This window comes from Aegilops tauschii, chromosome 2, assembly GCF_002575655.3.
Source record: "Aegilops tauschii subsp. strangulata cultivar AL8/78 chromosome 2, Aet v6.0, whole genome shotgun sequence".
Lineage (NCBI taxonomy): Eukaryota > Viridiplantae > Streptophyta > Magnoliopsida > Poales > Poaceae > Aegilops > Aegilops tauschii.
Window position 1 is genome coordinate 534,058,477 of NC_053036.3, and position 72,089 is coordinate 534,130,565.

Here is a 72,089-nt window from a genome sequence, read left to right on the forward strand (position 1 = left end):
GTAGTGCTTAGGCGAAGCCCTGCGGAGATTGTTCTTCACCAACACCGTCACCACACCGTCATGCTGCCTGGACTCATCTACTACTTCGCCCCTCTTGCTGGATCAAGAAGGCGAGGACGTCATCGAGCTGAACATGTGCTGAACGCGGAGGTGCCGTACGTTCGGTACTTGATCGGGACGGATCGTGAAGGTGTACGACTACATCAACCGCGTTGATAAACGCTTCCGCTTACGGTCTATGAGGGTACGTAGACAACACTCTCCCCTCTCGTTGCTATGCATCACCATGATCTTGCGTGTGCGTAGGATTTTTTTTGAAATTACTACGTTCCCCAATAGTTGCCCCGTTGCAGTAGTGTTTCATTTGGCTACTGCCACCCTAGCGGTAGTACCGCTCCTTGGAGCGGTAGTACCGCTCGGTGCGGGCTGTGAGGATAATGGTTGGATTTTTTTCCCTCCTATAAAAGGCGGTCTTCTTCCCCATTGAGCCTTATCCCTTTAGCTCGAGTTCTTCCCCCATTGTTGACCTTCTTCAAGCTTGCTAACTCTCAATCCCTCCATGGATTCTTGCTTGTTTTGGGGGGAAAAGAGAGAGGAGATCTAGATCCACATTTCCACCAATCACTTTCTCCTCTATGTGAAGGGAACCCCTTGGATCTAGATCTTGGAGTTCTTGGTGTTCTCCTTCTTGTTCTTCCTCTCATTTTCCTCCATAGCTTTCGTTGCTTTGGTGGGATTTGAGAGTGAGGGACTTGGGCACTCAGTGTGCCCTTGCCATTGCATTTGGTGCATCGGTTTGAGTTCTCCACGGTGATACGTGGAAGTGAAGTTGCGTAGCTTATTACTCTTGGGTGCTTGGTACCCTTGAGCTTGTTCCTCTTGGGTGCTTGGGCGCCCTAGACGGTTGGTGGTGTTCGGAGCTCAATCATTGTGGTGTAAAGCTCCGGGCAAGCGTCGGGGTCTCCAATTAGGTTGTGGAGATCGCCCCGAGCAATTTGACGGGTACCAGTGACCGCCCCCAAGGGTTGCCAAAGTGTACGGGTTCGGTGACCGCCCCCAAGGGTTGCCATTTGTACGGGTTCGGTGACCACCCTCAAGTGTCCCTTAGTGGAATCACGGCATCTTGCATTGTGCGAGGGCGTGAGGAGATTACGGTGGCCCTAGTGGCTTCTTGGGGAGCATTGTGCCTCCACACCGCTCCAAACAGAGATTAGCGTCTGCAAGGGTGTGAACTTTCGGATACATCGTCATCTCCATGTGCCTCGATTATCTCTTACCCGAGCCCTTTACTTATGCACTTTAGTTTGTGATAGCCATATATTGTTTCTTGTCATATATCTTGCTATCACCTAGTAGTTTATCTTGCTTAGCATAAGTTGTTGGTGCACATAGGTGAGCTTAGTTGTTGTAGGTTTTTTGCTTGACAAATTAACCGCTAGGTTTATTCCGCATTTGTTCAAGCCTAAACCATAATTATTTTAAAGCGCCTATTCACCCCCTCTAGGCGACATCCACGATCTTTCAGATATTCATATATGCTTGATAAAGCTAATGAATATGCTATAGTTTTTACCTATCATGTAGGGGCTCTTCCTATGAAAAAATTGGGCCTTCCTCTAGATCAAAAAAGAATTAGAAATAAACACTAGAAACCACTAGAAGAGAAGATGGAAAAGAAGTGTGAGAATTGGCAGGGGAGACTGTTAGCCAGTGCTGGCAGGATAACTCTGATCCAATCCTCTCTCACTGGAATTCCATTTTTATGATGTCCTTCTATGGTTTGCGAGTGGGTGTTAGTAAGAGAATGGATTTCTTTAGGGCCAGGTTATTATGGCATGAAAATATCAATAAAAAGAAGTATCATCTAGTCAAATGGGATGAGGTTTGTAGACCCAAAGACATGGGAGGGCTTGGGATTCAGAACTTGACCTTGATGAACAAGGCTCTTTTGTGTAAATGGTGGTGGAAACTGTTCAACTCTGATGGGCTGTGGTAGGAAATCATAAACAAGTACCAGGAAAACAAATGCATGCCTACTGTTACAGCTAAGCAGGGGGGATCCCAATTCTAGACTGAGATCCTCAAACATAAGAATCTTTTTTCTCTTTATGTAGGTTTATTATGGGGGATGGGCAAAATGTTAGATTTTGGGAGGATTGGTGGATTGGACCTAATGCTTTGAAACATAGTTTTGCCAGGTTATATAGTGTATGCATTGAGAAAAATAAGTCTTTTAAGGAGTATTTTGACAATGGGCTTGATAATGGGGGATTTAGGAGAACCCTGATAGGGGACTCACTAGATCTCTGGAATCATGTTAAAGAAGTATGTGGTTCGATTGTATTGTGTGATAGGAAAGATGAGTTCAAGGGACCTGTACCAAAGATGGGAGGTACTCAGTCAAATTGATGTACATACATCTAACTGAGACTCGGTTTAGATATGCTCATTCTTTCATGTGGAAAGCTAAGATGCCTCTCAGGGTTAAATTTTTCATGTGGTTAGCACTTAGAAACAACATTCTCGCCAAATATAACCTGGTCAGGAGAGGGTGGAGAGGTGATAGAACATGTCCTTTTTGTGGCAAGGAGGAAAGCATTAACCATCTCGTTTTCACTTGCTCTATAGCTAGGTTGCTTCAGAGTGTGCTCAAATGTGCTCTTAGCTTGCCGGATGTCCCAGATGATCTGGGTGCACTGTTCGGTGTTTCGGGTGATTTTTTTTAACAAAAATGAGAAGGGCCTGGTGGTGGTGGGGATCTCTGCCCTTTTCTGGACCCTATGGAAATTACGTAATAGTGTGATTTTTTATAATAATAGGGTGGATGACCCTTGTACTCCTATTAATCTTTTCTTGAAATGGCTTCATGGTTGGAACATTTTGTAGGAAAACCCCAAAAGAAGTAGGATGATGGAAGCAGGGATAACGCAAGTTGGGAGGGTCGCTCGAGAGGTTTTCATGGCGGCTCATGGATGGCGCCTACGTGGGAGAACAATTGCAGCGGAGTGACTTGTGGTGATATGCTCCCAGGAAGATGGCGGTCTCGCTTGTCGTGGATGCTCTCCTAGCATGTTTCCTTTCCTATCTCTTGCTTTTCTTTTGCTAGCAAAGTTTGTAAGATAAAAGTGGTACTCCTCATATTATGATATGTCTGCACGTAGCTATAAGGGTAGCTGTATTGAACTTCTACTTGTTTAGACTAAAATCTAAGTCTAGCCCTTAGGTGATCGTGCTGGGGGGGGTGTAGTGGGATGCTCCATTCCATGCCTCAGGTGGATCATGCATCGTGGTTGCGTGTGTGTTCTTTTTTTACTTTGTAAGACACATGGTTGTTTTTATTAATAGAAATCAGAGAGGCTAGCTCTCCTTTATAAAAAAAATATGCTTGCAAACACGATCGGACGTTGTCCGTGGACATTTAGGCAGACAGAGACTATCCAACACTGTCTCTTAAACATTTTATAATAAAAAGTATCTGTTCACCTTACATTTATCATAGAAATATTTTTCTAAATTATTATCACAACGTAGTCTTCGCTTTCTTAATGTGCATTTCCATGCTATACACATAACTAGAATATGTGTTCTATTGGTGTATACCATGGACATGATCAATTACGTCGAGTACAAAATGTTGGTACAAGGTTTTTGTGTTATATATATGCTCTTGTTAAACTCTTTCTTCGTATAGTGTTACAATTGTTTTGTTCATCTGGCAACAACAATTACCGCATACACTTGTTCATGAATCGATGCCCCATTCTATTCCAACCACACTAGCTATTGGTGAGAACAATAAAGTGACGACAAAGTGCTACATTTCCTGTAAATATGGAAGCATCCTCATTTATAGGTGGGTTCCACATTTGAAAATTGGAGTTAGTGTTATGATCATGATCTATGAAGGCACTAAAGGGCTTTTCCTATTCATTGACGACATCCCATCTTGCAGTTCTTTGGCAATGCTTTCCTCCAATCCTAGTTGTTAAGTATTGTATATGTTAAGTACCTCTTAAGTAGAGAGGTCGAGCTTTAACTATGCTATCGACTTTTGCGTGAAGACCGCAATGGACGAAACATGTTCAATGTGACCTGCTTCGCTTTTGTGATGTGTTTGACTATGCTATTTTCCCAAGGTAAGCAAAATCAGTTCAAGTGAACTAAACTTGCATAGGCTAACACCATGCTTTGAGATAGTTTCCTAAGAGCCTCTTTCTAGCGGTTTGCTTACCTTTTAAGCCGTTAAAATCTATTTTATATAGTTTTCGTGCCTTCTTTGTTGCTTATTCATAGTCATGTAGGGAACCAAACACCCTTCGATGGTATGGCACAATACAATGTTCATTCGGCATACCGTCACATAGGTTAACGATGTGGTTGGAGCATATCTAATCTTACTGTTGCTTCACTTTGTGGCTACAACTGGTCTTTTTGCCAAGGACGCAAAGGATCATCTAGTAATTATTAGAAGCCCTATGCTAACCATGAAGGTGCTCCCAATGGTTGCAATGTAAATCACAAGTGCCAAAGCCTTGAAGAGGCGTTAAAGCAATTCACCATTACTCAGAGCAAGAAAAAATGTTCTTTTATTGAACTTATTAATGCTCACGACTCATGGCTACATCAAATGACTAAGAAAATGGGTAGTCTAACGTATGGTGTGCAAAAATTTCAATAAATAACTCGCAACATTGAAGTGCAAGTTGCTAAGATGGATGGGAGTCACACTCTCATTATAGCCATGTTTGCATGGAAGCCTGATTTCAATCCCGTGGAGTCACTAGAGATGATGAATACCAACAAAGGCATGTCTGGAGAAGAACTGGAATTCAAAGATACACCAACATTAGGCTACTCCATGGAGGAATTTGTCAAAACGATGAACTTGAATATGACAAAGATGGAAGGCCAAGAAAAAAATTGAATATCGAGATTTCATAAATTTAGTTGCAATGCAAGTACGATAACATGATGAGGAGTATACCAGGATGGTAGAGAAGCCCCCATTCAGCAATCCAACATATGAAGAAAATTATCAAGGTCAACATATGTCTGAATCATATGAATACACTTCGTGATTTAGGGGCTAGTCTTTCCACTATCCTAAGTCTCTTTACGTAATCTTGGACCTTATGCTATTAGCAAGATGTAGTTCAATATCACGGGTTCTACTTTCAAAGAAGCTGTAAGAGAATGTTATTGTGCAAGTCAAGGACTGGCCTGCGCTTCTTGACTTGGTTATTGTAGATATGCTTGAGGATGCTAATGTCCCAATAATGATGGTAAGGCCCTTTCTTAATGATTGTTAAACCTCTTATCGATATGCAAGAGGGGTGCATTAAGTTCAATTTACCAATCGATATGCAAGAGGGGAGCAAAAGAGACCCAAGGGACTAGATCAGGGAGCCTCGACCGACCCAAGGGCCCTAGACACCTAGGAAGGGAACTTTGGTCTACTTGGCCTCCCTTTGCCGCCTCTCGGGTACTCTTGACTTATACATACCCCAAAAATCACCATCGTATTTATCAAGTATTTTCGTCCACCACCACTTCATGATCCGAGGTGATGTCTTCGGTAGCCCTATTCCGATACGCTGCTGGTGGGGGAATTCAATGCCATCTTCATCGACATTGATTCTCGCAGCTCCGAGATGAGTTATGAGTGAAGGAAATATGCCCTAGAGGTAATAATAAAGTTATTATTTATTTCCTTATTTCATGATAAATGTTTATTATTCATGCTAGAATTGTATTAACCGGAAACTTGATACATGTGTGAATACATAGACAAACAAAGTGTCACTATTATGCCTCTACTTGACTAGCTCGTTGATCAAAGATGGTTATGTTTCCTAGCCATAGACATGAGTTGTCATTTGATTAACGGGATCACATCATTAGGAGAATGATGTGATTGACTTGACCCATTCCGTTAGCTTAGCACTCGATCGTTTAGTATGTTGCTATTGCTTTCTTCATGACTTATACATGTTCCTATGACTATGAGATTATGCAACTCCCGTTTACCGGAGGAACACTTTATGTGCTACCAAACGTCACAACGTAACTGGGTGATTATAAAGGTGCTCTACAGGTGTCTCCAAAGGTACTTGTTGGGTTGGCATATTTCGAAACTAGGATTTGTCACTCCGATTGTCGGAAGGGTATCTCTGGGCCCACTCAGTAATACACATCACTATAAGCCTTGCAAGCATTGTGACTAATGAGTTAGTTGCGGGATGATGTATTACGGAACAAGTAAAGAGACTTGCCGGTAACGAGATTGAACTAGGTATCGAGATACCGACGATCGAATCTCGGGCAAGTAACATACCGTTGACAAAGGGAACAACGTATATTGTTATGCGGTCTGACTGATAAAGATCTTCGTAGAATATGTAGGAACCAATATGAGCATCCAGGTTCCGCTATTGGTTATTGACCGGAGAGGTGTCTCGGTCATGTCTACATAGTTCTCGAACCCGTAGGGTCCGCACGCTTAACGTTACGATGACAGTTATATTATGAGTTTATATGTTTTGATGTACCGAAGGTTGTTCGGAGTCCCGGATGTGATCACGGACAGGACGAGGAGTTTTGAAATGGTCGAGACATAAAGATTGATATATTGGAAGCCTATGTTTGGACATCGGAAGTGTTCCGGGTGAAATCGGGATTTTTCCGGAGTACCGGTAGGTTACCGGAACCCCCCGGTAACTTAATGGGCCTTAGTGGGCCTAGGTGGAAGAGAGGAGAGGAGGTCAGGGCAGGGCCGCGTGCCCCTCCCATCCAGTCCGAATAGGACAAGGAGAGGGGGGCGGCGCCCCCCTTCCTTCCTCCCCTCCACCTCTTCCCCCTTTCTCTCCTAGTCCAACATGGAAAAGGGGGGGAGTCCTACTCCCGGTAGGAGTAGGACTCCTCCTGGCGCGCCTCTCCTCTAGGCCGGCCGAACCCCCCTTGCTCCTTTATATACGGGGGCAGGGGGGCACCTCTAGACACACAATTGATCAACGATGACGAACCTACGAACTATGAAGAAGCAATGGTGAGCCCAAATTCCGCAAAATGGCTTGAGGCCATGAAATCCGAGATGGGATCCATGTATGAGAACAAAGTATGGACTTTGGTTGACTTGCCCGATGATCGGCAAGCCATTGAAAATAAATGGACCTTCAAGAAGAAGACTGACGCTGACAGTAATGTTACTGTCTATAAAGCTCGACTTGTTGCGATAGGTTTTCGACAAGTTCAAGGGATTGACTACGATCAGACCTTCTCACCCGTAGCGATGCTTAAGTCTGTCTGAATCACGTTAGCAATTGCTGCATTTTATGAAATCGGGCAAATGGATAAACAAAACTGCATTCCTTAATAGATTTATTAAAGAAGAGTTGTATATGATGCAACCAAAAGGTTTTGTCAATCCTAAAGGTGCTAACAAAATATGCAAGCTCCAGCGATCCATCTATGGACTGGTGCAAGCATCTCAGAGTTGGAATATACGCTTTGATAAGTTGATCAAAGGATATAGTTTTATACAGACTTGCGGTGAAGCCTGTATTTACAAGAAAGTGAGTGGGAGCACTACAACATTTCTGATAAGTATATGTGAATGACATATTGTTGATCGGAAATAATGTAGAATTATTCTGCAAAGCATAAAGGAGTGTTCGAAAGGAGTTTTTCAAAGAAAGACCTCGGTGAAGCTGCTTACATATTGAGCATCAAGATCTATAGAGATAGATCAAGACGCTTGATAAGTTTTTTCAATGAGTACATACCTTAACAAAATTTTGAAGTGGTTCAAAATGGAACAGTCAAAGAAAGAGTTTCTTGCCTGTGTTACATGGTGTGAAATTGAGTAAGACTCAAAGCCCGACCACGGCAGAAGATAGAAAAAGAATGAAAGTCATTCCCTATGCCTCGGCCATAGGTTCTATAAAGTATGCCATGCTGTGTACCAGATCTATTGTATACCCTACACTGATTTTGGCAAGGGAGTACAATAGTGATCTAGGAGTAGATCACTGGACAGCGGTCAAAATTATCCTTAGTGGAATAAGGATATGTTTCTCGATTATGGAAGTGACAAAAGGTTCGTCGTAAAGGGTTACGTCGATGCAAGTTTTGACACTAATCTAGATGACTCTAAGTCTCGGTCTAGATACATATTGAAAGTGGGAGCAATTAGCTAGAGTAGCTCCGTGCAGAGCATTGTAGACATAGAAATTTGCAAAATACTTACGGATCTGAATGTGACAGACCCGTTGACTAAAATTATCTCACAAGCAAAACATGATCACACCTTAGTACTCTTTGGGTGTTAATCACATAGCGATGTGAACTAGATTACTGACTCTAGTAAACCCTTTGGGTGTTGGTCACATGACGATGTGAACTATGGGTGTTAATCACATGGTGATGTGAACTATTGATGTTAAATCACATGGCGATGTGAACTAGATTATTGACTCTAGTGCAAGTGGGAGACTGAAGGAAATATGCCCTAGAGGCAATAATAAAGTTATTATTTATTTCCTTATATCATGATAAATGTTTATTATTCATGCTAGAATTGTATTAACCGGAAACTTGATACATGTGTGAATACATAGACAAACAGAGTGTCACTATTATGCCTCTACTTGACTAGCTCGTTGATCAAAGATGGTTATGTTTCCTAGCCATAGACATGAGTTGTCATTTGATTAACGGGATCACATCATTAGGAGAATGATGTGATTGACTTGACCCATTCCGTTAGCTTAGCACTCGATCGTTTAGTATGTTGCTATTGCTTTCTTCATGACTTATACATGTTCCTATGACTATGAGATTATGCAACTCCCGTTTACCGGAGGAACACTTTGTGTGCTACCAAACGTCACAACGTAACTGGGTGATTATAAAGGTGCTCTACAGGTGTCTCCGAAGGTACTTGTTGGGTTGGCGTATTTCGAGATTAGGATTTGTCACTCCGATTGTCGGAGAGGTATCTCTGGGCCCACTCAGTAATACACATCACTATAAGCCTTGCAAGCATTGTGACTAATGAGTTAGTTGCGGGATGATGTATTACGGAACGAGTAAAGAGACTTGCCGGTAACGAGATTGAACTAGGTATCGAGATACCGACGATCGAATCTCGGGCAAGTAACATACCGTTGACAAAGGGAACAACGTATGTTGTTATGCGGTCTGACCGATAAAGATTTCGTAGAATATGTAGAAACCAATATGAGCATCCAGGTTCCGCTATTGGTTATTGACCGGAGAGGTGTCTCAGTCATGTCTACATAGTTCTCGAACCCGTAGGGTCCGCACGCTTAACGTTACGATGATAGTTATATTATGCGTTTATATGTTTTGATGTACCGAAGGTTGTTCGGAGTCCCGGATGTGATCATGGACAGGACGAGGAGTCTCGAAATGGTCGAGACATAAAGATTGATATATTGGAAGCCTATGTTTGGACATCGGAAGTGTTCCGGGTGAAATCGGGATTTTTCCGGAGTACCGGGAGGTTACCGGAACCCCCCGGTAACTTAATGGGCCTTAGTGGGCCTAGGTGGAAGAGAGGAGAGGAGGCCAGGGCAGGGCCACGCGCCCCTCCCCCCCAGTCCGAATAGGACAAGGAGAGGGGGGCGGCGCCCCCCCTTCCTTCCTCCCCTCCACCTCTTCCCCATTTCTCTCATAGTCCAACATGGAAAAGGGGGGGAGTCTTACTCCCGGTAGGAGTAGGACTCCTCCTGGCGCGCCTCTCCTCTAGGCCGGCCTCCTCCTCCCTTGCTCCTTTATATACGGGGGTAGGGGGGCACCCCAGAGACACAACAATTGATCCTTGAGATCTTTTAGCCGTGTGCGGTGCCCCCTCCACCATATTACACCTCGATAATACCGTTGCGGAGCTTAGGCGAAGCCCTGCGTCGGTAGAACATCATCATCGTCACCACGCCGTCGTGCTGACGAAAGTCTCCCTCAACACTCGGCTGGATCGGAGTTCGAGGGACGTCATCGAGCTGAACGTGTGCTGAACTCGGAGGTGCCGTGCGTTCGGTACTTGATCGGTCAGATTGTGAAGACGTACGACTACATCAACCGCGTTGTGTTAACGCTTCCGCTTTCGGTCTACAAGGGTACGTGGACAACATCTCCCCTCTCGTTGCTATGCATCACCATGATCTTGCGTGTGCGTAGGATTTTTTTTGAAATTACTACGTTCCCCAACAATGAGTACCATATTCTTTAGATTAAGGGTTCATAATAGTAGCTAAGATGTAATATCTCCCTTTGTTGTTCGATATAACGGCCACATGAGTTGTCTATCATGATTGTGGTCTGTCTGATGTATTCTTTACGATGATGTTGATAATGTGATAAATTTATTTTATATTTACATTTTGTTTATGTTTATATTTGGTTTATGGATGAATTTTGTATCTGATTATTTTTTATTTTTGGCTACTTTATATGGAAAATCAGTACATGAATCGGTGTTGGTATAACCTAGCCAAAAAAGAATAGTGGTGATAGTATGTGGAAAAAAGCTTGTATTGTGTTACTATAACTGGTTGCATGAGGTCTCTAATGAAATCATGTTTATCAACAGTTTTGTCATCTTGTCTAATGCAATACTCTGTTTTTGTACTTAATACATGGATATGCAGATGGTATCTCGGTTGAATGGTGGAGTGTTAGCCAAAGATGGAGATGGTATATCGGTCTACAGATTTATGCACGAACTACCTATATACTATCAACACATCTTACATAATATATTATAAGCACAAAATATTTCAAAAAATGTCTATGTTATCTTTGTCATACTTTTGTAGAGCTATGATGCGGCTTGAACTACGTCGGTATTTCCCCAAAGAGAAAGGGATGATGCAGCACAACAACGGTAGGTATTTCCCTCAGTGATGAGAGCAAGGTTATCGAACCAGTAGGAGAACCATGCAACACTACGTAAACGGTACCTGCACACAAAGAACAAATACTTGCAACCTGACGTGTTAAAGGGGTTGTCAATCCCTTTCGGGTAACGGTGCCAGAAATTGTCAAGTTGACGAGATAAAATTGTAGTAGATTGATAGGTGCAAATAAAAGCAAATAAAATTCAGTGAGGTATTTTGGGGTTTTTTATAATATAGATCTGAAAATAAAAGTTGCAAATAAACAAAAAGGCAAATAGCAAAATAGATCTGAAAGTATATGATGAGAAAATAGACCCGGGGGCCGTAGATTTCACTAGTGGCTTCTCTCGAGAAAAATAGCATACAATGGGTAAACAAATTACTGTTGAGAAATTGATAGAACTTCAAATAATTATGACGATATCCAGACAATGATCATTATATAGGCATCACGTCCAAGATTAGTAGACCGACTCCTGCCTACATATACTACTATTACTCCACACATCGACCGCTATCCAGCATGCATCTAGTGTATTAAGTTCATGGAAAAACAGAGTAATGCAATAAGAACGATGACATGATGTAGACAAGATATATTCATGTAGGATAGACCCCATCTTGTTATCCTTAATAGCAATGATACATACGTGTCATTTCCCTTCCGTCACTCGGATTGAGCATCGTAAGATCGAACCCATCACAAAGAACCTCTCCCCATGGCAAGAAAAACCGATCTAGTCGGCCTAACTAAACTAAAGATTTGAAGAAGAAATATGAGGCTATAAGTAATCATGCATATAAGAGATCAAAAGACTCAAATAACTTTCATGAATAAAAACACAGATCTGATCATAAACTCAAAGTTCATCGGATCCCAACAAACACACCGCAAAAAGAGTTACATCAAATAGATCTCCAAGAGACCATTGTATTGAGAATCAAGAGAGAGAGAGAGAGAGAGAGAGAGAGAGGAAGCCATCTAGCCACAAACTACGGAGCCGAAGGTCTACAATGAACTACTCACGCATCATCAGAGAGGCACCAATGAGGATGATAAACCCCTCCGTGATGGTGTCTAGATTGGATTTGTGGTTTCTGGAACTTGCGGCGAGGAATTGTTTTTCGTCGACTCCCCTAGGGTTTCTGGAATATTGGGGGTATTTATAGAGCAAAGAGGCAGTGTGGGAGGCGATCGAGGTGGGCACAACCCACCAGGGTGCGCCTGGGCCCCCGGGCGTGCCCAGGTGGATTGTGCTCCCCTCGGAGCCCCCCTTTGGCACTTCTTTGGCCCAATAGGTGTCTTATGGTCCAGAAAAAATGACCAAAAAGTTTCGCTGCGCTTGGACTCCGTTTGGTATTGATTTTCCGCGAAGTAAAAAACAAGCAAAAAACAGCAACTGGCACTGGGCACTATGTCAATAGGTTAGTCCCAAAAAATGATATAAAGTTGCTATAAAATGATTGTAAAACATTCAAGAATGATAATATAAAAGCATGGAACAATAAAAAATTATAGATACATTGGAGACGTATCAAGCTACTATTGGTGAAATTATGAACCCCGGTCCAGGCTTTAGCATAAGAAACTCCTCCCAACAACTTTTCCTCACACTTTTTTTCTAGTTTTTATTTATTACAAACATACAATACAAGTAGCAAAGCTAGTAAGGTTGCCCCCTTGCTAGAGTTGTTGGGGCACAAGTGAAATTTTATTAGTGTTGCACAACTTATCATTGGTGTAGAAAACAATACCTTCACGATTGTTACCTTGGTTCTCATTGGGGGAACTCGCTACTTGCTACAAACTCCCGCATTTGGAGGGGGTGGGGACTTCCATACATCCTAATATGAGCTGAAGTAAGCATCATGGTATGAGCGGGTGTGCTCATACCAACACTCGTATGAAATCAAGACAAGAGGATCGATGGGTCCAAAGTTTAGCCGAGCACTAGTATGAGTACCATCAGGCAGAAGCCTTAAACATGCTGCTATTGAGGTAATCCTAAATCCAAAATTCTCAAACACTCTCTCTTCTCCTCCAAACTACAAAGAACCATGGTTGATTTCAGCTTGATTCCTCGCACACCAAGGTTTCAAGGTACAAATCTCCTTCGTCCCACCATTTATTTTCCCTGATCATGTGCTCATTTGCTTAACAATGATGTTTTAGGGTTCAAACTAGTTTTAGGAAAAAGTTAATTGTTGAACATGTTTTCATGCATGTTTTTTGAGGAGGTTTGATTCCTACTATTATACGAGTCTTTATTTATCAGTGTTGTTGGATCAGAGATTTAGTTTGATTTATATTAGGTATGGAGACAAGAGGGCACACTACTTATGTTTGTGCTACTGCACATTGATTACCTACTACATGTAATAAAACCAGAGATAGTGCATGACTCATCATGCTCATGAACAACATAAGAGAGTTGCCTTCCTCAGCATAAACCTTGATGGTGATTTAAATAAAATTTCAAAGAAATTCGATCCCTCAAAGTGAGGTCAACCAAGTGGGCATGTCCTACCACTATGAACACTCTGACGTAGGCAACACTTTCAGTTTGATAAGTAGGATGCCTATACTTATCGCCAAGTTGACACTAGAGTTCTTGAGCATGTTGACACACACCAATGGACATCACCCCAAAGTAAAAAAAGAAACATGATTATGTTTTGACTTATGAATGTCGACTTCAACCCCCCTTAGTGAATGGTGTGATCTTTTTCATCGACAACGATGGCCAGCTTCATTACAGCGTCAACCATATTGATGCTGCACCCATGCAATATTTCCGCCAATTGAGCATTTGTAATGCGATGCCAAGAAAAAGCGGTATATAGTGCTCTTCTATTCTACATTATTTTCTATTTGACAGCGACATGTTGCTTACTCGAGGGGAGTAAATGAAGGTGATAGAAAAAGAGACGATAATAGTCACAAATACCGTGTTCCCGACCTCCAACATGATGTCAAACTTGAGAGACATGCTTTTATTCCACATCTACTTCCAATCACGCCAAAGCCAATGCAACATCACTTGTGGATGGTGTTGGGGAACGCAGTAATTTCAAAAAAATTCCTACGATCACGCAAGATCTATCTAGGTGATGCATAGCAACGAGAGGGGAGAGTGTTGTCTACGTACCCTCGTAGACCGAAAGCGGAAGCGTTATGACAACGCGGTTGATGTAGTCATACGTCTTCACGATCTGACCAATCCTAGCACCGAACGGACGGCACCTCCGCGATCTGCACACGTTCAGCTCGGTGACGTCCCACGAACTCTAGATCCAGCTGAGGTCGAGAGAGAGTTTCGTCAGCACGACGGTGTGATGACGGTGTTGATGAATTTACCGACGCAGGGCTTCGCCTAAGCACTACAATGATATGACCGAGGTGGAAATCTGTGGAGGGGGCACCGCACACGGCTAAACAATCAACTTGTGTGTCTATGGGGTGCCCCTCCCCCTTATATAAAGGAGTGGAGGAGGGGGCCGGCCGGCCTCAATGGGTGCGCCCCAAGGGGGGGAATCCTACTCCAACTAGGAGTAGGTTCCCCCCCTTTCCTAGTCCAACTAGGAGGGGGAAGGAAGGGGAAGAGGGAAAGAAGGAAAGGGGGGCCTTCCCAATTCGGATTGGGCTTGGGGGGGGGGGGGGCGCCCCTCCTCTTGGCCTTCTCCTCTCTCTTCCACTAAAGCCCATGTAGGCCCATTAAGCCCCCGGGGGGTTCCGGTAACCTCCCGGTACTCCGGAAAATGCCTGAACTCATCCGAAACCTTTCCGGTGTCCAAACATAGCCTTCCAATATATCGATCTTTATGTCTCAACCATTTTGAGACTCCTCTTCATGTCAGTGATCGCATCCGGGACTCCGAACAACCTTCGGTACATCAAAACACATAAACTCATAATACCGATCGTCATCGAATGTTAAGCGTGCGGACCCTACGGGTTCGAGAACTATGTAGACATGACCGATACTCATCTCTGGTCAATAACCAAGAGCAGAACCTGGATGCTCATATTGGCTCCCACATATTCTACGAAGATCTTTATCGGTCAAACCGCATAACAACATACGTTGTTCCCTTTGTCATCGGTATGTTACTTGCCCGAGATTCGATTGTCGGTATCTCAATACCTAGTTCAATCTCATTACCGGAAAGTCTCTTTACTCGTTCCGTAATGCATCATCCCGTAACTAACTCATTAGTCACTTTGCTTGCAAGGCTTATAGTGATGTGCATTACTGAGAGGGCCCAGAGATACCTCTCCGGCAATCGGAGTGACAAATCCTAATCTCAATCTATGCCAACTCAACAAACACCATCGGAGACACCTGTAGAGCATCTTTATAATCACCCAGTTACGTTGTGACGTTTGATAGCACACTAAGTGTTCCTCCGGTATTCGGGAGTTGCATAATCTCATAGTCATAGGAACATGTATAAGTCATGAAGAAAGCAATAGCAGCAAACTAAACGATCATCGTGCTAAGCTAACGGATGGGTCTTGTTAATCACATCATTCTCTAATGATGTGATCCCGTTAATCAAATGACAACTCATGTCTATGGCTAGGAAACTAAACCATCTTTGATTAACGAGCTAGTCAAGTAGAGGCATACTAGTGACACTCTGTTTGTCTATATATTCACACATGTACTAAGTTTCCGGTTAATACAATTCTAGCATGAATAATAAACATTTATCATGATATAAGGGAATAAATAATAACTTTATTATTGCCTCTAGGGCATATTTCCTTCAGATGGGTCATCACACTTCTAGCGACTTGACTTGGTTCTCCTTTGAAGAACTATGGCCTATAGATGGTAACCGATTCATCAACATTCCTATTCTTAAACATATTGACACGGTTGTGATTAGGATAGGTCAAGCCTTTTATTCATCCGCACACCTACTGTCGACACCTATGTCTAACTTATTCTCTATTGAGGATGGGAATGTGCATTAAAATGTGCAGGGGAAATGAAGAGGCCAACCCCGAAGCTAAGAGACCAGAAGACATGGGAGAAGAATGTGAATCCGAGGAGGAGATGATGCAGTTGCACGATGATGATGATGATGATGATGATGATGTGTGTGCGTGTGTGTGTGTGAGAGAGAGAATGAGTACGTGGCCTACGTGCTGGGAAACGTAGCATGAAATTTCAAAAGTTTCCTACGCTCACGCAAGATCTATCTAGGAGATGCATAGAAACGAGAGGGGAGAGTGTGTCTACGTACCCTCGTAGACCGTTAAGCGGAAGCGTTTAGCACGCGGTTGATGTAGTCGTACTCTTCGTGATCCGATCATGATCCAACCGATCTAGTGCTGAACGTACGACACCTCCGAGTTTAGCACACGTGCGGCTCGATGACGTCTCCTCCTTCTTGACTCCGAACAACATTTGGTTACCACTCATCAAATATCCCAATACTACTCTAGCGTCAACAAACATTAAGCATGCGACCCTACGGGTTCAGGAATTATGTAGTCATGACCGAGACACTTCTCCGGTCAATAACCAACAGCGGAACTTGGATGCTCATATTGGCTCCTACATATTCTACGAAGATCTTTATCGGTCGAACCGTTATGACAACATACGTTATTCTCTTTGTCTATCGGTATGTTACTTGCCCGAGATTCGATCGTCGGTATCTTCATACCTAGTTCAATCTCGTTACCGGCAAGTCTCTTTACTCGTTCCGTAATACATCATCCCGCAACTAACTCATTAGTCACATTGCTTGCAAGGCTTATTATGATGTGCATTACCGGGAGGACCCAGAGATACCTCTCCGATACTCAGAGTGACAAATCCTAATCTCAATCTATGCCAACCCAACAAACACCTTCGGAGATCCCTGTAAAGCATCTTTATAATCACCCAGTTACGTTGTGACGTTTGATAGCACACAAGGCATTCCTCCGGTATCCGGGAGTTGCATAATCTCATAGTCGAAGGAATATGTATTTGACATGAAGAAAGCAATAGCAATAAAACTGAACGACCATTATGCTAAGCTAACGGATGGGTCTTGTCCATCACATCATTCTCCTAATGATGTGATCCCGTTATCAAATGACAACTCATGTCCATGGTTAGGAAACCTTAACCATCTTTGATCAACGAGCTAGTCAAGTAGAGGCTCACTAGGGACACAGTGTTTGTCTATGTATTCACACATGTATTTAGGTTTCCGATCTATACAATTCTAGCATGAATAATAAAAATTTATCATGAATAAGGAAATATAAAATAACAACTTTATTATTGCCTCTTGGGCATATTTCCTTCAATCTCCCACTTGCACTAGAGTCAATAATCTAGTTCACATCGCCATGTGATTTCATACCAATAATTCACATCTTTATGTGATTAACACCCATAGTTCACATCGCCATGTGATCAACACCCAAAGGGTTTACTAGAGTCAATAATCTAGTTCACATCACTATGTGATTAACACCTAAAGAGTACTAAGGTGTGATCATATTTTGCTTGTGAGAGAAGTTTAGTCAACGGGTCTGCCACATTCAGATCCGCATGTATTTTGCAAATTTTTATGTCTACAATGCTCTGCATGGAGCTACTCTAGCTAATTGCTCCCACATTCAATACGTACCTAGATTGAGACTTAGAGTCATCTAGATCAGTGTCAAAGCTTGCATCGACGTAACTCTTTACACGAACTCTTTATCACCTCCATAACCGAGAAACATTTTCTTATCCTCTTTAAGGTAACTAAGGATAATTTTGACTGCTGTCCAGTGATCTACTCCTGGACCACTATTGTATCCCCTTGCTAAACTCATGGCAAGGTACACAATAGGTCTGGAATACAACATGTCATACTTTATACAACCTATGGCTGAGGCATAGGGATTGACTTTCATTCTCTCTCTATCTTCTGCCGTGGTCGGATTTTGAGTCTTACTCAACTTCATACCTTACAACTCAGGCAAGAACTCCTTCTTTGACTGATCCATTTTGAACTCCTTCAAAATCTTATCAAGGTATGTACTCATCGAAAGTCTTATCAAGCGTCTTGATCTATCTCTATAGATCTTGATGCCCAGTATGTAAGTAGCTTCACCGAGGTCTTTCTTTGAAAAACTCCTTTCAAACACTCCTTTATGCTTTCCAGAAAATTCTACATCATTTCTGACCAACAATATGTCATTCACATATACTTATCAGAAAGGCTGTAGTGCTCCCACTCACTTTCTTGTAAATACAGGCTTCACTGCAAGTCTGTATAAAACTATATGCTTTGATCAACTTATCAAAGCATATATTCCAACTCCGAGATGCTTGCACCAGTCCATAGATAGATCGCTGGAGTTTGCACACTTTGTTAGCACCTTTAGGATCGACAAAACCTTTTGGTTGCATCATATACAACTCTTCTTTTAGAAATCCATTAAGAAATACAGTTTTGACATCCATTTGCCAGATTTCATAAAATGCGGCAATTGTTAACATAATTCGGACAGACTTAAGCATCACTACGAGTGAGAAAATATCATTGTAGTCAACACCTTGAACTTGTCGAAAACCTTTTGCGACAAGTCGAGCTTTGTAGATAGTAACACTACCATCAGCGTCTGTCTTCCTCTTGAAGATCCATTTATTCTCAATGGCTTGCCGACCATTGGGCAAGTCCACCAACGTCCATACTTTGTTCTCATACATGGATCCTATCTCAGATTTCATGGCCTCAAGCCATTTTGCGGAATTTGGGCTCATCATCGCTTCCTCATAGTTCGTAGGTTCGTCATGGTCTAGTAACATGACTTCCAGAACAGGATTACCGTACCACTCTGGTGCGGAACGTGCTCTGGTTGACCTACGAGGTTTGGTAGAAACTTGATCTGAAGTTTCATGATCATTATCATTAGCTTCCTCTCTAGTTGGTGTAGGCATCACAGGAACAGTTTTCTGTGATGAGCTACGTTCCAATTCGAGGGAAGATACAATTACCTCATCAAGTTCCACTTTCCTCCCACTCACTTCTTTCGAGAGAAACTCCTTCTCTAGAAAGGATCCATTCTTAGCAACAAAGATCTTGCCTTCGGATCTGTGATAGAAGGTGTACCCAACAATTTCTTTTGGGTATCCTATGAAGATGCACTTCTCCGATTTGGGTTCGAGCTTATCATGTTGAAGCCTTTTGACATAAGTATCGCAACCCCAAACTTTAAGAAACGACAGCTTAGGTTTCTTGCCAAACCATAGTTCATACGGTGTCGTCTCAACGGATTTAGATGATGCCCTATTTAACGTGAATGCAGCTGTCTCTAATGCATAAACCCAAAACGATAGTGGTAAATTGGTAAGAGACATCATAGATCGCACCATATCTAATAAAGTACGGTTACGATGTTCGGACACACCATTACGCTATGGTGTTCCAGGTGGCGTGAGTTGTGAAACTATTCCACATTGTTTTAAATGAAGGCCAAACTCGTAACTCAAATATTAACCTCCGCGATCGGATCATAGAAACTTTATTTTCTTGTTACAATGATTCTCCACTTGACTATGAAATTCCTTGAACTTTTCAAATGTTTCAGATTTGTGTTTCATTAAGTAGATATACCCATATATGCTCAAATCATCTGTGAAGGTCATAAAATAACGATACCTGCTGCGTGCCTCAACACTCATCGGACCGCATACATCGGTATACATTATTTCCAATAAGTCATTGGCTCGCTCCATTGTTCTGGAGAACGGAGTTTTAGTCATGTTTCCCATGAGGCATGGTTTGCAAGTATCAAATGATTCATAATCAAGTGATTCAAAAAATCCATCCGAATGGAGTTTCTTCATGCGCTTTACACCAATATGACCTAAACGGCAGTGCCACAAGTATGTTGCACTATCATCATCAACTTTGCATCTTTTGGCATCAATATTATGAATATGTGTATTACTACGATCGAGATTCAATAAACCATTTACGTTGGGTGTATGACCATAGAAGGTTTTATTCATGTAAACAGAACAACAATTATTCTCTGACTTAAATGAATAACCGTATTGCAATAAACATGACCAATCATATTCATGCTCAACGCAAACACCAAATAACATTTATTTAGGTTCAACACTAATCCCGAAGGTAGAAGGAGTATGCGATGGTGATCTTATCAACCTTGGAATCACTTCCAACACACATCGTTACCTTGCCCTTAACTAGTCTCTGTTCATTTTGCAACTCCTGTTTCGAGTTACTAATCTTAGTAACTGAACCGGCATCAAATACCCCGGGGTTACTATGAACACTAGTAAAGTACACATCAATAACATGTATATCAAATATACCTTTGTTCACTTTGCCATCCTTCTTATTCGCCAATTATTTGGGGTAGTTCCGCTTCCAGTGACCATTCCCTTTGCAGTAGAAGCACTCAGTTTCAGGCTTAGGTCTAGCTTTGGGCTTCTTCATGGGAGTGGCAACTTGCTTGTCATTCTTCTTGAAGTTCCCTTTTTTCCTTTCCCTTTTTCTTGAAACTAGTGGTCTCGTTAACCATCAACACTTGATGCTCTTTCTTGATTTCTACCTTCGCCGAATATAGCATCGCGAAGAGCTCGGGAATCGTTTTTGTCATCCCTTGCATATTATAGTTCATCATGCAGTTCCAGTAACTTGGTGAGAGTGACTAGAGAACTTTGTCAATCACTATCTTATCTGGAAGATTAACTCCCACTTGATTCAAGCGATTGTAGTACTCAGACATTCTGAGCACATGCTCACTGGTTGAGCTATTCTCCTCCATCTTGTAGGCAAAGTACTTGTCAGAGGTCTGATACCTCTCGACTCGGGCATGAGTCTAAAATACCAATTTCAGCTCTTGGAACATCTTATATGCCCATGGCGTTCAAAACGTTTTTGAATTTAAAGCGTGGCGCACTAAACTATCAAGTAGTCATCATACCGAGCTTGCCAAACGTTCATAATGTCTGCATCTGCTCCTGCAATAGGTCCGTCACCTAGCAGTGCATCGAGGACATAATTATTCTGTGCAGCAATGAGGATAATCCTCAGATCACGGACCAAGTCCGCATCATTGCTACTAACATCTTTCAACTTATTTTTCTCTAGGAACATATCAAAAATAGTGGAGCTACAACGCGAGCTAAAGATCTACAACATAATTTGCAAATACTATCAGGACTAAGTTCACGATAAATTAAGTTCAATTAATCATATTACTTAAGAACTCCCACTTAGATAGACATCTCTCAAGTCATCTAAATGATACTTGATCCAAATCAACTAAACCATGTCCGATCATCACGTGAGATGGATTAGTCATCAATGGTGAACATCTCTATGTTGATCATATCTACTATATGATTCACATTCGACCTTTCGGTCTCCAGTGTTCCGAGGCCATGTCTGTACATGCTAGGCTCGTCAAGTTTAACCCGAGTATTCCGCATGTGCAAAACTGTCTTGCACCCGTTGTATGTGAACGTAGAGCCTATCACACCCGATCATCATGTGGTGTCTCAGCACGAGGAACTATCGCAACGGTGCATACTCAGGGAGAACACTTATACCTTGAAATTTTAGTAAGGGATCATCTTATAATGCGACCGCCGTACTAAGAAAAATAAGATGCATAAAAGATAAACATCACATGCAATCAAAATATGTGACATGATATGGCCATCATCATCTTGTGCTTTTGATCTCCATCTCCAAAGCATCGTCATGATCCCCATCGTCACCGGCTTGACACTTGATCTCCATCGTAGCGTCGTGGTCATCTCGCCAACTATTGCTTCTACAACTATCGCTAACGCATAGTGATAAAGTAAAGCAATTACATGGCGTTTGCATTTCATACAATAAAGCGACAACCATAAGGCTCCTGCCAGTTGCCGATAACTTTTACAAAACATGATCATCTCATACAACAACGTATATCACATCATGTCTTGACCATATCACATCACAACATGCCCTGCAAAAACAAGTTAGACGTCCTCTACTTTGTTATTGCAAGTTTTACGTGGCTGCTACGGGCTTCTCGCAAGAACCGTTCTTACCTACGCATCAAAACCACAACGGTGATTTATCAAGTTTGCTGTTTTAACCTTCAACAAGGAGCGGCCGCAGTCATATTCGATTCAACTAAAGTAGGAGAAACAGACACCCGCCAGCCACCTTTATGCAAAACTAGTTGCATGTCTGTCGGTGGAACCGGTCTCATGAACGTGGTCATGTAAGGTTGGTTCGGGCCGCTTCATCCAACAATACCGCCGAATCAAAATAAGACATTGGTGGTAAGCAGTATGACAATCACCGCCCACAACTCTTTGTGTTCTACTCGTGCATATCATCTACGCATAGACCTGGCTCGGATGCCACTGTTGGGAAACGTAGCATTCAATTTCAAAAATTCCTACGCTTACACAAGATCTATCTAGGAGATGCATAGCAACGAGAGAGGAGAGTGTGTCTACGTACCCTCGTAGACCGTTAATCGGAAGCGTTTATCACGCGGTTGATGTAGTCGTACTCTTCGCGATTCGATCACGATCCAACCGATCTAGTGCCGAACGGACGACACCTCTGAGTTTAGCACATGTGCGGCTCGATGAAATCTCCTCCCTCTTGATCCAGCAAGCAGGAGAGGAGAAGTAGATGGGATCACAACCAACACGACGGCATGGTGGTGATGGTGGTGGTGGAACACTGACAGTGCTTCGCTAAGCGTCGCCGGGACGAGGCGGTGGAACTACGGAGTAACGGGAGAGAGAGGGGCGCCAAGGGCTTGGTGTGTTCTCTTGAGGCACCACCTCCCCTCTATATATAGGTGGAGGGGCGTGGTAAACAACCCCTCCAATCCCTAGGGCACAGCTAAGGGGGAGAGGACTTGGACTCCAAGTCCAATCCTATTCCTACTAGGACTCCTTCCTTTTTTGTCTTCCCTTGCCACATGGGCTTTTGAGGACTTGGTGCGCCTAGCCCAATAAGTCCAGGGCGCCTCCCCGCAGCCCATGCTAGCCCTTGGGTCATGGTGGAACCACTTGTGGACTTCCGGGCCCCTCTGGAATCCTCCGGAACCTTCTAGAAGCTTCCCAGTACAATACCGAAAAAACTGCATCTTTTTCCGGAACCCAAATAGACTTCCCATATATAAATCTTTACCTCTCGACCATTCCGAGACTCCTCATGACGTCCGGGATCTCATCCGGGACTCCGAAAAAACATTTGGTTACCACTCATCAAATATCCCAATACTACTCTAGCGTCAACGAACGTTAAGCGTGCGACCCTGCGGGTTCGGGAATTATGTAGTCATGACTGAGACACTTCTCCGGTCAATAACCAACAACGGAACCTGGATGCTTTGGCTCCTACATATTCTACGAAGATCTTTATCGGTCGAACCGTTATGACAACATACGTTATTCCCTTTGTCTATCGGTATGTTACTTGCCCGAGATTCGGTCGTCGGTATCTTCATACCTAGTTCAATCTTGTTACCGGCAAGTCTCTTTACTCGTTCCATAATACATCATCCTGCAACTAACTCATTAGTCACATTGCTTGCAAGGCTTATTATGATGTGCATTACCGAGAGGGCCCAGAGATACCTCTCCGATACTCGGAGTGACAAATCCTAATCTCGATCTATGCCAACCCAACAAACACCTTCGGAGATACCTGTAGAGCATCTTTATAATCACCCAGTTACGTTGTGACGTTTGATAGCACACAAGGCATTCCTCCGGTATCCGGGAGTTGCATAATCTCATAGTCGAAGGAATATGTATTTGACATGAAGAAAGCAATAGCAATAAAACTGAACGACCATTGTGCTAAGCTAACGGATGGGTCTTGTCCATCACATCATTCTCCTAATGATGTGATCCCGTTATCAAATGACAACTCATGTCCATGGTTAGAAAACCTTAACCATCTTTGATCAACGAGCTAGTCAAGTAGAGGCTCACTAGGGACACAGTGTTCGTCTATGTATTCACACATGTATTTAGGTTTCCGATCAATACAATTGTAGCATGAATAATAAACATTTATCATGAATAAGAAAATATAAAATAACAATTTTATTATTGCCTCTAGGGCATATTTCCTTCACTACGCACATGTGAACCTGCTCGAAAGCTCCATCAACAACATAAGCAACCTTGTCGACACTCTTTGTGACATTATAGAGGCGATGGTGTCTCACATCACATCGTGGAGCCATGGATGGGATCCTAGCTACAACCCACCGCCACCACAATAAGCTCTTGTGTTTGGACTTACACAAGTAATGGACGGTGGGGGACATGGGGTGGCGCGACAACCAAATGGACGACAATTCACCCAGGCTAGTATAAATAATGCACATTCCCAACCGCGTTGACCACCCAACAATACCTGATGACATGTACCCGACCACATGACGCCTTACACGCGGAGGGGAATATGGCGATACATCGATCGACACAAAGGCTTGGTACCATCAATCATTGCAGTGGTGGAGGTGGGCCCCACCGCAAGCGCATAGAGTGCCCGCACGACAGTCTCCAAAGCATGGAAAGCCTTGTGGCCCACTTCCAGGGACAAAATGCGACACCGTAACCACATTGTAGAGAGGCTCACGCACGGTTAGGGATGAAACTGGATCAGATTCAGACGGATAAACATACCATATCCTACTTCATATTTACTTTTGGTTTCGGAAGCGGGGCCGATGCGGATTTGAATACCGGATTGTAGCGGATTCTGACATGGTACGGTAACGGAACCGAATCGTATCGAAATCGGTCATACACGACATGCATATAGTAGGAATATATAAATGGTTTAAACTAAATTATATGTAAGAAATGAGCAAGTATTAATCCTTATACACTCTAAGCACACATAAAACACTAGAAAATACAAATCACTCAAGCATATGTCACGTATTGCTAGTTAATACCTGAAACTTCATCCATAAATCATATATCCATATTTAAAAGGTCGGGTTATCCTATTAAAAAATAGATTACCCTATGGCGTCATATCATACTACTATCATATCTTATACCATATATATATCAGTCGAACTCGGATTCAAAACGGATTGTGTGCGGATGTAAAAAATTCTTACCGTATCCTATAAAAACATATTCGAAAGTGGTTTCAGTCGAAAATTATCCTAACCACTTTCACCCTTATTCACAATCTACCATCGGTCCATGCGTTGTCGGATGGGCTAGAATTAATTACCAATGACCTTTTATACTATTATTATTATTACTAATATTTACAAAACATAGTGAAGCAAATTCCCGGAACATGTGTAGTGCTAGCTAGTAGACTTGTACCCCTCAAAAAAGAAAGCTGGTAGACTTGTACACACAATTACTTTAAAGTCCTCTATAAACCAAAGCTTGGTAATTCGAAAGCCATCCTAGATTTCACCATACTTTTACCGGCATCAAGATTCACAATTGATGCCTATAATATCCGGGTCGAAACTCTGGCATCTGGCATCGCTCTTTTCTCATCAGATTTGCAGTTTTATCCAATTCTTGTGATTGATTCGAGAGTCGCCCTCATAACTAGATCGTCCTTGCTTGATCTTTTTTGGTATTTGTTCATGGCCTTTGTTGGTTTGCTGAACTGCTCGTTCCTGCATGTTGGAGACACAATGTTACACCAGGTTCCGGACTACAAGTAATCACACCTACTAAACTCTAACCGAATAAGAAGAAACGAGCAGTTCTGGTACACACTTTGGACACCGGCAGCAGTTGCAATTAGCCAGCAGCTGCTAGCGAACATATGAAATAAACTGTTTCAAGAAATCACCTGTTTTTGCCGCCGGGCGCCGCCGCCAGCAAGCGAACATACTCCGCTTCAGGCTGCCGGATGGAGGGGCACTGACCCATCCTTGCCTTTCTACTTTCTCTCTGTGTCTGCTACTGCTGGTCGGCTCTGCTCTGCTCGCTAGTTGCTTGCTGTCTGAGTTGCAGCTGGTCACATTTGTATTTAAAGGGTTCTGGTTCAAATATAAAATACAGAAAACAGGGAAAAGTGCTCAGATATTTTGGCCCTTTTGGGCTTTTTAGTAGGCAGGCATGAACTGTGATGCTTCATGGTGCCACTTGTATGTTGTTCTTTAGGCTGATTTTGCGTTTGACTTCTTCTCCCAACTTCGCTCTTCATCAACTTCACTCGATCTCAAGCTAAAAAAAAAAACTTCACTCGATGACACACATCACTATTTGTATTTAAAGGGTTCTGGTTCAAATATAAAATACAGAAAACAGGGAGAAGTGCTCAGATATTTTGGCCCTTTTGGGCTTTTTAGTAGGCAGGCATGAACTGTGCTGCCTTATGGTGCCACTTGTATGTTGTTCTTTAGGCTGATTTTGCGTTTGACTTCTTCTCCCAACTTCGCTCTTCATCAACTTCAGGCGATCTCCAGCTAAAACAAAAATAAAAACTTCACTGGATGACACACATCACTCTGAAAGAGTACCCACGCACACGGGCATGAAGTTGTCTTTCCCCGCATCTTTTATCTTGTACTCCCTCCGTCCCAAAATAAGTGACTTAACTTTACACTAACTTTATACTAAAGTTAGTAAAAACTTGAGTCACTTATTTTGGGACGAAGGGAGTAAGTTTGTTAATCCGAACAAAGGGATTAGTGTGTTTAGAGAAACTCTAGCAATTCACAAAGTTCTAGGAGTTGAACATACGAGAGATTTTGTCCAGCTTCCATAGCGTAATGCGGCAGCGTTTGAATAATTTCTCCAAATGCATTAGAGGATTGACAACCGGACCCAATACCCGTCCCAAACGTCCGGGCAGGCTGACCGTCCAGTGTTCGGATGAAAGAACGTCATCCAAATAGATTTTTCGTATCCGGCCCAAACACCTTGACTGACCGGCACTCCCCATATCTGAGCCGGATATGGGGCCCGGACGCGTCTACCACGTCGGACTGACCGCTAAGGTCCGCACCAATTCAGCCATATTCGCGCCCCCTCCTCCTTGCCTAACCAGTCCTCTCCTCTTCTCTACTGTTGGCCCTCGTCCGCAGAGCTGTCGCTGGAGTTCCGTCGGCGTCGTTGCTCCGTCGTCATCCCCAACCCAAAGCTTCGCCACCGGAGGCCGCAGCACCGCCGTTGACCGTAGTTCTCCACCACCGGACGCCACCCCAATACGTCCAACTCCCCCATATATACACCTCACGCTCTACATGTTCGATGAAATCCAGAGCTTGATTTTGATTCTTTCCGTCGTCATTTCTAGGTCATTCAATGGATTCATCATGGAATTATTTTTGGAACGCGGTCCCTTAGGACCCGATTCATTAAAAAGGGTTGAAGAGAATTGCTCCGTTAATAAATGGAAAATGGGCGAAAACCGTCACAACATGCCCGCAAAAACAAGGCACACCGGGCGACCTGGCAACCCACGCAAGAACGGACACACGTCGTCGCGGTCGCAGCCCGGCGTTATCGTCATCACGCCTCCGCGAGGGCGACTCCGACTCGACCAATCGAGGACCACCGAAGAAGACCTCACCGCAAACAAGCACCGAGGCTTGCGTCGGTCGATGCCAAATAGTCAGCCACACGCGCCGGCGAGAAGACAACTCTGACTCTATTGACGAACATTGTAGGAGAAAAGTATTGGGCTTGCGCCGAGCCAGCGCCAGCGCCGACCAACGGTCTCGTGTCATCGTCCACAAAGGCCCCTCCTCGGCAGCTCCGACTTCAGGAAGACAAAGCGAGCCACGACGACTCCTTGAACATGCCGGAAGAGACCAACTACAAAGAACCATCAGCAAACCTGACTCCGCCCGAAGCTGCCATCGTTGCCACATACAGGAAGCCACACAACCATCCACATTGCCAGACGGGCACCTGCCGACCGCAATGCAGCAAGCGTCCAGCCCATGAAGCATGCAACCGAGATCCAAAGCTCTTCAAGGCGATGCCCCAAAGAGGGAAGCGACGATGACGACGTCGTTGCCCGACCCAACCGGGCCTTAGGCTTTCGCTCGAAGAGTAAGATCCGTGGGTGTAAGAGGATGCAAAACTCCACAACGACGCCTCCAAGGAGGTCAAACGACATCGACAAATGCGACGCCGCCGGCCGGCAAGACCGGACAAGATTTTGCTCGGAGCATACCCAACGCCACTAGCACCCTCACGCACTGCGCCTTCGTCGACCCGCCCACCTCTCGTAGAGCCACCGCGCCAGTAGCACCAGGGAGCCACCAAGCACCACACCTCCCCGCCAATCAAGAAGACCCAGATGGGCCAGATCTGGCCGATCTGCATCCCACCACCGCTGCACCAAATAGGAGTCACCAGAGGCCAGCACGCCACCGACCCGACCAGGGACGTGTCCCACAAGGTAGGCAGAGGGGGGGCACACCTGCCCCGACCGCCGGAGTGGAGCAGCTGGCCGAAGACCAGTCGCTCGTCGACGACGCTGCCGCGACTGCCACTCGCGAGAGCCGCTGCCAGGGGCCGTCGCGCTGAAGAAGAAGCCCTCGATTGGATCCATCTCGATGTAGAAAAGGGGATCGAGCCTCCCCACCCCGAGCTCCGGCGGCCTGGCGAAAGGAAGTTGACCCTGCCCCCGCCGTCCGCCACCCGGGCTTAGCCCACCAGCCTCCTCCGACGACGGCGAGGGGAGGAAGGGGGAGCGGGAGGGTGGCCCGGCGGCGCGGGCTGGGTTCTGCCCGTGTCGGCTCAGCCGAGACGACGTGGGGGCTTTTTCGTTCATCGTGGAATGATGGCAATGAAAACTCTGACCTTGACGAATTCATATGCAATGAGTTCATCGCCTCGTCGGATTTGTGGAGCTGTGATAAGGTGGGAAGCAGAGACACTTTGGCAGCTCATGACATGTTGTGTAATCTTGCACGACATGATTGTCGAGGATGAGGGTGAAAAGGCAGCGCGCACACATGATTCTGAGAATCCCAAAACTCATATCCGCCTTCCGCAACAAGAGGCAGAGAGCATTGCCAACTTTCTGGAGATGCATCGGCAACTACGAGATCAACATGTGCATATGCAACTTTTGAATGATCTTGTGGAGCATATGTGGGTCGACACTGAAAATCAGTAAACTTTGCTTTTAATTTATCAATTATTCACTATGGACAATATTTATGTTTGAACTATGTTTGGATTGTGTATTCTTAAGTACGAACAATTTGTATTTGTGTGCATTGAACTATGTTTGGCCAAGATGATCAAGGTGCATGTGTTTGCATGTATTTGATGTTTCCGAAGTAGGGATTGTGGTTGCAAAATGCATTATCTGATGGTCGTCCGGTCACTATCCGCGGTTCCAGTTTCAATATTGCCCATACGTAATCCTTTATATAGACGTTGAGGCGGACTATTCTCTACCGAGACAAGGGACACTCTCAACGGATCCTCCACGCGCTGCCTACTACTTATACTTCTTACTTTCACTTGGATTTATACTTTGACTTTCGATACCTCTTCCCTAGTGTACTCGAGAGCTTGAAGCGGAAGACAGACTAGCCTGTTTCACTTCCTTGACAGAGCCAACTGAGATGCTCTGCCTCGATGTTGACCTACTGCGACAGCATCTAGGGTTCCTCGAATAATGCGATATCTCACACCAGGAGCCCGTGGATGTATAGCGACCCGGAATAGGTAATTCGGGTTGTAGATGCTCTTATCAGATTCACAATTGAGGAACCCATACACAACTTCAAAATAATGTGGTGTAGCACTTGTGGGCGGTTCATCTGAACAATAAGAGCATATGTAAGAATAAGTTGAATTTAAATTTGAACCTTTTTATTTCAAAACTGTATTACGATTGGATTGCTGGAATATTTTTGCATGGAAATACTTATCTTTGGATTATTGATGTATTGTGCTACTTATGATTCTTGATGCTTTGGAGGCGTCCGTTTGATGAAGGCCCCTTGGATATGCCCTTAGAATCTGTAGGGATGCTTGGTTCCACGCAACCATCTCTGTTCAACATAATCAGAAATTCAACCATGGTGAAATTATTAATAGGGAAATTTTACGGTGCATTATAATACACCAGAGCACGTGTATTATATGGGCGATCTAACGGATAACAATAACTGGGCCCTTTTGAGCCCAAGGGTATTTTTGACCTAATTTTTTTTACCTTTAATCGGCCCAATTAGGTCCAGGGATATTCTCGTCCTAAATTTTTCGATTAAATTAATTGCATTAATAAAGCACTTCATTATAGAGGTCCCATCATCGTGCGTACTCTTTTGAATTTCGGTTCGAGCGGTTCGTCCTCTCTCCTCCTCTCGAGCCCTAACCTCGGGCCCCCTCGATCGCCTCCGGCGCCCTCGATCGCCGCCGATCGCCCCAAGCGCCCTCGATCGCTGCCGATCGCACCCGCCGTGTTTGCCCCTCCCACTCCTACTCCCCCTCCCCCTCCATCGCAAGTCACCCCACTCGGGTCACGGCGCCAGATCTTCCGACGAGCCGCTAATCCACTCCTTCCCAAGCGGACGCCACCTTCCCCGATCCGAGAGGCCACATCATCCTCATCGACGTGCATCAACTTTTTCACGCCAGATCTTCGCTGTAAGTGCCTAGCCATCTCAAATCTTTTCTGGTCCCTTCTGCATATAGCACCAATAGGGGTCGGATTTGATTCGGGTTTAGGATATGTCATGTGAGGTTTAGGGTTTATCGTTTCAGAAAGTTGTGACGAGATTTCGGTCGGATTTGGTTAGGGTTTAGGATATGTCATGTGAGGATTAGGGTTTATGTTTTCAGAAAGTTGTGACGAGATTACGATTGAAAGGAAGTGTAAGTCAGATGTAGCTAGGACATATTGAAGGACTTAGTTAGGATTATGTGGCATGAGAAAGTTGTCAGCAGATTTGGATTCAAAGAAAGTTATTTTGGATTTAGTTAGGAGATACTTTTCAGTTGAGTTTCGAGATATTTTGGATTTAGTAAGGAGATAATTATTTTGTATGGAGTTTGGACTTATTTTGGATTTAGTTAGCAGATAATTTGGATTTAGTTAGGACATACTTTTGGATTTTGTTAGGAGATAATTTGGATTTAGTTAGGAGATAATTTTGAATGGAGTTTGGAGATAATTGATCTATCAGGGTGGATCTATCAAGGCATTTGAAGGACTCGTGGACTTTGGATTTAGTTAGGAGATCATCAGTTAGAGCTAGTACAATCAATTACAAATTTCTGGATTTAGTCAGGGCATATTTACTTATAGCTTTTGAAGGACTGAGTTAGGTACATGAATCCGATATGAAAAATTAAATCAATTATTTAAGCAGAGTAGTGCATTATTTCGATAACGTATGCTATCGATCCATAACATTGACTATCTGTTTTCGCTGGCAGCATAATGACATGGATGATAAAGGCAACGATGGCAAAAACTTGGGTGATACAGGCAAGGATGACAAGGACATGGGTCATAGAGGCAACGAAGGCAAAGGCATGGATGATAAGGAAAATGATTTCGTAGCCATGGACCCCAAAGGAATGGATGGTATGTGCATGGATGATAAGGATAATGAGGATGCAGGCAAGGATGGCATAGACATGGATGATGTACACATGCAAGGTAAAGGAATTGATAATAAAGGCATGTCTCGTTCAAACCTGAATGAGTGTACGGAATACTTAGAGATTGTGAAGAAGACGTTCAGGACTGAGGAAGAAGCCTACATGTTCTACGTAGGCTATGCGAGAAAAAAAGGATTTGGTGTTAGAAAGGATGATCTAAAGTACAGGGGTCCAGGTCCAAAACAAAATGCATACTGAAGGACATACAAGTGCTGCAAACAAGGATGGCGGGCCCTTAAGCACTTTAACAGAGCTGAAAGAAAAAGAACACCGAGGGGTCTTTCTCGGTGTGGGTGTCCCGCTCTTTTTCAGGTTGAGCTACAAGATAGCAGTGGCCTCTGGTTCGTCAAGAACTTTGTGGACAAGCATAACCATCTATTTGTCCCTGCTGACCTGACTCCGTACTTATCGGCTCATCATAGAATGACTGACGCACAAAAGGCCGATGTCATCGAGTATGTTGTCGGTGGACTTCGAACACATCAGATTATGAATGTAATGGAGAAGAATGCTGGAGGTCCCGACAAGCTTGGATTTATAGATCGAGATCTATACAACCATGTTTCAATCCAGAAGAAGCGCAAGATACAAGGCAGTGACGCTAGATATTTGCTCACCTATATGATTGCACAGAAAAAAGAAGACCCAAAATTCTTTTTCAAATACACAAAAGACAGCGAAGGCCATTTGAGGAACATATTCTGGGCTGATTCACAATCCCGGATTGACTATGTTTCCTTTGGTGGTGTCGTGGTGTTTGACAGTACATATCGGTCTAACAAGTACAGGCTTCCGTTTGTTCCATTTGTTGGTCTGAACCATCACTGCAGCACAGTTTTGTTTGGGGTTGGTCTAGTGTCAGACGAGACAGTTGCATCATACCAGTGGCTTCTTCATGTATTTTTGGAGGCAATGTCCCAGACGGCACCCATTTCAGCAATCACCGATGGGGATGGTTCGATGGCTAAAGCAATAGCTACTGTCTGGACCGGAACAGATCATCGTTTGTGCACGTGACATATCGAGGAGAATATGGTGATCCACCTCCGCAAGAAAAAGCTTGAGGAATTTAGGGAATTCATTTACCGTCGTTGGGATGTTGATGAGTTTGAGAAAATATGGGAGGCTTATAAGGTTAGGTTGAAAATAAAACCAACAAGCAAGAGGTCGTCATGGGTTAACAGGATATACGAGCTGCGACACAAATGGGCTGCTGCGTACACAAAGGGTAGATATTTCCTAGGCATGATGAGTAATCAGAGGAGTGAGTCTCTCAACTCAAGGCTTCATGTGCACCTGAACATGAAGATGCAGCTTGTTGATTTGTTGCAGCATGTTGAGCACTGTGTATCCATAATGCGTAAGAATGAAGCAACATTAGACGCAGTAGTGACACATATGATACCCTTCACTAAGCTGAATGCTTACCCTCTGGAGATTGCTGCCTCTTATATTTATACAACTGTGATGTTTCCATGGGTAAAGCGTCAGATTGTCGAAGGAACAAATTGGCAGGTCACAGACCGGGTAGCGTGTGATGGTTTGGTCGTGTTTGGAGTTTTGCGCAAAGTCCCATATGGCAGGGATGCTAGAGAATTGCAAGGTAAGGATGGTAATGACTCGGATGCTAAGGTTCCTACAGACTTGGAAGGTAAGGATGCTGAGGACTTGCATGCAAAAAACTTGGATGCTGAGGATCCCAATGACTTGGAAGGCAAGGATGGTGTGGACTTGCATGCAAAAAACCTGGATGCTAAGGATCCCAATGACTTGGAAGGTAAGGACAGTGAGGAGTTGGATGCAAAAAAGTTGGATGCACAAGGCGTGGATGCTAAGCCTGTGGATTTTATATATCACGTGACTTGTCTGTTTACAGGAGCAAGACTGGACGCTGCAGCTTGTAAATGTAAAAAGTTGGAAAGTCAGGATTACCCATGTGCACATATATTCTGCGTTCTGGATCATCTTGGTGTACGCACATTTCCAAAAAAATTGTGAAGAAAAGATGGACAATGCATGCCAAGCCAGCGTTCCCTTCCTCGAGGACTGCGAATACTCATGTATGGTCTGATCACATGAATAAGTATCATCAACTATGCAACATGGCTAGTGATGCTTTATTCACAGCCGCAACTAGCGATTCACAGTCAGAACAGGTGATGGAGCTCCTCCTGAGTATATTGGTTGATGGAGAAAAAACTGATTTGGATGAAGGCCAGAAATCGTTTGTTCCTTTGCCAGCATACTACTCTACTGCTCGCGAATGCTGCACTGATGACGTGGAAAATCCAATCAAAATAATTCCAAAAGGGAGACCAACTACCGAAGAATCGAACAAGAGGATTAAATCCAGGCGCGAGCGGATGAGAGGGAAAAAAGCAACGAAGTTAGTGCACATGTTAATCTCATTGTTCATTTCCATACATGCTTACAGAGTTAATATGTTCTCCGGGAGAGTCTTCACATGTTTTCCTTCAATTTAAGCAGGAAAATATCGGGGAAATCAAAGGTCACAAGGAGGAAGAAGCGAAAAGAGAAAGACTCAGAGACAGAAGAAGACACGGAGTCAGATACAGAAGAAGAGGAAGCTTCTAAAAAAGCAACAAAGTTAGTGCACATGTTAATCTCATTGTTCATTTCCATACATGCTTAAAGTGTTAATGTGTTCTCCCGGAGAGTGTTCACATGTTTTCCTTCAATTTACGCAGGAAAAAAGCGGGGAAATCAAATGTCACTAGGAGGAAGAAGCGAAAAGAGAAAGACTCAGAGACAGAAGAGGACACAGAGTCAGATACAGAAGAAGAGGAAGCTTCAAAAAAAGCAACGAAGTTAGTGCACATGTTAATCTCATTGTTCATTTCCATACATGCTTACAGTGTTAATATGTTCTCCCGGAGAGTGTTCACATGTTTTTCTTCAATTTACGCAGGAAAAAAGCGGGGAAATCAAAGGTCACAAGGAGGAAGAAGCAAAAAGAAGAGACAGAGTCAGGTACAGAAGAAGAGACAGAGGCAGATACAGAAGAAGAGACAGACGCAGATACAGACGAAGAGGAAGATTCAGGTACAGAAGAAGAGGAAGATTCAGTTGCAGAAGAAGAGGGAGATTCAGCTGCAGAAGAAGAGGAAGATTCAACTGCACAAGAAGAGGAAGATTCAGATGCAGAAGAAGAGGAAGAATTAGATGCAGAAGATGGTGGGCTGAGGAGGGCTAGGAAGAGACCATTGGAGGTTGCAGAAGAGGATTATGCAAAACCTAACAAGTGGGCATTACCACAATTGTGCATACTTAAACATGTTTTCGGATGCTGGCTGCAGATTCATCTATTTCATTTTTTGTAGGAAACGCAAGGGCGCTCCAAATGTCAAAGCTGGGAGGAAGAAAAATAACGATGACAAGGGTGCGCGAGGAAAACCAGTGAAGTTAGTGTCTGTACTTACATATCCGCTCTACAACTCAGGTCTTTGCTAGTACTGTGTTGACGTTTCTTAACTTTTCCAGGAAAGACTCTAGGAAGGGCGGTAAATAACAGGCCAAAGGGGTGATGAAGACAAAAAGGCCTGCTAGGAATGTACCAAAGGCTGAGTGAATAAGAGCTGTCAAGCAAGCTTCTGCAAATATGAAGAGAAAATCAGTGAACTTAGTGTTTTTTGTGTTCAAGTGTACTGTACATGCTCAAATCTTCTTTGCTATCCTATTAACAAACGTTGTTTCATGCGGGAAAGCTAAAGTGAAGTCGAGACAGGATGTTTAGATGCACAGGGTCAGGCAGATAAAACAAAAGGATTTCTGGGGTCGAAAAAATTAGAACAAACTGAATTGTTTCTATGCCGTGATCCACCTTGTTTATGATGTATTAGACATATTTGATGGACTGCCACTATTTTTCTGAATACCTCGTTTGATTGGTACACCCACATTTTATTATGGATGGGTCGACATGGTCGGCTAGTTATGATTTATCAACATCTATCAAACAATGCATTTTTAGTGAAGTTGGTTTTCTGTATTTTTTTCATTTTCTACATAATATATTGCTGAAATTTGTTAAAAGTGTAGTCAAATTTCATACTTGAAATATAAAATAGAAACCGAAATTTTATATATATATATATATATACGAAAATATAACGTTGGACTTTCTCAGAAACCTACTTGAAATCAAAATAGAAACCTCGTTTTCAGAAAACCTTGAAAATCGTTTATTTTGAAATACTAAATAAGCATACTGATTTTAAAAAATAGCATTCTCATTTGAAAAAAGCATGTTCATTTGAAGATAGAATGAATATGCAGATTTAAAAGCAGCATGCTGCTTTGAATATGCTGTTTTTAAAATAGCATGCTATTTTAAAAATATAATGTTGATTTTAAAAATAGCATGTTGATTTTAAAAATAGCATGCTGATTTTAAAAATAGCATGCTGATTTTAAAAATAGCATGTTGATTTTAAAAATATAATGCTGATTTTAAAAATAGCATGTTGATTTCAAAAATAGCATGTTGATTTTGATGTTTTCGATATCCCGTTCTTTAAAATAAGCATGCTGATTTCAAAAATAGCGTCTGTTTTCAAAATCAGCATGCTGTTTTCAATATCCTATTTTTAAAATAGCATGCTGATTTCAAAAGTTACATGCTTTTTTAAATATGCTGTTTTGAAAGTAGCATGCTGATTTTGAAAACAGACGCTGTTTTTAAAGATTTTGAAAACTGCATTTTTTTAATTACATCGTTTAAAAAAAATTAAAATAACATGCTGGTTTGCTCTGTTTATGAAAACAACATGCCATTACGAAAATAACAGAAACATCAATTTTTTAAATATGAAAGCTTCGACCCGCAAGTTTTTGTTTTTGCATTGCATTTTTTTGTGCAACACATACAATTCTCATTTTCAAGATAACTCTTACTAGCTTCAAATGAAAGTAGCATCTAATCCATATGAAACCCGGTTAGATTTGATTTTAAAAATACTAGCATCACTGTGGCAAAAAAAGGAAATATCTTTGCAGTCCATAAAGGTAATTCTATCAGGGAGGGTACCAGGGTGCGTTATAAGAACAGACTTGCATAGCAAGTACATTACTCCACATAAGTTACTGCCAAGTTCCACTTACTGGACGATCTTCATATCCAGTCGGACCCAAAAGTTATACCACCAAAGTACCAGTTACTACCAAGTACCAAGTACTAGTAAGTTGCACTTACTGGACCCAAAAGCTGATACTACCAATTTCCAGTTATTGGCTACTACATACATATTATAAAACTAACGTCAAACTACTCCCATGGGTCAACGAATCCTCATGCCACTGGCTATGTTCACCCTAAGACCACCTCCACTCCTTTCCATGAACCTGAAGATAGCCATTTGATCTTCTTTCATTTTGGCGCCCTGAACGACTTCTCTCCAGTTTTCGTCATGATTGCACGCCCGTCCTTCTTGCCCATCTTGAACAAGACCTTTTTAGAACCTTTAAAATGTTCGTTGGTGACAGGTACAACCATGGGCTTTCGCAGATAGTCTTTGAGGTAGGCCTGACTGTAATCGTTTGAGAAGCACTGATTGCACAGGGAAATAAATAATGTTACATAAAAAATAAGTATGATTTGCACACAAAAAAGTAAGTATGATTTGCACAACCACGCCCGTCCTCCTCTCTGTCTCTACATGATGGCATTTTCACTTGTGAAATATGATTTGCAAAAAAAAGAAGTCCAAGTGTTTACCATCTTGCTCTTTCCTCTGATGACTGTCGAGCGAGTGACGGTGCTGACATAGTATGGTATGGGAGTTTTGCACTGCTTTACTATGGATTTGAGACAGTCCCACCGATCCTTGTTTAGCAATACATGGTTGCTGTAGAAGATGCGATCCTCGAAAGTTCCTCTTCTCCCCGGGTATCCCGGACCTGTATCAAAAAAATTAAGATGACAGAGTAGTAAATAATTTCATACATAAGATCTAGAACATCAGCACTGGGTTGATGATCAATGCCTACTTCAATGATCAAGAAATGAAGGACATAGATTACCCAATCACATCCACCCAGCAATATCTCGTAGAAACATGGGAAAATTGAATATTTGATTTATTTAAACTAACAACTAAACACTGCTCTATTTAAGCTCTAGTTCAGTCAATGTTGATTTGGAAGGTTATCTAGAACCCAAACAGAGTAATGTGTGGTAATCAAGTGTCACTCAAACATCAACTTTAGATAGTTCATGGTTCATTTAATATCTGATCAGCCATATAGAACTTTACCCCTGTGTGCCAAGATGGGATCGTGGTCCACATATCCATCTCCATCAGAACTATCATCAGTGTCATAGTCGCTAGAGGTGCCGTCATCACCGCTATAGCCGTCACTCCCATGTCAAGTGCCATCTAAAGCATCATCTGAGGTGGTCCGGTGATCACTATCTTCACTGCTGATGAGGATGGTTTCCCTTGCCATTCAAACCTGTTGCATGCATTGCAATGAACAAATGTTAGTTATTGATATATCAAATAAGTCTTACACTAGAACTTGTTAGCACAATATACAATGTGAATAATCTTTTCGCATACTTCTTGCTAAGTACGTAGTTAATGTATAAACATCTACACGAAAAAGCTAGTCGACAACCAGATTGATACTACTAGACTATTCGCACGACTAGTGAAGACTAGTGGTTAGACTCATAATCACTGGGCAGACAGAACCAATTAGGATATTTCAAAGTTACAATTTTTTGGCATATTTTTGTGACATTGGCAGAAATAGTTGGTAGCCAACCAATCACTAGCGAACATTTGGCATTTTGCCAGATATTGGCATGCCAAATTTTGGCATCGAACCATTCATGTTGACAGATCATGATTGACTTGCTACCAATGTTGGCATTGCCAAATATTGGCAAATTTATGTGAGCTGCACAAGAAAACTTGGTAACCAACCAATTATTAGCCATGTATATTTGGCATCAAACCAATTTCGCTCATAATTCGAACAAGCAGTAAAAAGAATCATCAAAAATATAAACCAACCATAATTGTTACACCATGATTGGTAGCCAACCAATCACTTAACAAATCATTTCATCAAAGGTATGCACAAATTAGCAGCCTTGCATACTTAACAAATCATTCAAAAAATGAACCATGATTGACTGCTCTCATCGAGTAATACGTGAAACTATAACTGATCTGCCTTTGAGCACTGCAAATTTCCTGATGGGCTGTTGTGTGGTACCACTAGGTAATAAATATAAAGTCTTTAAATTGCCCCACCAAAACAAATAATGCATTTGCTCCTGTACATAACATATTTAGAGGTAGCTGTGGAGGTTAATTTTCCAGTGAGAATAAGGACATGGTAGCATCTCTCAAGCAAGATGGCAGCATAGTGAAGGCTATGAGAACGAGCAAGGTATGCTGTCCAACAGTCACCCTTTTGTATACTTGCTATGTATTTACTCATTACTACCCATACCAACAAGTAAAATCATGATTATGAAGTATAATTGCAAAAAATCCAATATGTATTCACAGCAAATCTTCATTGACCCCAACAAGCCCATACCATATCATGAAGATAGGCTGACATAATTCAAGTAAGCAGTAACAACAATCATCAAAAATATGCACCAACCAAAAATATTACATGTGTGCACATATCATCAAAAATATGCACCAATCAAGAGCCGTTTATACTTGACAAATCCTTCAGAATATGCACTAATCATCATACTACCATCGAGTAATACATGAAACTATAACTGATCTTCATTCCATCATTACAAAATTCCTCATGGATTGCTTCCGTGCTCGCCTTTTAGTTTTTAATAATTAAGTATCAGCAAATACATATACATAGTCTTCAAACTATCCCAACAAACCAAAACATGTGTATGCTCCTGTGAATATACTTTTTCTATATCTAGCAATGGGGGATCATTTTCCAGGGAGAAAAATTACTTGATGGCATCTGTCAAGCAAGATGATAGTATAGTGAAGGCTATGTCGACGAGCAAGGTATGCTGGCCAACACCTACCCTTTTCTCTTACTTGCTACCAAAGTGTTTACCCATTACTACCCATACGAAAGAGTAAAACCATGATTATGCAGTACATTGTCAGATTATCTTGCTATAAAATTACTTGTTGCAATATGACCTACTAGTTGACAGTAAATCTGCGTATACCCGAAACATGCACACAAGCAAGTGTCAGCTTTTAACTTGGGCGGTGCTGCTAGATCGCAAAATTAAGGTCAGATCGACATGCGAAGGGCAAGGAAGATCACTCTTACCTGCGAAGTGGTACCAGATGGGGCTGGAGTAGACTTGTTCAAAGCTGGCAACACCGGAGCTTCGGGCGGTGCTGCCAGGGATTGGGGAGAAGAGGTGCCGTTGTCGGATGCTACCTCTTGAGCACTGCGTTGGTTTTCCCTTGAAGAGGAAAGGGTGATGCAGCAAAGTAGCGTAAGTATTTCCCTCAGTTTTAGAGAACCAAGGTATCAATCCAGTAGGAGGCTACGCGCAAGTCCCTCGCACCTACACAAAACAAATAAATCCTCGCAACCAACACGATAAGGGGTTGTCAATCCCTACACAGCCACTTACGAGAGTGAGATCTGATAGATATGATAGGATAATATTTTTGGTATTTTTGTGATAAAGATGCAAAGTAAAATAAAAGCAAAGTAAAAAGCAAAGGAAGTAACTAAGTATTAGAAGATTAATATGATGAAGATAGACCCGGGGGCCATAGGTTTCACTAGTGGCTTCTCTCGAGAGCATAAGTATTTTACGGTGGGTGAACAAATTACTGTTGAGCAATTGACAGAATTGAGCATAGTTATGAGAATATCTAGGTATGATCATGTATATAGGCATCACGTCCGAGACAAGTAGACCGACTCCTGCCTGCATCTACTACTATTACTCCACTCATCGACCGCTATCCAGCATGCATCTAGAGTATTAAGTTCATAAAAATAGAGTAACGCCTTAAGCAAGATGACATGATGTAGAGGGATAAATTCATGCAATATGATAAAAACCCCATCTTGTTATCCTCGATGGCAACAATACTATATGTGCCTTGCTACCCCTACTGTCACTGGGAAAGGACACCGCAAGATTGAACCCAAAGCTAAGCACTTCTCCCATTGCAAGAAAGATCAATCTAGTAGGCCAAACCAAACTGATAATTCGAAGAGACTTGCAAAGATAACCAATCATACATAAAAGAATTCAGAGAAGATTCAAATATTGTTCATAAATAAACTTGATCGTAAACCCACAATTCATCGGTCTCAACAAACACACCGCAAAAGAAGATTACATCGAATAGATCTCCACGAGAGAGGGGAGAACATTGTATTGAGATCCAAAAAGAGAGAAGAAGCCATCTAGCTACTAACTATGGACCCGAAGGTCTGAGGTAAACTACTCACACTTCATCGGAGGGGCTATGGTGATGATGTAGAAGCCCTCCGTGATCGATGTCCCCTCCGGTGGAGCTCCGGAACAGGCCCCAAGATGGGATCTCGTGGGTACAGAAGGTTGCGGCGGTGGAATTAGGTTTTTGGCTCCGTATCTGATCATTTGGGGGTACGTAGGTATATATAGGAGGAAGGAGTACGTCGGTGGAGCAACAGGGGGCCCACGAGGGTGGAGGGCGCGCCCCCTACCTCGTGGCCTCCTCCTTTATTTCTTGACGTAGGGTCCAAGTCTCCTGGATCTTGTTCGTTCTGAAAATCACGTTCCCGAAGGTTTCATTTCGTTTGGACTCCGTTTGATATTCCTTTTCTGCGAAACTCTGAAATAGGCAAAAAACAGCAATTCTGGGCTGGGCCTCCGGTTAATAGGTTAGTCCCAAAAATAATATAAAAGTGAATAATAAAGCCCAATAATGTCCAAAACAGTAGATAATATAGCATGGAGCAATCAAAAATTATAGATACGTTGGAGACGTATCATCGGACCTTGTTGTCGACGAAGCAGTGGAGAATCATGGCCGGAGCAGGGGGAGTGGGTGGCCAGAGCGGATCCGGCCGATTTGACGATGACGGGGGCGGCCAAGGTGACGGCTTAGCAAACCCTAGCCGTCGCCCTCCGCGTCTCCTCTCTATCTCTGCAAAGAACGAAGTGTGGTGGGATTGGGGATGGGGTGGGGTTGGGGCCATCGCTCGCTTTTCTCTCTGCCTCCCACTTGTACATGCCCACAAAAGGAGCAAAGTGTTGGGCCGGATGAGATGCAGATTTGGCAGCTTACTAAATCTGGCCAAACAGAAAAGATCAGCATCACCAGGCCAGCAGGACCACCACAGGTGTGCTTTTGAAGAAACCCTCAAAATACAATGCTGTTCATATTACATGTGCAGGAGTCTTTCAGTACACCAATTGATCTTGAATAATTTTAAGCACTCCAGAGTATATATATGAAAATAATGGTTAACCAATAAAATGGTAAACTATTCGATGCAAGGTTATTTTTTTAAAAAAATCAATAATTGAATTGTATGCATTTTTATGATTAAATTTAATAAATGTATTTTTTTCAAAAACTATGATAATTAAAATATTCATTGGTATTTAAAAAACCGCAAATGACTACTTATGCCAACCAGAACTTCTTCAGGGTTTCGATTATTCATCTATTCTTTGGCATGCTGGTTCTCATAACGCCTTCTTCGGACCTTCTCTTTGTCAGACAAATTCCTGAGATATTGGGCTAGTGCCTTGTGTTTCGCCCTCACACCATGCTTCATTTGGTAGCCTTTGGCAACTCCTTCGGCGTGCTCAAGAATACTAACGAAAGCCGGGTCCAGATATTTGCCGCAGAAAGCGCAACGATACGCCATACGCTTAAGCACGTTGCACTGTCCATTCTGCAATTCTTCAAGGGTTTTCTGAGTGTGTGCATCCATCTCTCCTTCGTAAATGTTCGCATAATCATCAGAATAAGGCTGCAAGTTTAAATTATGTATGATATAAGCTGAACCATTGTTTACAGTAACTAATATTCCCTAAGTTCCATATTGTAGTGCCTATAAATTATTTTTAAAATAAATATTTATTAACTATGAAAATTTAAGGAGGAAAAAGCAATATCAATTCCATATGGAAGCATAAATCATATGATGTACTTTAAAAAATGTCAATAAACATGGACAACCTTTATGATGTCTGACTTTTAGCATAAAACAAAAACGCACTAAATTGTGGAGTGGATGAACCATTACTTTGTCAAAGATTGATTGAATAAATAATGATCATTACGTACTGATGATCAACAGTATATTTTTAGCTAGATTCCATTATGCCAAGTCAACAACATATTGATAGTTTAATGATTAACCTCTAACCTTAAACTTGAAGACAGATGTAGGGTTAAAAAAATAAATTACCGTAACGGAATTCCAGTCCATGCCGTGCATGTGCTGCTGCTTGTGATCAATGACGGAGTAGTGCACCTCCTCGTTGACACGATGCTTCTCTGGGTCGGACACCGAGTAGTCCAAAGCTTTCTCGTGGGGATCCTGATCCATGCGATGGACGACAATGTCGGTGGTTAGCTCCGCAAGTCCACGATCTGTCACGACGGCGTCCATGACAGGCCCCCCACGTCCATGGCCCCGCTCTATCACGACGGCCAATCGACCTCCATGAGTGGATTTCATATCCGGCGACAGGGAGGCGAGCGTGTGAGCGGTGGCGATGGTTTTAGAGAGTACCCTAGGGGGAGAGATGCGGGGAGTAATTGGTAGTTACCTACTATAGCGGAAATACTTCAGCGTTGGGCACCTACAATGCAGTCGGCTTATTTAGGCGCTTAATTAGGATCCTGGAAAAAAAATCACAATCGTAGGCGCTTCGGACAGGCCCTAGGAACTGGATTTTGTACATCTACGTGATGCAATCCAAAGTTCATGTCCGGGGTGGATGGGTTGGGGATTGAAAATTTTGTACATAAACCCTGGTGCTCAAGACTTGTGAAACATCAGATCAAATTGTCATCAAGTGATCTAGAAATTTCAAACTGAGAAAGAAATGTACGCAGAGGCCATTACAGTATTACTTGGATCGAGACTTTGTGATCATCATGTAGCCACGCCACAACCAACACGATGGTCTCCGTGGCCATGTAGACATCACACCATGCACCGTTGGCCACCTAGACCCTCTAGCCATGCATCGATAGTCGTCACGTCTCGCATGCATTTGTGATGCCAGAAATGTCATCACGTGATGTCATAAACTAAAATGCGTGTGACAATAATTTGAAAAAATAACAAGAAAATACTCCGTCCCAAAATTTTGACTAAAATATGATTTGATACGTCAGTATTTACACAAATCGAAGACAAGAATTTTGGGACGGAGGGAGTACTAAAGCATCAATATTCCAATCCTAGGTTTCTATAAGAGAAGCTTGGATTTCCATCTACCAAGCTGAATGCAGCTCAAGGCTGCAATTCCATTGCACTGGTACGTTAGATATGTAGTCGGCACACAACTTAACATGCATAGTTGTACCATAGTTCAACAGTAAGCATACGGTACTTCTTAACATAGTTCATCCATAAAGTCTCTCCAACATACCACAAACTAAGGTAGTACTTAACCTAGTTTAGACCAAAAGAGCTTCCATTCTGGCTGCCAGGGTGCGCGCACTACCCTAAACCCCCTCCAAGAACTCAGCAAGGGCGGCGTGTGCCACCCTGGAAGCATATCCATGGGTGTGGCTAGCGGCTCGTCCGAGTGCATGCTGGATAAGACTCATACGGGTGTTATTAACCTTGCGGTTGCAGAAAGGGCATCCGTAGCACCCATCACTAGGCCTGACACGTCTGGCATGCACACCACCGACAAGCTCCCTCCCCTTGCGATTCATGTAGATCATCTGGCCTTGTTCGTCACTGTCGACGTCTTCAGATAGTATCTACATGTAGTAAAAAATGTTGCGTAAATAATGGGAATTCAGCAGGCACAGAGTCTATGAAACACAATATCATAGATGATAGCGTAAACCCGAAACCCTAAATGATCTTGATGAAAGAAGTGTGTTGTTTATTAGGTGCTACATAAACAACCAATGGGATAACATATAATAGAAAATAATGAAGGATCAACCATACATTTATGTGCCAAGCACCCAACACAGTTACCATGACGATGAGAGCACACAACTTAATGCAAAAAAATCACTCACGATGTAAAATGCATGAACTGATGATGTACCATGGCAGAGCTGCATAAATATGTACGAATACAAAAACAAGATTTAAAACTTACATGGATGACTTGCTGATGTGTCACTGGTGCATGACTCGATAAAATAGGTAGTGAGTTGTATATATTTAGCAATATAGGAAAAGACAGACGTCTCTAGAACAGTAAAAAATCAACTACATATGTATTCTCCAAGCTTCCAACACACCTCCCTTGCTCACTGATATACTCCCTCCGTTCCAAAATAGATGACCCAACTTTGTATTAACTTTGTACTAAAGTTAGTACAAAGTTGAGTCATCTATTTTGGAACGGAGGGAGTATTTGCTAGTCAATTAGTAAGATTTGACTACCATATCCAGCTACTATTTCCTGGTTCTCTATCTTAAAGATACCGCCAGTTGTCTATCTTAGGGATCTCGTTAGCTAACCGCAAATTGCTACATAAATAAGACCATTCTGTTGCTTTCTTGCATCCAGTCCATTGTCATAAAAGAGCCACCCTGTATCTAGTAAGATATAGATTTTGTGTGGTTAGGATCATGGATATTGAAAGTCCCCATGTTATCGTCGTGGCAGATTCCCCTGTTAATACCCCGGCCGTCAATGGTCCTTAACTATTCAACATTCTAGATAAGTAGTTATTATGAATTCTGACAAGAAGCGATCCAAATTTTTTTATTTACAAAGAAACTAATTAACAATGCTCAAGTAAAACAGTGATGAAATCCAGTTTCTTTATGCATTAGCCGCTGCTTAGAGATAATCAATGCTAAAAATCATTGTCACAATCACTTAGGTAGATCATTAAATTAAAACTAAAAATCAGTGCTCAAAGAAGAAAAGCAGCAAAGCATTTACTCAACATTTTAAGACCTTATTTTCCTAGTGAATAACTCGTGCTCAGCGCAAATCAATCTTTATGTTATTATCACAATCAACTGCATAGGAAATTCAATTCCAAGGTGCAGCTACGAAATAGTATAAGCACAATAACCAACCATAGCCGGATTATTAGCAGAACAATTTATATAGATCAAAAAATGACCTCTAAAGTGCTCAACACATGTAACCTAGCAAGTTAGGTAACACATGTACAGAATCTAGATAGGCATTTCATCGATTAAAGAAAAAAAGAAACCCTGGCCTTCCCCAAAAATAGAGAAAAGGACAGACCAGACAAAACCTAGGATTTTACAATAATAATAAAAGAGACAGATGACTAACGTCTTCTTCGTCGACGTCGACGGTGACCACAGGCTCGGGCACAAGAGGAACCGGCTGCGGCAGAGGAGCCACCAGCTCCGGCTGCGGCAGAGGAGCCACCTGCTCCGGCTGATGAGCCACCTGCTACGACCGAAGAACCTGGACGGCAGCAAGGACGTCAAGCCCGCCCGTGCTAGATTATTAGCACAATAGCTTATATAGATCAAAAAATGACATATACATGGCTCAACAAATGTAACCTAGCTAGACCGCAGCCGATCCAGGATTTCACACTAGGGTGTTTAAAAATTTATATCGTAAACAAAAAACCCACAAATAATTTTGATACAGAGGGAGTAATATCTGAAATGTTCATGTGAAAATAATTTCTATTCCATCATAATGATAGTACTGACTTGAATGACAGAAAATGAGGATTATTTACTGCATGACCATAGAATGAAATCAATGGTAATTGGGCTCCAAGAAGCAAGCAGTTTTATACGAATTGGCATGAAGTTTAGTGAACAAAGTACACCACTTTTAGTCCTTTTACCTTGCATACACCTTCCTTAACTTTCTCCCAAAAAATTGGGGTGTACAGATGTACACCCATGCACCCATGTGGACCTACCCCTGAACCTCGATCTACAGAATCTAGGCAGGAAAACAGAAACCCTAGTCTTCCCCAAAAAAGGAGGAAAGCACTGACCAGATAAAACTTTGGATTTGGCCCAATAAGGAAGATAAATGACCGACCTCTTCTCCGTTGTCGTCGCCGTCGACCACGGGCTCGGGTGGAGGAGTCAGCAGCCGCGGCAGAAGAGTCGCCTGCACTGGCGGAGGAGCCACCTGCTCCGGATGAAGATCCAGGACGGCGGCGAGGATGTCAAGACGGCCCTGCTGCCTGCTCGACCCCTCGCCGGTGGCCCGGGCGTCGCCCCCGGCGTGGTCCATCCCTCCCATGGTGCGCGACCTCTCGAGGGCGGAGGTGCGCGGCATCTCGACGGAGGAGGTGCAGCGGCGGGAGGGGTGCGCGGCGAGCGGTGAGGCGTGGGAGGAGAAAACCCTCGTCTGTGGATTTGTGGATGGGGAAGAGGACGACGCGGCCGACGACGAGATTAATAATCGAGAAGCGGAGTGGCCGGCTCTAGACTTTGGGATGACTTAATTAGTACTACTTTGGCCACGTTCACACCACCCGTGCGTTGTTCACACCGCCCCTGATCTGCTAGGCAGGTTTGAGATGGGCACGATCGTGCACAGCCAGGATTTAGGAGTAACGCACGTGTCATGTTGTATTTTTTTAATATGTTGTAAAACTTCAGAAACAAAGCAATGGCAAATGAAAAGTTACGAAAATTCAGAACTAGTGGTCATCGGCTTTGATGTAAAAACAATTGATTTGTTTAATTTATTTGTTAGTTCCTAAATATTGAATTTAAACATGCACGTAAACCATGGCGGTTAGTTCACGTTTGTCTCATCGTGCGGATTCGTCTACCATATGCATGTCGTTATGGCATATGGTACCATTGAGGGGAATCAGATGCGGTGCGATGCGACAGCGTTCATACCGACCCATATCATGTACCCCTAGCCAACCCGACCGACAACATGCACTACTAGCCACCTCGATGCGAACCATGCCCTCATGTCCACCATGGGCAACACGCTGCTCAACTAGACACATTTTATGGCAAAATAGTGCATGATGCCCAATCTCGGTGTGCAATATGTGCAGTTGACTAGCGGTGCATGATTTGAGTATAGCTGGCTAGGCGTGCATGGTTGGTGGCTAGATGAGTAATAACTGTGCCTGCGTCATGTCCACGTTGTCAAGGTTGACCGATGGGTATATACGTGGCCATGTGTGCATGCATCGTGTTGGTCCAGCAGGCGTGCGGTGCATGGGGCGGGCCTTGGTGGCTAGAGACCACATAAAGTGTCACCGAGTTTTGAGGCAAATGAAGGATTGGGCCCCGCACTCCCTCGACAGGTCGGACTCGTTCCCTCTCGATGGCTTGATCGGGTCCCGTTTCATGTGGCCGTGATCTAGATCTTGATTTTTCGAGGTTACAACCCTATAAATGCTCTAAATGTCCCGAATATGGTAGCGGAGCGATAAAGGCCACGCAATGAACTAACCCCCTCCCCCTCCCGGGTAATTTAAGTTTATTTTTCTCTACTCCTATAAAACACTCAGTTTGTGATGGTGGTGCGCATGTCATCCGTCATTTCTGACCATCAGATCTGCATCTAACGACTGTTATGTAAGTTGTGACATTTTTGGAACATGACCACACTTCTTTGCTCCTATTTGCAGAAACACCTTAGTATCTTCAAACCAATCTCATCAAGACATTCACAAGGAATATATTTTGAGTGAAACTTAATACGATTAGATTTTCGGTGATATATATATACCAAAACTAGTGTTTTTCTTTCTAGTTTGTGACCATGCATTATTCTACTTTGGATCTGTTGCAACGCACGGGCACATTGCTCGCTTCTTAGTGAACGAGCTAACGAGTTTCACGAGTAGCTCGTTAGTATCAACATAACACCAATTTTCATCTTCGGCCATTTTTGGACGCAGCAAACTAGTGCATTTCCTTTTTGAGTCACCATCTTCCTTCTCGAAAATCACATCTACACACTCATCATGTATACCGTAACACATCAGAATCTGTTAACGAGCGCTCACAAGCTTAACTAGCTTCAAACGAACCTAGCCAATCAGGGTTTTATGCTACTTAATCTCAACGAGCCGATGATTAACGAGCACGAATTTAACAAGCAGAGATGCCAAACCACACACCAATTAACATAGGTCTACCTTAGTTCAATGCTTCCATATATACAAAACCAAACAACACTTAGAAGTACTGCTGCACAGTTCAACCAGAAACGTTCACCAACAAAATATAGCATAGTTCAACCATAACACTTAGCATAGTTAAAACCAAACAGTTCTAGCTGCGAGGGTGCAAACTTCCCTAAAGCGTAGCCATTCTATCTTCAAACCAATCTCAACAAGTACTTGGCGTACGCGGCATGCTTCACCCTGAAAGTGTAGCCATTCTTGATGCTGCCTTGGGATGTTCCAAGTGCATGCTGAATGGCACTCTGTAGGCTGCCTTTCATCAGCTTGTTGCAATAAGGGCATCCGTAGCCCCCCTCCGATTCTTGGCCTGACACGTTTCTCGAGCACACCACTGGCCAGCCCCCTCACCTTCTGCCTCCTGTAGATCCTCTGGGTTTCTGGGTCGCTGTCGACGTCGTCACTTAGGACCTACATGTAGTACAAAATGTTGCGTAAGTATATTTAGTATGAGAATTTAGCAGGCACAGAGTCTATGAAACATAATGTAATTGATGACAGCGTAAAATATCTTCAAATGATGTTGAAAAAATAAATGCATAACTTATTAGTTGCTACATAAGCAACTAAATGGATATTACCATATAGTAAAAAATGAAGGATCAACCATAAATGTCGAAGAGAGCACTAGCATTGCCACATTTTGCCACACATTTTTCCCAAGCTTGCCTAAGGTTAGTTCATCAAAATGAGAGCCACAAGTTGGCAAGCCTAAGGGAATCTTGCCACACTTTTTGTGTGTATGCCATGTGGGGCCCAAGTGTGGCTTGCCTAAGGTGTGGCTGGAACCAAATACTCACTTAAGTTGGTCAAACTTGCCTAACCTTAGGTGTGGCAATCTTTGGCAAAGTAAGTCACAAACCAAACAGCCCTTTAGTGCAACAAAATTCACTTATTACGTAAAAATGCATGAACTGATGATGTAACATGGCAGAGCAGCATACAGATGTACTAATGCAAAAAAATGAATTATAACTTACATTCATGACTAGATAAAATAGCTAGTGAGTTGTATCTATTTAGGGTTAGAATTTTTTGTGCTTATGATGATGGATATTAAAAGTCCCCATGTTATCGTCGTGGAAGTTTCCCCTGTTGATCGATACCCCACCCATCAATGTTCCCGAACCATTCAACGTTCTAGCCAAAGTAGTTATTATGAATTCTGACAATAAGGTGATCCCAAATGTTGTACTTACAAAAAAGGGTTTTATCATTTATGCCACCAGTTGTGTCCCACAACTCAGTATCGCCACTAGGAATTTCTACTGCTAAGAAATGCCATCGCTTCGTTAGACACATGCTCAAAAATGCCACTGCACATCATTATTGTGATCTCAAATCTCTTTTGACATGTTATAATGGCATCAATCAATACCTATGGACCAACATGCCAGCTCTCCCTCTATCTCACTACAATAAAGTGTGGGCCCACTTGATCCCAACAGCGTTCTTATTTTCCTGTAAAATTATTCGCTTACTTACTCCTCACTAGTGGGGCCACATTTATCATTGTGAGATAGAGAGAACTGAAATGTGGGACTAGGCTTTCTTTGTCATATTGGATGGTCAACAAGTTTTACATGAAAATGACAATGTGTAATGGCATTATTGAGCAAACATCTAACGGAACGATGGCATTTTTGATACATCTAATGGCATTTTTGAGTAAGCATCCCATGAATCGATGTCATTTTTGAGCGGCTGTAACTTCTAATGGAAAACTGAGTAGTGGGATACAACTAGTGGCATAAATGATAAAAACCCTACAAAAGAACTAATTAAAACAACTCAAGTAAAACATTGATGATATCCAATTTCTTTCTAAGATAGCCATTGCTTAGAGATAATCAATCCAAAGATCGATCAAGTGCAACCAAAGATGTACTCAACATTTTAATACCTTATTTGCCTTGTACCGACCAGAGAAAACCTAGGATATTACAAAATAAATAAATAAAGGGGATACATGACTAACCTCTTCTTCGTTCTCGTCGATGACGACCACAGGCGGGGGCAGAGGAGGCAACACCCGCGGCAAACGAACACCCGACTGAGGCTGAGGAGCCACCACCTGCTCCGGCAGAGAAGCCAAAGGAGCTACCTGTTCCGGATTGTTAGCAGAATAATTTATATAGGTCAAAAACTGACATATACATGCCTCAAAAAATGTAATCTAGCTACACAGCTGCGGATCCAGGATTTCATACTTGGGTGTTAAAAAAATTTATATTGCAAACTAAAACCACAATAATATTTTTCAAATGGAGGGAGTAATATCTACAATTTTCATGTGAAAAGATTCTTTGTCCATCGTAATGACAGTACTGACATGAATGGCAGAAAATGAAGATTATTTACTTCATGACCATACAATATGACATTTTCATAAACAAGGCATGGTCTTGTTATCCTTAAGTTGCACAAAATATTTTCACAATCACCTACGTAGGGAATTCAATACCAAGGTCCAGCTACGTATTTGTATTAGCAGAGTCACCAAACCTATTTGGATTTATTAGCAGAATAATTTGTCTAGATCAAAATATGTCATAATGGCATGTGATAATGGACCAACATGTTAGTGTGATCTCAAATCTCTTTTGACATGTTATAATGGCATCAATCAAGACCTATGGACCAACATGCCAGCTCTCCCTCTATCTCACTACAATAAAGTGTGGGCCCACTTGATCCCAACAGCGTTCTTATTTTCCTGTAAAATTATTCGCTTACTTACTCCTCACTAGTGGGGCCACACTTATCATTTTGAGATAGAGAGAACTGAAATGTGGGTCTAGGCTTTTTTTGTCATATTGGATGGTCAACAAGTTTTACATGAAAATAACAATGTGTAATGGCATTATTGAGCAAACATCTAACGGAACGATGGCATTTTTTATACATCTAATGGCATTTTTGAGTAAGCATCTCACGAATCAATGTCATTTTTGAGCGGCTGTAACTTCTAATGGAAAAACTGAGTAGTGGGATACAACTGGTGGCATAAATGATAAAAACCCTACAAAAGAACTAATTAAAACAACTCAAGTAAAACATTGATGATATCCAATTTCTTTCTAAAATAGCCATTGCTTAGAGATAATCAATGTTTAAAATCATTGGTGCAGCCACTTATGGAACATTTAAACCAAAGATCGATCAATGTTAAAATTTATATTGCAAACTAAAACCACAACAATATTTTTCAAATGGAGGGAGTAATATGTAAAATTTTCATGTGAAAAGATTCTTTGTCCATCGTAATGACAGTACTGACATGAATGACAAAAAATGAAGATTATTTACTTCATGACCATACAATATGACATTTTCATAAACAAGGCATGGTGTTGTTATCGTTAAGTTGCAGAAAATACTTTCACAATCACCTACGTAGGCAATTCAATTTCAAGGTCCAGTTATGTATTTGTATTAGCACAGTCACCAAACCTAGGTGGATTTATTAGCAGAATAATTTATCTAGATCAAAATATTGCCTATACAGGGCTAAAAACACATGTAACCTAGCTAGTTAGCTAACACATCTATAGAATATTGATATGGAGTCCATCGATCAAAGATAAAAAGAAACCCTGGCCTTCCCCAAATATAGAGAAAAGGACTGACCAGAGCACACCTAGGATTTTACAAAAAAAACTAAACGAGATAGATGACTAACGTCGTCTTTGTTGATGTCGCCAGCGACCACAGGTTCGGGCACCGGAGGCGTCACCCGAGGCAGAGGAGACATCTGCTCCGTCTGAGGAGCAAGAGCAGCTACCGGGGCCCACATAAATGGCTGTGCAAGGCCAGTTTCATGCCGGTCAAGTACCATATATAAGAAATTTCAGCCAAAAAAATTCGGGTGCAGTACTGTACGTCTGTACCGGTGCTGCTGCTATCAAAATTTGGCATCAACACATTTCGGATGCACGAGAACCATGAGATCGGAGTGGTTGGTAGATCTTAAATAAAGATAACCTATACAATGAGGAGCCGACCCCACACCCATGCACCCATGTGGATCTGCCCTGAAACCTAACGGATCTAACGAATCTAGGTACGGATTTCATAGATGGAAGAAAATCAGAAACCCTAGCCATGCCCATAAATAGATAAAGGACTGAATAAGGAAACCTAGGATATTTCCAAAAATAGGAGTTAGATGACTGACCTCTTCTCCGTCGTCGTCGCCGTCGACGTTGACGACGGGCTACGGCACAGGAGGCAGATGGCGTGGCACAGGAGTCACCTGCTCCGGCGGAGGAGCCACCTGTTCTGGCGTAGGTGCCACCTGCACCGGATGAAGAGCCTGGACGTGGTCGACGACGTCAGGGCCGCCCTGCTGCCGGCTGGACCCCTCGCCGGCGGGGACGGGTTTCTCCTTGTGCAGCTTCGCACGGGGCTTGGATGCTTCGTGCGCCATGGCGTCGGCCACGACGTCGACCCTCCCTCCCATGGTGCGCTTGGGCATCTCGGCGACGGGGGTGCAGCGGCGGGAAGGGAGCAGCGGCAGGAAGTGCACGGCGAGTGGTGAGGCGTGGGAGGAGAAAACCCTCGATTGTGGCTATTTGTGGATTTGTGGATGGAGAAGAGTATGGGAAGAGGGGGGCGGCGATGAGATTAATGCTATGGGGAAGCGGAGCGGCCGATTTAGTCCTTGGCTAGTCAACCGCATTTGTTGCCACGTTCACACCTCCCCGTGCGTTGTTCACACCACCACTTTTGCCTCGTCAAAATGCAACTTCTCACTAAAATGAATAGCCCAATCGTGCATAGCCATGATTTAGGAGTAATGCAACTTCCCTTCAAAAAATTGCGTAATGCAACTGCTCCCTCATTACACAGAGCAAAGTCATACAGTGGGACAACTGCATTTGTAGGCTTGTTTCATCTGCACGTGTCATGTTTTATATTTGTCCTAAAATATGTTGTAAAACTTTACAAACAATGGAATGGCAAATGGACGTGACAAAACTTCGACAGCAACCGTGCGGATTCGTCTGCCATACATCCGACGTCCGGTAGCGAGGAGGGGAATGTTGATCCACGCGATGCCATGCGTTTCATCTGGACCCATATCATGCACCCCTAGCCAACAGGGCCAAAACATGCGCCGCTAGCCTTCTCGATCCAAACAATGAGCTAGTGTCCACAATGCGTAGAGATGCTCATGTGGACAGGTTTGCTAGCACTAGTGAATGACTGAAGGAAATATGCCCTAGAGGCAATAATAAAGTTATTATTTATTTCCTTATATCATGATAAATATTTATTATTCATGCTAGAATTGTATTAACCGGAAACTTGGTACATGTGTGAATACATAGACAAACAGAGTGTCACTAGTATGCCTCTACTTGACTACCTCGTTGATCAAAGATGGTTATGTTTCCTAGCCATAGACATGAGTTGTCATTTGATTAACGGGATCACATCATTAGGAGAATGATGTGATTGACTTGACCCATTCCGTTAGCTTAGCACTCGATCGTTTAGTATGTTGCTATTGCTTTCTTCATGACTTATACATGTTCCTATGACTATGAGATTATGCAACTCCCGTTTACCGGAGGAACAATTTGTGTGCTACCAAACGTCACAACGTAACCGGGTGATTATAAAGGTGCTCTACAGGTGTCTCCAAAGGTACTTGTTGGGTTGGCGTATTTCGAGATTAGGATTTGTCACTCCGATTGTTGGAGAGGTATCTCTGGGCCCACTCGGTAATGCACATCACTATAAGCCTTGCAAGCCTTGTAACTAATGAGTTAGTTGCGGGATGATGTATTACGGAACGAGTGAAGAGACTTGCCGGTAACGAGATTGAACTAGGTATTGAGATACCGACTGGCGGGTGTCTGTCTCTCTCACTTTAGTTGAACCGAGTGTGGCTACGCCCGGTCCTTGCGAAGGTTAAAACAGCACCAACTTGACAAACTATAGTTGTGGTTTTGATGCTTAGGTAAGAACGGTTCTTGCTAAGCCCGTAGCAGCCACGTAAAACTTGCAACAACAAAGTAGAGGACGCCTAACTTGTTTTTGCAGGGCATGTTGTGATGTGATATGGTCAAGACATGATGCTATATTTTATTGTATGAGATGATCATGTTTTGTAACCGAGTTATCGGCAACTGGCAGGAGCCATATGGTTGTCGCTTTATTGTATGCAATGCAATCGCCATGTAATTGTTTTACTTTATCACTAAGCGGTAGCGATAGTCGTAAAAGCAATAGTTGGCGAGACGACAACGATGCTACGATGGAGATCAAGATGTCGCGCCGGTGACGATGGTGATCATGACGGTGCTTCGGAGATGGAGATCACAAGCACAAGATGATGATGGCCATATCATATCACTTATATTGATTGCACGTGATGTTTATCTTTTATGCATCGTATCTTGCTTTGATTGACGCTAGCATTATAAGATGATCTCTCACTAAAATTTCAAGATAAAAGTGTTCTCCCTGAGTATGCACCGTTGTGAAAGTTCTTCGTGCTGAGACACCACGTGATGATCGGGTGTGATAGGCTCTACGTTTAAATACAACGGGTGCAAAACAGTTGCACACGCGGAATACTCAGGTTAAACTTGACGAGCCTAGCATATGTAGATATGGCCTCGGAACACGGAGACTGAAAGGTCGAGCGTGAATCATATAGTAGATATGATCAACATAGTGATGTTCACCATTGAAACTACTCCATCTCACGTGATGATCGGACATGGTTTAGTTGATATGGATCACGTGATCACTTAGAGGATTAGAGGGATGTCTATCTAAGTGGGAGTTCTTAAGTAATATGATTAATTGAACTTAAATTTATCATGAACTTTGTCCTGATAGTATTTTGCAAATTATGTTGTAGATCAATAGCTCGCGTTGTTGCTTCCTTGTGTTTATTTTTGATATGTTCCTAGAGAAAAATTATGTTGAAAAGATGTTAGTAGCAAAGATGCGGATTGGATCCGTGATTTGAGGATTATCCTCATTGCTGGATAGAAGAATTATGTCCTTGATGCACCGCTAGGTGACAGACCTATTACAGGAGCAGATGCAGACGTTATGAACGTTTGGCTAGCTCAATATGATGACTACTTGATAGTTTAGTGCACCATGCTTAACGGCTTAGAATCGGGACTTCAAAGACGTTTTGAACGTCATGGACCATATGAGATGTTCCAGGAGTTGAAGTTAATATTTCAAGAAAATACCTGAGTTGAGAGATATGAAGTCTCCAACAAGTTCTATAGCTAAAAGATGGAGGAGAATAGATCAAGCAGTGAGCATGTGCTCAGATTGTCTGGGTACTACAATCGCTTGAATCAAGTGGGAGTTAATCTTCCAGATAAAATAGTGATTGACAGAATTCTCTAGTCTCCATCACCAAGTTAGTAGAACTTCGTGATGAACTATAGTATGCAAGGGATGACGAAAGTAATTCCCGAGCTCTTCGTGATGCTGAAATCGACGAAGGTAGAAATCAAGAAAAACATCAAGTGTTGATGGTTGACGAGACCACTAGTTTCAAGAAAAGGGCAAAGGGAAGAAGGGGAACTTCAAGAAGAACGGCAAGCAAGTTGCTACTCAAGTGAAGAAGCCCAAGTCTGTACCTAAGCCTGAGACTAAGTGCTTCTACTGCAAAGGGACTGGTCACTGGAAGCGGAACTGCCCCAAGTATTTGGTGGATAAGAAGGATGGCAAAGTGAACAAAGGTATATTGGATATACTTGTTATTGATGTGTACTTACTAGTGTTTATAGCAACCCCTCAGTATTTGATACTGGTTCAGTTGCTAAAGAGTAGTAACTCGAAACGGGAGTTGCATGAACATAAACTAGTTAAGGATGAAGTGACGATGTGTATTGGAAGTGGTTCCAAGATTGATATGATCATCATCGCACACTCCCTATACTTTCGGGATTAGTGTTGAAACTAAATAAGTGTTATTTGGTGTTTGCGTTGAGCATGAATATGATTTGATCATGTTTGTTGCAATATGGTTATTCATTTAAATTATGAATAATTGTTGTTCTGTTTACATGAATAAAACCTTCTATGGTCATACACCCAATAAAATGGTTTGTTGGATCTCGATCGTAGTGATACACATATTCATAATAATGAAGCCAAAAGATGCAAAGTTAATAATGATAGTGCAACTTATTTGTGGCACTGCCGTTTAGGTCATATTGGTGTAAAGCGCATGAAGAAACTCCATACTGATGGGATTTTGGAATCACTTGATGCTTGCGAACCATGCCTCGTGGGCAAGATGACTAAAACGCCGTTCTCTGGAACTATGGAGAGAGCAACAGATTTGTTGGAAATCATACATACAGATGTATGTGGTCCGATGAATATTGAGGCTCGTAGCAGGTATCATTATTTTCTGACCTTCACAGATGATTTGAGCAGATATGGGTATATCTACTTAATGAAACAGAAGTCTGAAACATTTGAAAAGTTCATATAATTTCACAGTGAAGTGGAAAATCATCATAACAAGAAAATAAAGTTTCTACGATCTGATCGTGGAGAACAGTATTTGAGTTACGAGTTTGGCCTTCAGTTAAAACAATGTGAAATAGTTTCACTACTCACGCCACCTGGAACATCACAGTGTAATGGTGTGTCCGAACATCGTAACCGTACTTTATTTGATATGGTGCGATATATGATGTCTCTTACCGATCTACCACTATCGTTTTGGGTTATGCATTAGAGACAGCTGCATTCACGTTAAATAGGGTACCATCTAAATCCGTTGAGACGACATCTTATGAACTGTGGTTTGGCAAGAAACCAAAGTTGTCGTTTCTTAAAGTTTGGGGTTGCGATGCTTATGTGAAAAAGTTTTCATCCTGATAATCTCAAACCCAAATCGGAGAAATGTGTCTTCATAGGATACCCAAAGGAGACATTTGGGTACACCTTCTATCACAGATCCGAAGGCAAGACATTCGTTGCTAAGAATGGATCCTTTGTAGAGAAGGAGTTTCTCTCGAAAGAAGTGAGTGGGAGGAAAGTAGAACTTGATGAGGTAATTGTACCTGCTCCCTTATTGGAAAGTAGTTCATCGCAGAAACCAGTTTCTGTGATGCCTATACCAATTAGTGAGGAAGTTAATGATGATGATCATGAAACTTCAGATCAAGTTATTACTGAACCTCGTAGGTCAACCAGAGTAAGATCCGCACCAGAGTGGTAAGGTAATCCTATTTTGGAGGTTATGTTACTAGACCATGACGAACCTACGAACTATGAAGAAGAGATGGTGAGCCCAGATTCCGCAAAATGGCTTGAGACCATGAAATCTGAGATGAGATCCATGTATGAGAACAAAGTATGGACTTTGATTGACTTGCCCAATGATGGGCGAGCCATTAAGATTAAATGGATCTTCAAGAGGAAGACGAACGCTGATAGTAGTGTTACTATCTACAAAGCTAGAATTGTCGCAAAAGGTTTTCGACAAGTTTAAGGTGTTGACTACGATGAGAGTTTATCACTCGTATCTATGCTTAAGTCTGTCCGAATCATGTTAGCGATTGCCGCATTTTATGAAATCTGGCAAATGGATAAACAAAACTGCATTCCTTAATGGATTCATTAAAGAAGAGTTGTATATGATACAACCAGAAGGTTTTGTCAACCCTAAAGGTGCTAACAAAATATGCAAACTCCAGCGATCCATCTATGGACTGGTACAAGCATCTCGGAGTTGGTATATACGCTTTGATAAGTTGATCAAAGGATATAGTTTTATACAGACTTGCGGTGAAGCCTTTATTTACAAGAAAGTGAGTGGGAGCACTACAACATTTCTGATAAGTATATGTGAATGACATATTGTTGATCGGAAATAATGTAGAATTATTCTGCAAAGCATAAAGGAGTGTTTGAAAGGAGTTTTTTCAAAGAAAGACCTCAGTAAAGCTGCTTACATATTGAGCATCAAGATCTATAGAGATAGATCAAAACGCTTGATAAGTTTTTTCAATGAGTACATACCTTGACAAGATTTTGAAGTAGTTCAAAATGGAACAGTCAAAGAAAGAGTTCTTACCTATGTTACAAGGTGTGAAATTGAGTAAGACTCAAAGCCTGACCACGGCAGAAGATAGAAAGAGAATGAAAGTCATTCCCTATGCCTCGGCCATAGGTTCTATAAAGTATGCCATGCTGTGTACCAGATCTACTGTATACCCTACCACTGAGTTTGGCAAGGGAGTACAATAGTGATCTAGGAGTAGATCACTGGACATCGGTCAAAATTATCCTTAGTGGAATAAGGATATGTTTCTCGATGTGACGCCCGGATAATCAAGCTACAGTAAAACTCTGCTAATGGTGCCACGTTACCTCCGTTACTGTTGCTAATCTATCGTTAGATCAAAACCGGTCCAAAATTCAAAGTTCAAAATCAAGCAAACAATAAACGTTTTCAAATATTAAAACTAAAATGTTCGGAGTGAACCAAATATTGCATAGATAATAATGGTGTAGAAACCTAACTTTAATAAAATGTTTAAGTGTTCAAAATAATTAAAATAGAGGTTCAAATATTAAAATAAATGCCTTGTGAATTTTATAAAATATTAAACTATTTTAATTTGGGTTGGGAATTAATGTGGCAATAGTATATTTAAAAGTATTAATTTAAGTGCTAGTGATAATTTTTATAAAACTAAAATAAAAGAGGAACTAAAAGAAATTACAAAAAAGAAAAGAAAACAGAACAAAAAAACAAAAAACAAAAGCCCTCCCCACTGGACCTGGCCCAACTGGGCCAACCCCCAGCCGCCCGAATGGGCCGGCCCACCCCGCGCCCCCCTCTCCCCTTATCCACTCCCCGGTACCACCCACCCCCACCGACACCTTCCCCCACCCGCGAAATATCTCCTCCTCCTCCCTCCCCCGATCCAGAACGGGATCGAGAGGAGGCCAACGTCGCCGACCGCCCCCACCGGCCTCGCCCTCGCCTCGCCGGGCTGCCTCGCCCCACCACTCCGTCGCCGGAACGCCATCGCCGCCGCCTCGCTCCACCAATCCTCCCCGAACAACCTCCACGCGCCCGACGCCGCCGATCTCTTCCCTCGACGCCGTCGCCGGAGACCACCCCGCCGGACTGCCTCCCCTACGTCGCCGCCGTCCCCGCCATCCCCCTCGACCCCCGCTGCCACGAGCCCTACTTCCCCCCCGTGAGCGCTCCCCTCTCCTCTCTCCCTGCCCCGGCTCGGCCGCTCCGCGCGCGCCCACCATTGGCCGCCGTGCGCTCATCCGTGGCGCCCCGCCGCGCGGCCCACGCCGTTGCCTCGCGTTGTGGCTGCGCGCGAGCTCGCGCTCCCGCAGCCTCGTCTCCCCCCCCCCGCGTAGGCTCGGCCTCTGCCCCGCGGTGCCGCGCCCCGCACCTGGCCGTGCCCGCAGTCGCCTCGGTCGCCGCCGTCCTGCGCCCCGCCGGGGACCGCCCTCGCCCCGCGGCCATCCCCTGTGCCCGGGCGGGCCTCGCCCCGTCACCGCCCCCATGCGCCACCGCGGCGCCTCCCGCCTTCGGCCGCCGCAGGCCCCGCCCCGCCGCACCTTGCTCGCCGGCGGCGCGCCTTGGCCGCGGCTACGCCTCGGGCGTGTGCTCGCGAGCCCTCGCGGGTTCGTCCCGCGCCCGTAACCCGCACCCGCATCGCCCCCTCTGGGCCACTGCCATACGGGGCCCGCGCCCCCCCTCCCATAGAACGTTTACAAAAAAATGATTTAAAAAAATAAATAAATATAAAATATGATAATAATAAAAATAATAAATTAATTAATAAATATATAAATAAAAATAAATAATAAAAATAAATAATTAATTAATTAATTAAGATAATTAATTAACTTATTTAATCATGTTAATATTAATTAATTAAAGTTAATTAATCCTAATGAATTAATCTAATTAACCTGTTAGTTTAATTAAACAGAATTAGTTTAATTAAACCCTAACTAACCTAACAGAGTATGACACGTGGGTCCCACTGGACCCACATGTCAGTTTGACTTAGTCAACCCCTGTTGACTGCTGATGTCAGCATGACATCATGCTGATGTCATAAATCCAGATTTCGAATTAAATTAAATAAATAGTTAAATTCTAGAAATTAATAAAATCTTTAGAAAATCATATCTTTTAATCCGTAACTCGGATTAAAATATTTTCAACATGAAAGTTGCTCAGAACGACGAGACGAATCCGAATACGCAGTCCGTTTGTCCACCACACCTCCCTAACCTATCGAACTAGCAACTTTCCCCCTCCGGTCCGTTTGTCCGAAAACGCGAAACATCGGGAATATTTCCCGGATGTTTTCCCCCTTCGCCGGTATCACTTACTACCGCGTTAGGGCATACCTAGAACCGCGTTTTGCCTCCTTATGTTTTGTGATCCTTTGATTGCTCCGTATTTACTATTTCTTCCCCCTCTCCTTCTCCGGTAGACTACGAGACCGACGCTGCTGCTACCCAGTTCGACTACGGAGTTGACGACCCCTCCTTCTTGCCAGAGCAACCAGGCAAGCCCCCCCCCCTTGATCACCAGATATCGCCTATTCTTCTCTATACTGCTTGCATTAGAGTAGTGTAGCATGTTACTGCTTTCCGATATCCTATCCTGATGCATAGCCTATCCTTGCTACTACTGTTGTTACCTTTACCTGCAATCCTACATGCTTAGTATAGGATGCTAGTTTTCCATCAGTGGCCCTACATTCTTGTCCGTCTGATGTGCTATACTATCGGGCCGTGATCACCTGGGCGGTGATCACGGGTATATACTTATATACTATATACATGACACATGTGATGACTAAAGTCGAGTCGGCTCGAAGGAGTACCCGCAAGTGGATCTTTGTGGCGGAGCGACAGGGCAGGTTGAGACCGCCTAGGTGAGAGGTGGGCCTGGCCCTGGTCGGCGTTCGCGGATACTTAACACGATTAACGAGATCTTGGTATTTGATCTGAGTCTGGCCATTTGGTCTATACGCACTAGCCATCTACGCGGGAGTAGTTATGGGTATCCCGGCGTCGTGGTATCAGCCGAAGCCTTCTTGATGTCAGCGACTGAGTGGCGTGCGCCGGATTGGACTGGAACGCCACTAGGCTAGGTCTGCTTCCGGCCGCGTACGCAACGTGCAGGTGTGCATAGGGCGATGGGCCCAGACCCCTGCGCGCATAGGGTTAGACCGGCGTGCTGACCTCTCTGTTGTGCTTAGGTGGGGCTGCGACGCGTTGATCTTACGAGGCCGGGCATGACCCAGAAAAGTGTGTCCGGCCAAATGGGATCGAGCGTGTTGGGTTATGTGGTGCACCCCTGCAGGGAAGTTTATCTATTCGAATAGCCGTGTCCCTCGGTAAAAGGACGACCCGGAGTTGTACCTTGACCTTATGACAACTAGAACTGGATACTGAATAAAATACACCCTTCCAAGTGCCAGATACAACCCGGTGATCGCTCTCTAACAGGGCGACGAGGAGGGGATCGCCGGGTAGGATTATGCTATGCGATACTACTTGGAGCACTTCAATCTACTCTCTTCTACACGCTGCAAGATGGAGATGGCCAGAAGCGTAGTCTTCGACAGGACTAGCTATCCCCCTTTTATTTTGGCATTCTGCAGTTCAGTCCACTGATATGCCCCTTTACACATATACCCATGCATATGTAGTATAGCTCCTTGCTTGCGAGTACTTTGGATATGTACTCACGGTTGCTTCTCTCCCTCTTTCCCCCCTTTCCTTTCTATCTGGTTGTCGCAACCAGATGTTGGAGTCCAGGAGCCAGACGCCACCGTCGACGACGACACCTACGACACTGGAGGTGCCTACTACTACGTGCAGGCCGCTGACGACGACCAGGAGTAGTTAGGAGGATCCCAGGCAGGAGGCCTGCGCCTCGTTCGATCTGTATCCTAGTTTGTGCTAGCCTTCTTAAGGCAAACTTGTTTAACTTATGTCTGTACTCAGATATTGTTGCTTCCGCTGACTCGTCTGTGATCGAGCACTTTTATTCGAGCCCTCGAGGCCCCTGGCTTGTATTATGATGCTTGTATGACTTATTTATGTTTTAGAGTTGTGTTGTGATATCTTCCCGTGAGTCCCTGATCTTGGTCGTACACATTTGCGTGCATGATTAGTGTACGGTCAAATCGGGGGCGTCACAAGTTGGTATCAGAGCCGACTGCCTGTAGGAATCCCCCTTTTCAACTCCTTGGCCGAAGTCGAGTCTAGACATTTCATAAACTTTTACTAACATGGATGTGTGTCTTACGGGCCCACGTCGCCATTGGGTGGTATTAGGATCTTTTACTCCTTGCCTATACTCTAGGACTCTGATCTCTCTTCTATTCGGGTTAAATGATTTTACTAAATCTAACATTAGGATCTCGTTATCACTTTCACCCGGAGAGCCCCTTATTACTGATGATCATCTGTTGCACGTGAAGACCCTGAAGATACTCTCCGCTGATAACCCGAGAACTTGTGTTCATCGCTTTTACAATTCCCTTTCATTGATAAACTCCTATGGATAACCACGTATACTCGCCATTCATACAATGTTTCCCAGATGATCTTGTTATTACAAGATACCCCAAAATTCTCTCTGTTGTTCCGAGAATCCCTTGAGCTTACTACCCTGCTGTTCTTTGTCACCTGAATACCCCTACGGATAATCCTCGCACTTACCGAGTATCCGCTCATCCCCAGTTGATTCTAGTATTTCACAAAAGTGTTAAAAATATCATTCGATCTTCCGAAAATCTTCAGGAGCCTGTTGCTCTTGAAATTCTTGCTTACTAGCATTATGATTAACCCCATAAACCTCAAAATCTTATTGGCACCCTTTGTCATTATCTTTTTGAGTCCATTGATTCAATATGTTGCGAATGCTCGCAATCCTCAATCAGATCCTAGAATTCATCCTTCCGGCTCAGACATCTTTAACATGAGCTGGATCTCGACCAATCAAATCGTCATCGATTGTACCCCTAAGGCTATTCAACTTATCCATCCCTAATCAGAGCATTGCTTCTGATCCCTTGTCTTGGAATTCATAATTCCTTTGCATTTGAGCTTTTGAGTTAGTCAGTTGTTTCTATAGTCTGATCTCCTTGCATTCTTTCTTCCTCTGGTTGAGTACTGATGCTCACATCAGATCCCTTGGGGACCACCAGACCCTTTTGTCGGATTTTATCCGACAATGTCCTCCATATTAAATAAGCTGGTGAGCTTTTCCTCGGATACATGATGCCTTTGGTAAATTGTATCATCTGCCTTGTGAACCATACTCTACTTTCGAGCTTGTATTATTTACTCCGAAGTTCGTGGTATATGTTCTAAGAAGCCCTGATGGGTTGAACCTATGCCTTCCTTAATATGTGTGAACTCGAAAGTTTTCACGAGTCATACTCTCCTGGTATTTTGCCATATAAAATTTCAACACTACAACTTCATCGAACGCGAGAAGTAAATGAAAGGATATGCATTGGAGAAGTGGGAGTCGACCTTGAACTTTGTGTTCATGCCCATGGACACGATGTAGATCTTATCATTAAAAGCTTCTCTTAAATTAATTATTCCCTTGGTATAAGTTCATCTTATATCTGGGATCTGGCCTTTTGCAATCGTGGTTCCGACCATGTTCTCCTTTAAATACCATTTCTCGTACAAGTTTAAGCACTTGTCTTCTGTAAGAGCAATACCCCAGTCCAACCTCTACTTTGGTTTGTCGTCGAGTATTACCCCCTGGTATCTCGAGATTATCATGGAACTGCATAACTTCTTATGAGTTCTTCATCAAGTGCTACATTCTCATTGATTCCAAATTTTCACGGGCTTTGAGTTTTTAAACACTCAAAACCACCGATAATTGAATCGAGTCCGCACTACGGTTCAACAACCTTTAGTAATGCTCCTTACTTACGAGTGTGTACCCGATCGCGTCATTCCTAGCCTGTTTGGCTATATCATTATCTTGATGATTTTAACTGTGCTACCTGGTCCTTATTCCCGGAGCACCACTTTCGACGATGAGCTAAGCTTACGTCGATTTTCCTCGTCATATCGTTTCACCTCGAACAACAAACTTGACCCCGAGTTTGTGTGCTACCCGTGGTTCCAATAACCTCTCGCTTTCATCATTCCTTTGACTTGATGTCATCATCGACCAATTACATCTTCTTGAAAACCTCTCAACAAATTTGTCGTGATCATTGTCAACAATTTGACTTCTTCCAACTTGTGTGTTGAAATTCAGGATGAGAAATACCATCCTTGCCCCTCGATGAATTATGTTATCATCGACAATATTCTTACCTCCCCCCCCAACACGAACTTGTTCATATTTTGTGATGTATCTTGATTTCCCCTGCTATCCAACTTATGTTATGTTCTACCGTGGAGTATTACCATTTTTGATGTCAAGAATGTCGTGAACATTACTCCACCTCTTAAGAATTCTTGGTACAGTGATACTTCTCACCATCACCATTCTTTCTTGGTCCCCGTGTAGTTTCTAAATGAAATACCGACAAATGGTCTGTGATGTGTAGATTTTAAACTTCTAGCAACCCTATTGCTTTGAAGTTATTGGTCTATAGTTTCCTTCTACGTCTATGGCTTAATGAATCATCATTCGAACATTGATTGTGCTACCTAGCCCATATTTCGGGTGCACATTTCAGTCAATGTTTAACTGTGTATGTTTTCCTCGAGCATACTTCATTAAGTCATTCGATCTAGCTAATGTTATCTCCTTGTTCACATAGTTTTGGAAATCCATCTTTTGGAAGTCTCAATGGATTGTCGTTGAGTCAATCAATCACCTCCTCACCTCTCCTTGGTTTAATGATGAACTCTTGTTTCGGAACTTGCTTTCATGGTTCATTTCCCGAGAATCTTACAATGTCATCTCGTCAATTGGTGTTGCACTTTTCTTCTCAGGCATCCTGAGTCTGAGTTATCCTGACACCAATCAAATCTGAATCTCGGTCAGATATGATGGTTGGAACATATTTCCAAGAGTTATAACATTGGCCTATTTATGACCCGGTAAGGTGATGACATGCCGAACACACCTGGCCGGAGGACCTATTGTTATAAGCTTTCCTTTTAGCAAGGTTATCTATTCTTCCATGAGGAAATTGTAAGACTTATTCTATAAGTTGTTCCTGATGGATCCTTTTTGTTTCCAAATTCTGATCTTCACCTGTTAACCATGTCAATGCTATCTCAAAGCATGTCTATGGTACTCCGATTTTCAACAAGAACATTTGAAGCCCAATACTCAATGTTTCTTGCTCAATTATCCAAACACCGCTGTATGGGTTATGTCATGAAATTCCTCTCCCCTTACCTAAATGGTTTTCTACTTTCTATCCTGTCATGGATATGATACGCTGCTTGTCCTTGGGAAGGATATACCCTTGAAATATGTATTTAAACACATTTTCCTTTCCATTCTTCTGTTTAATCTGATAATCATATTTTCCTTTTCATTGTTTGGTTTAACCTTTCTGGTGATCTATATGATCTAAGCAGTAATATTCTCCTGCTTATGTAAACACCTCGGTGTACAACTCTGTCAGTAAGACCCTGTTACTATTGTTGAGGACATTTCGGTAGCCACCGATGGATGAGAACTTGCCTATTGGTCCGCCTCGTTTCAACAAGCAGGAAAATAGTTCTCTTCATCCCTCGCCCTTGGTACCAACGTGTTGCCGACATAACTGACAGGGTACTCTCTGACATGCCTTGCTATCATGACCGTGCAAGATGTCACTGCTCCTAAAAAAACCACATGGTGGGCCCATAACCCACCGTTCCACAGGATCGAAACCTGACTCTCTTGTACACCCCTGTTCCCAAGGTTATTACTCACGCTTGGCTTCGTATGTAATTCACGTGCCACCTTTCGTGAGATCATCAATTTTGGTATCAGACACGATACTTATTCCCGTTGCTCTGGACCCTTCAGGCATCGAACGATTGCCTGCCCGCTCGAAACTTCCCCACGATACCTCCTTACTTTGCTCTCGATATTGTCTTAAATTTCCATTCGAGAGTTACTTTCCGCCGCCTTCCCCGATGTTATCGACCAGATAGTCAACCGTTCAGAGGCCTGTTATTCCGAAGTTACCCCTTGTCCTTCGTAAGTACGATGGAGTTCCCGAAGAAAGGATGCCATATTCATCATGATGACCTTGAGCAGGAAAAATGAGGACATCATCATAACGGATCAACTACTTCGGGAAGAGCAACCAAGACCGAGAAGAATCGTTTGAGTTTCGTAACTAGAACTTTCCCCCTTACTCCCCTCTTAAATCTCGGGACGAGATTTCTTGTAGTGGAGGAGAATTGTGACGCCCGGATAATCGAGCTACAGTAAAACTCTGCTAATGGTGCCACGTTACCTCCGTTACTGTTCCTAATCTATCGTAAGATCAAAACCGGTCCAAAATTCAAAGTTCAAAATCAAGCAAACAATAAACGTTTTCAAATATTAAAACTAAAATGTTCGGAGTGAACCAAATATTGCATAGATAATAATGGTGGAGAAACCTAACTTTAATAAAATGTTTAAGTGTTCAAAATAATTAAAATAGAGGTTTAAATATCAAAATAAATGCCTTGTGAATTTTATAAAATATTAAACTATTTTAATTTGGGTTGGGAATTAATGTGGCAATAGTATATTTAAAAGTATTAATTTAAGTGCTAGTGATAATTTTTATAAAACTAAAATAAAAGAGGAACTAAAAGAAATTACAAAAAAGAAAAGAAAACAGAACAAAAAAACAAAAAACAAAAGCCCCCCTGGACCTGGCCCAACTGGGCCAACCCCCAGCCGCCCGAATGGGCCGGCCCACCCCGCGCCCCCCTCTCCCCTTATCCACTCCCCGGTACCCCCCACCCCCACCGACACCTTCCCCCCCACCCCCGGAATATCTCCTCCTCCTCCCTCCCCCGATCCAGAACGGGATCGAGAGGAGGCCAACGTCGCCGACCGCCCCCGCCGGCCTCGCCCTCGCCTCGCCGGGCTGCCTCGCCCCACCACTCCGTCGCCGGAACGCCATCGCCGCCGCCTCGCTCCACCAATCCTCCCCGAACAACCTCCACGCGCCCGACGCCGCCGATCTCTTCCCTCGACGCCGTCGCTGGAGACCACCCCGCCGGACTGCCTCCCCCACGTCGCCGCCGTCCCCGCCATCCCCCTCGACCCCCGCTGCCACGAGCCCTACTTCCCCCCCCCCCCCGTGAGCGCTCCCCTCTCCTCTCTCCCTGCCCCGGCTCGGCCGCTCCGCGCGCGCCCACCAGTGGCCGCCGCGCGCTCATCCGTGGCGCCCCGCCGCGCGGCCCGCGCCGTTGCCTCGCGCCGTGGCTGCGCGCGAGCTCGCGCTCCCACAACCTCCTCTTCCCCCCCCCCCCCCCCGCGTAGGCTCGGCCTCTGCCCCGCGGTGCCGCGCCCCGCACCTGGCCGTGCCCGTAGTCGCCTCGGTCGCCGCCGTCCTGCGCCCCGCCGGGGACCGCCCTCGCCCCGCGGCCATCCCCTGTGCCCGGGCGGGCCTCGCCCCGTCACCGCCCGCATGCGCCACCGCGGCGCCTCCCGCCTTCGGCCGCCGCAGGCCCCGCCCCGCCGCACCTTGCTCGCCGGCGGCGCGCCTTGGCCGCGGCCACGCCTCGGGCGTGTGCTCGCGAGCCCTCGCGGGTTCGTCCCGCGCCCGCGCCCGTAACCCGCACCCGCATCGCCCCCTCTGGGCCACTGCCATACGGGGCCCGCGCCCCCCCCCCACACAGAACGTTTACAAAAAAAATGATTTAAAAAATAAATAAAAATAAAATATAATAATAAAAAAATAATAAATTAATTAATAAATATATAAATAAAAATAAATAATAAAATTAATTAATTAATTAATTAACTTATTTAATCATGTTAATATTAATTAATTAAAGTTAATTAATCCTAATGAATTAATCTAATTAACCTGTTAGTTTAATTAAACAAAATTAGTTTAATTAAACCCTAATTAACCTAACAGAGTATGACACGTGGGTCCCACTGGACCCACATGTCAGTTTGACTTAGTCAACCCCTGTTGACTGCTGATGTCAGCATGACATCATGCTGATGTCATAAATCCAGATTTCGAATTAAATTAAATAAATAGTTAAATTCTAGAAATTAATAAAATCTTTAGAAAATCATATCTTTTAATCCGTAACTCGGATTAAAATATTTTCAACATGAAAGTTGCTCAGAACGACGAGACGAATCCGAATACGCAGTCCGTTCGTCCACCACACCTCCCTAACCTATCGAACTAGCAACTTTCCCCCTCCGGTCCGTCTGTCCGAAAACGTGAAACATCTGGAATATTTCTCGGATGTTTTCCCCCTTCGCCGGTATCACTTACTACCGCGTTAGGGCATACCTAGCACCACGTTTTGCCTCCTTATGTTTTGTGATGCTTTGATTGCTCCGTATTTACTGTTTCTTCCCCCTCTCCTTCTCCGGTAGACTACGAGACCGACGCTGCTGCTACCCAGTTCGACTACGGAGTTCACGACCCCTCCTTCTTGCCAGAGCAACCAGGCAAGCCCCCCCCTTGATCACCAGATATCGCCTATTCTTCTCTATACTGCTTGCATTAGAGTAGTGTAGCATGTTACTGCTTTCCGATATCCTATCCTGATGCATAGCCTATCCTTGCTACTACTGTTGTTACCTTTACCTGCAATCCTACATGCTTAGTATAGGATGCTAGTTTTCCATCAGTGGCCCTACATTCTTGTCCGTCTGCTGTGCTATACTATCGGGCCGTGATCACCTGGGCGGTGATCACGGGTATATACTTATATACTATATACATGACACATGTGATGACTAAAGTCGGGTCGGCTCGAAGGAGTACCCGCAAGTGGATGTTTGTGGCGGAGCGACAGGGCAGGTTGAAACCGCCTAGGTGAGAGGTGGGCCTGGCCCTGGTCGGCTTTCGCAGATACTTAACACGCTTAACGAGATCTTGGTATTTGATCTGAGTCTGGCCATTTGGTCTATACGCACTAGCCATCTACGCGGGAGTAGTTATGGGTATCCCGGCGTCGTGGTATCAGCCGAAGCCTTCTTGACGTCAGCGACTGAGTGGCGCGCGCCGGATTGGACTGGAACGCCACTAGGCTAGGTTTGCTTCCGGCCGCGTACGCAACGTGCAGGTGTGCATAGGGCGATGGGCCCAGACCCCTGCGCGCATAGGGTTAGACCGGCGTGCTGACCTCTCTGTTGTGCTTAGGTGGGGCTGCGACGCGTTGATCTTACGAGGCCGGGCATGACCCAGAAAAGTGTGTCCGGCCAAATGGGATCGAGCGTGTTGGGTTATGTGGTGCACCCCTGCAGGGAAGTTTATCTATTCGAATAGCCGTATCCCTCGGTAAAAGGACGACCCGGAGTTGTACCTTGACCTTATGACAACTAGAACTGGATACTGAATAAAATACACCCTTCCAAGTGCCAGATACAACCCGGTGATCGCTCTCTAACAGGGCGACGAGGAGGGGATCGCCGGGTAGGATTATGCTATGCGATACTACTTGGAGGACTTCAATCTACTCTCTTCTACACGCTGCAAGATGGAGATGGCCAGAAGCGTAGTCTTCGACAGGACTAGCTATCCCCCTTTTATTCTGGCATTCTGCAGTTCAGTCCACTAATATGCCCCTTTACACATATACCCATGCATATGTAGTATAGCTCCTTGCTTGCGAGTACTTTGGATGAGTACTCACGGTTGCTTCTCTCCCTCTTTTCCCCCTTTCCTTTCTATCTGGTTGTCGCAACCAGATGTTGGAGTCCAGGAGCCAGACGCCACCGTCGACGACGACACCTACGACACTGGAGGTGCCTACTACTACGTGCAGGCCGCTGACGACGACCAGGAGTAGTTAGGAGGATCCCAGGCAGGAGGCATGCGCCTCGTTCGATCTGTATCCCAGTTTGTGCTAGCCTTCTTAAGGCAAACTTGTTTAACTTATGTCTGTACTCAGATATTGTTGCTTCCGCTGACTCGTCTGTGATCGAGCACTTGTATTCGAGCCCTCGAGGCCCCTGGCTTGTATTATGATGCTTGTATGACTTATTTATGTTTTAGAGTTGTGTTGTGATATCTTCCCGTGAGTCCCTGATCTTGGTCGTACACATTTGCGTGCATGATTAGTGTACGGTCAAATCGGGGGCGTCACACTCGATTATGGAAGTGACAAAAGGTTCGTCGTAAAGGGTTACGTCGATGCAACTTTGGACACTTATCTAGATGACTCTAAGTCTCGGTCTAGATACATATTGAAAGTGGGAGCAATTAGCTAGAGAAGCTCCGTGCAGAGCATTGTAGACATAGAAAATTGCAAAATACTTACAGATCTGAATGTGACAGACCCATTGACTAAAATTATCTCACAAGTAAAACATGATCACACCTTAGTACTCTTTGGGTATTAATCACATAGCGATGTGAACTAGATTACTGACTCTAGTAAACCCTTTGGGTGTTGGTCACATGACGATGTGAACTATGGGTGTTAATCACATGGAGATGTGAACTATTGATGTTAAATCACATGGCGATGTGAACTAGATTATTGACTCTAGTGCAAGTGGGAGACTGAAGGATATATGCCCTAGAGGCAATAATAAAGTTATTATTTATTTCCTTATATCATGATAAATGTTTATTATTCATGCTAGAATTGTATTAACCGGAAACTTGATACATGTGTGAATACATAGACAAACAGAGTGTCACTAGTATGCCTCTACTTGACTAGCTCGTTGATCAAAGATGGTTATGTTTCCTAGCCATAGACATGAGTTGTCATTTGATTAACGGGATCACATCATTAGGAGAATGATGTGATTGACTTGACCGATTCCGTTAGCTTAGCACTCGATCGTTTAGTATGTTGCTATTGCTTTCTTCATGACTTATACATGTTCCTATGACTATGAGATTATGCAACTCCCGTTTACCGGAGGAACACTTTGTGTGCTACCAAACGTCACAACGTAACCGGGTGATTATAAAGGTGCTCTACAGGTGTCTCCAAAGGTACTTGTTGGGTTGGCGTATTTCGAGATTAGGATTTGTCACTCCGATTGTCGGAGAGGTATCTCTGGGCCC